Source organism: Tinamus guttatus, unplaced genomic scaffold (genome assembly GCF_059628265.1).
Source record: "Tinamus guttatus ecotype Peru unplaced genomic scaffold, ASM5962826v1 Tinamus_guttatus_pri_ptg000150l, whole genome shotgun sequence".
Classification (NCBI taxonomy): Eukaryota; Metazoa; Chordata; class Aves; order Tinamiformes; family Tinamidae; genus Tinamus; species Tinamus guttatus.
Window position 1 is genome coordinate 16,694,690 of NW_028288684.1, and position 72,089 is coordinate 16,766,778.

Here is a 72,089-nt window from a genome sequence, read left to right on the forward strand (position 1 = left end):
GTCCCATTAAGTGTCTAGCCCTGCTACCTTGTTTGGTAGCAGGCACAGAGCACGTGGGGCTGGCTCTGCCACGCTGCGGGGTCGGTGCTCTTGGACAAATACTCGCACCGTGAGGAACTGCTCTGACTGTTCATGGGGAGAGCGGGACTAACGAAGGGAATGAGGCCGTGGTTCAGCTTCACCAAGCTGCGCAGTTCAGCTCCTCTGCTCTTCTGCACAGCTCAGCTTCAAAGCACTCACAGTTATTAGTGCAAGTTAGACAAAAGATTTACCAAGTGAAACTTGTAGTAGGTATTTGGAATATATGTTGGTTTTGCTCAAAACACTTGTTTTGTTTCTCCTCTTGCAGTTTCTTGCACGGCCAGCGCTTGAAGCCAACGGGATTTTTCCACCCTGTCTTTCAAAAGATCCCGACCCGTCTTCTGCAGCTCTGCTCCCCGTGCTGGTGAACACAAGGTCCTAAGAAGAAAATGAGGCAGCTAAAAGGAAAACCTAAAAAAGAGACCTCCAAAGATAAAAAGGAGAGGAAACAGGCAATGCAAGAGGCCCGACAACAAATCACCACCGTGGTGCTTCCCACGCTGGCTGTTGTAGTAGTTCTGATCGTTGTATTTGTCTATGTAGCAACACGTCCAAACACAACCGAATGATGCAGCTTTTCAGACTCTCTAACTTTGGGGTATTCATACTTTATAAGGAGCCAAAAAACCTCTCTGCCACTCTTTTAACACTTTACAATGGAACTTGCTTTTCTCTTCAGTCTTTCCCTTGGTTTGGGGTTCTCCAATTTCTCTTTAGGAATGTAACATAAAACGTATTAGTGAATGTGCCAGTACGTTTTATGGTCGAGTTTTTGTGCCTTTCAGACTTTTTAAATGGTGTTTTTCTTAAATCTGTTTGAAGTTCTATATTGTAAAAGGAAATTCTGTTCTGCCATAAATTTGTAAAAATCAGCTCTCAGCTATTATCATTGTTATGGATAATGTTGCTCCCATGAGCTCTTGTATGTCTATTTGAGAACTTCCAAAGAAGTGTGTTTCTTCTTTGTACTCAATGTCACATGAAATGCTTTGATTCAGAAAGGATATATTTATTTTTTGAATAAAGGAGATGAGTCTTACTTGGAATCTTCATGTTGTTTTGTGAAAAATGTGACCTGGTGTGAAAGCCTACATCATGGAATAATTTTTTCATTAAACTATATAGCTCACTTAGAGAATTTCTTCTTGCTGTGAGAGGGCAACATTCAGAGCGAATACTTTAGGGTCCAACAGAAGGAATCTTGCAGAAGTCAGAAAGGGAGGTTCTACCCGCTTGTAGTAAAGTAGCTAATAACAAGTTACCTAAATACAAATAATTGTTTCTATAAATTAAATTTTTAAATCTGTACAGCAGCAATAAAAAGGTGGTTTTGAGTACAACCACTTGATTTTCCTTTTCATAAAGAAAGCAAATGTGGCATTAGTATTAGTTAGGTCTCTAATCTCTTTATTGAAGGGATCTGCTGTTCTGTAATCCCCCTCCCTGCAGTTGCAGGAAACTGTAATTGCACTTTGGGCCATTCTTTTCCAAAAAATCAAACTATAAATACAAATTTTGATAGAATCCTTCAATAAACTTATATTTTTCACTAGTTCTTTTTCATTCTCCTATTTTAGGGCCCTGAGTAACCATTAAGCTTGAGGAGACTTTAGAGCTTAAGTAGAAGCCAAATGAAAAGGAATATGATGCTACAATGCACGGAAGCAGTAGCAGGAAATATTTTTCAATGAACCTCCAGTCTTCCCTTCATGTATTTGTCTTCTGGCACATAAATAGTCCCTGTGAAGTCAGTGGGACTATTCTAATGCACTTGAGTTGTGCATTAACCTTGGGTATTGTCCCTGTGTGGAACGCTATTTTTAACCAAAATTGTTCTGCAAAAAAAAGCCACAAAAAGATAATTTAGGCAAGCGAATGCAATTTGCTGAATGAGAGTTTGCCCCAAGGCATCTGTTCCCAAAGGGAAGCAGCTGGAGAGAAGCTGCTGCAGAAGGAGACATGGACCCAAGTACACTGAAATGGCCACAGCTAAGGAACTTGCTGGACTGCTGGTGGTTAAACTGACCCCACCAACTGGGCTGTTTTTGAAATGCGCTAAAAATGTGCCAAAAACTAAAGACCTGGGAAAAAATGTTATTTTTTTTTTACTGCCAACTTGCAATGCACTTGAGCCCTATGCACAACAAGCGATCCAGACAAGTTGGTCACTGTGGTATTTTCAGAAGTTTATCCACTGGGTGGTCAAACAGCTCTGACACGGGAGCTCCATTCACCAGCGCATGTACTATTGCTGAGAATTTGATGCCTTTGTAGAGAGCTGCTTTCATGAGAAGGAGAGAGATCTAAACTGCTGCCTCTGTCCTCTGTCAACATAATTGTTCAGTCTCTCCCTGTCATTTATTCTCCCAAGCAACAAAGTTTTGTCCTTTTCTTCCCCTCCTTTTTCTCCTTGATTAAGGATGGCTTCAACTGAGTACGGTAGTTTGCCTTTTGTATTTGTTACAAGAGGTGTTCAGCTTGAACAGGATGCGTGCCTGAAGAAGTGAACAAATTGGAAGTGTCATTTAAATATGCTTGTTGCGCGGTGCGCTTGGTTTCCTGAGCATCTAGGGTAGAAGCAAAGAGTTTGCTCTAAGAAAATGACCTGACGTTGGAATTCTCCTTGTGCTGTTATAGTTCCATAATGGAGGTTTCCCTGCCCGTGCTTATTCTGTGTATTCTTTCTGTATGTTCCAGCAAAGTCCCCATGAGTTTTCCATCTCCAAGTAGTAGAATTATTTCGGTCCTTCCCATCTGTAGGGCTTCTTTTGCGTTCCGGTATTCCAGCTCTGCAAGGTTTTGCCTGAATTCCATCAGTCACTATGCAACTTTTCTCCAAGAGTATGTGACTCATTAAAGCAATTAAGAAGCTGATTACGGCTAAATAGGCAGAAGGGCAGTTGAGCCAGATGATATTTAAGACTACATCACTAATGAGACGTTTCATTTCTTCTTCTTTTGCCTTTGTTTATCTCTTGTCATCTGCGTATTCTTCCATGCTCATCTGTTTGCAGCCCAGGGTTTGTTAATAGGAACCTATAGCTGAAGTTAGTAAGAGACTTTGTGCATTTTGATACCCTGAAATGGGCAATTCTGCTGAGTACTAATTCAAAAAGAAGAGTGTTAAACAGCCTGACATTCATTATGTAGAAGTTAGAATTAATTTCACAGTTTGAATCTCTAAATAAAAGAAGAAAAAAAATAGAGCTTTATCTAGCAAACTCTGAATTTGGATTCTGATATTTTCTACCATGTTCCCTTTTGCCAGTAGCACATCTGAGAACATGGATTCGGGAAAAGAATATGAGGCTGCTATAGACAGAAACTGTCAAAAATCACTGGGAAATAATCAGGAACTAAATTAATGGCAGTTGCCTGAATGTCAACTATTCTGAACTTCTCAGTCAAAGGTGTAACTGTGTCTGTTTTTTAGCTGTATGTATTACTCCAAGTGTCAGTTAACTTCAAAAGTGTTTTAGAAATAGGGTTTCAAACTGTTTCCCAGCATACAGTAGCTTGTGGGCAAAAGTGAATGATTTATTACAAGCGATTTTACCAGAAACCTCATGCTGAGATGCTTCTTCAGCGGTGTCTTATGATCCGGTTTCCAAGCGTGCTCATTATCAGGTGAAGTCAGTAGAAACCTGCCATTGCCTTCTGATAAATCAAGTTACAGGGACCAATTTTTCAAAGCATAAATCAAATCTGAGTCAAACAGTTAAAGATCAAGGTTTGAATGCAGATTCTATAAACATCTTTGAAGTGCTAAGAAAACAAGGGAGTTGTGCCATGTGTCCTTACAGGGGGTGAATGGCCAGCTCGTTACAAAGGGCCCCATTTCCCCCAAATTTTATGAGCCAGCAACACTGACAGATGTCTGAAAGAAAAGCTATGCCTGGTAGAAGATGGTAGAAAATTCGCTGTCAGTCATCTTCAATCGAATGGTGCAAACATGTTTACTGACTGAAGTCCTGAGCTTTGGAAATCCCAATTACATAGAGGAGGTGCTTGAGTGCCCCCTTGTTTTGGAAGATCTGAGCTTTGAGCCTGTTTTGGACCAGCATCATGGGAATAAGGAGCCTATTGGGTATTTGGATGTAGTTTACATGGATACGTATTGTACCAGGAACATGAAGTCCGACCATTCATGTTTGGACTGTTCTCATTCTAACTGCTGATTCAGTTGTTCAGGTGATGCCTGAAGACCTGGTGGTCTTCTCTTCACCACCTTTATTTTACAGGATGCAAAAATGTGAACAAAAAAAATCACTAATCTTGTTATAGTACTTACTATACAGAGGATGCAGGACTTCTGTAGGATTTCTTGTTCCATCTTGGCTTGTACAAGGATTTAAGTGAAGCCAGTAAATTCAAAATCTGCCACAGTAAATTCAGTGACTGGGTAGTTTAGATCTGCTTTTTGCACAAAAAGAATTGTGCCACCTTAGCATAGGTGGCCAACATGCTTTTAAGAAATCTGTCTCGAAGCCTCTGGTGCTCCATCAAAGAGCAGATTAGAGGAACAAAGGGATGAGTTTGTTAGTTTAGAAGGTGCAAATGGAGGGCAAGGTCTTTGTTCTCCAGCTTTGCTCTTTGATCTTTGCTCAATCCAGCAGATGCAGCATTAAATTAGATTAGAGACAACAACGTATTCATAGCCTTGAGGGTGACCAAGTAATAAAATAGTAGACTTAGATACAGTGCACAACGAACTTTGAGACCTGAGTCTTATAGTAGGAAAAAACGACGACACTGTGTCCCTGTTGGGCTTGGTAATTCAAACAAGCTCTGCTGTTTGAGCAATCACACAATCACAGAATAACAGCTAAGGTTGGAAGGGACCTCTAGAGGTCATCTAGTCCAACCCCCTGCTCCAGCAGGGTTCCCTAGAGCACGTGGCACCAGGTGGGTTTGGAAGATCTCCAGAGAAGGAGACTCCACAACCTCTCTGGGCAGCCTGTTCCAGTGCTCTGTCACCCTCACAGTTAAGAAATTTTTCCTTAAGTTCCTGCGGAACTTTTGGTGTTTGAGTTTGTGGCCGTTTCCTCAAGTTCTGTAGATGGCCACCAGTGAAAAGAGGCCAGCAACATCCTCCTCACTGCGTCCCTTGAGGTACTTATAGACATTGACCAGGTCCCCTCTCAGCCCTCTCTTCTCCAGGATGACCAGACCCAGCCTTTCCTCATAAGGCAGATGTTCCAGGCCTCTATCTTCAATCAAGCATTTTTGAAGCAGAGACTGTGTGTGAGGAGCAAACAGCTCACTAGCACAAGACAGTTCATGTGAGATCTAGTCTGAATGAAACCAAAAAAAAAAAAAAAAAAGACTGTGAACGACACAGTTGGCTGTTTAGACTGCAAAGCCAGAGGGGACCTTTGCAATCCCATGATGAGTGTGACACAGACCAAGGAGCCTCCCCCAGCGCGCACTGCCTCCCCCCAGCTGTTTGATTCGTGAGAGATCCACAGGCAGAAGTAGCACGACTGGACTTCTGAGTATTGTATTTTATACAAATAAAACTTCTGTGACTGGTATGACAGACCACGGACGCAAACAAGATCACCTGAGGCTCAACTCTTTAGACTATTTATGGCTTGCCATTCTCACTGGTGTTATTTAGTCCAGTTTTAAGCAATTTAAATGGCAATGGGCTTGATTCAAGTGTTATTACAGTACCCTTAAAGCAATCATTTAACCAGCTGCACTTCTGTAAAACCAGAACAATAAGGCTGGGAATTTAGGCTGTCTCCGCAGTGTATCAGAGCAGAGCAGAGAGGAATCCTTGACTGGATAAACTAAAGCCCTTGCTTAAGCCTACCCACCAGAAAAGCAGTAAAGCCATGGCCGTGTTTTTTTCCCATTTATCCCATTTTGTGTTGATTTGGCACCGTGTTTGGTTGCATCCTGTGCCATGTGCTCTAGGTGACCCTGCGTGTGCAGGGGGTTGGACTAGATGATCTCGAAAGGTCCTTTCCAACCCTAATGATTCTCTGATGCTACAATTCTATGATCCCTCTCTGCACCTTACAGAGGAGGCCATGGGCTCCGTGTTCCCCTTCAGTCGTCGCTTCCCCACATGCCTGTACCAAAAAGATTAACAGGATGACTGAAATTGTAAGGGACCTCTAGAGATCATCTAGTCCAACTGCCCTGCTCCAGAAGAGCTGAAGGAGGCAGCGAGAAGGGTCCTGATTCCCCTTGGCACACAGGCCCGTTGAGAACATTTCTGTTCCCTTGCTGTGGTTCCACTGGCAGCTCCCTCAGGATAACTTCAGGGAAGCGAATGGAATAGCTCTTTTACCACCAACTATTTCCAAATTATATTTTGATGAAATGTGCTGCCAAGTATGTGTACATGACCGCTGCTTTGGCATCAAAAAAAGCTGGTGGCAGCCTGTGAGCCGTTGTTCTTTTTATTTAAAATAAGCCTTTCAGTTCAGGAGCCAAAAATGCTTTTGGGGAAAGCTTTGAAAAATCATAAAAGAAATCCAACAGCTTACAACATTTTTCCATTGCCCAGCGACTCACATAGCAGAATAGATTTTTTTTTTTTTTTTACTAATCCTTAGCTCCAGAACATGGCACCTTGTGCTATCAAATGATGTATGATTAATAATTCACTTTTTAACTTCTATTGTTACTTTAAGGCATTTATAGCCTTGCACCCTTCTGCGTACTCTTTCCTTGACAATAGGAGTGTATCTCCAATCCTTGCATTAGCAATCTGTAGAATTTCTCAATCTTCATTATTTCTTCTGTCCTTCATTTTCTTAAAAGTTTTCCAAGTAGCATGAAATGGGACACAAATCATTCAACCTATGGGTATGATAGCACCAGAGCAATATGTTTTCCTTCACAAACCTCTCATCTAGGTCAGCCAAGGCTGCGTTTCTACTTTTAATATGGTTCAAGGATTTCAGTAATTTAAATTATTACAATATGCACCTGAATAGGGTTTTATTCCTGAGACTGTGAATCCCAATATCGTCTTTTCACTTTCAGAAATAATATCACGTAAGTTATGCACTTGCCATTCACTCAGAACAGGCTGATCTTTACTGAAAGGCATGTGGAGGAAGTAGGCATCTTTAGTCCATCACTTGCAGATGGCACCGTGTTTTGACTGTGCCCAGGCTCCGCCAGCAAGGGCCACCTGTCTAAATGAGGCCATCGCTGCAGGAGAGGGTGTTGCCAGTCCATCTGGCAGCGGAAGGGGGCCTTTCGGGTGACCTTTCAGGGCCAGCACTTTGATTTACCAGTAGCCAGGATGGTTGCTCATGGACTGTGCACGTTTTCATAGAATCCCAGAATGGTTGAGGTTGGAAGGGACCTCTAGAGATCATCTAGTCCAACCCCCCTGCTCCAGCAGGGACACCCAGAGCACGGGGCACAGGGTGGCATCTAGGTGGGTTTGGAAGATCTCCAGAGAAGGAGACTCCACAACCTCTCTGGTTTTCTGCCCTCTGCTTTGTGCTGGTGTTTTGGTGGTTTTCATGTGGAGTTTTTTTTTTTGTATGATTTTACCCAAATAGGCTAAAACTAACTCTGTTACTTCTTTAGAGAAACCTAACGGCTTGGCCAGGTGTTAAAAAGTTTTTTTAAAGCTCTTATTCCATTTTGATTATTTTATTCACTCATGATCAGGCTACCTGATTGCGCTGGTGTGTCTCATGAGAGAGCTCCTCAGCAGGTACCTGGAGGCAGCACATGCCTTTCCATGAAGATCCAGGCCCTACTGACTTGCTACATATTTAAATCTTTTAGCAGCAAAAGAATCTGGCTAACTGGCTAATATTCCATTTCTTTTTTTGCCCTTCTGAAAGAGAACATTTTGCTGTCTTTTTGCTTCTATAGATCTTTCCCAATGTAGTGTTTAGTATAATTGCCACAGGTTCCCAAATTTCTTCATTACATCTCCTAAACTCTTAAATTGGGGGTACATGTATATTCAGTTTGTTCAGATGTCCTTTCACCATCTTTCTATTCAGTCTTCGTTTCTCCAGTTGAGTCTAGCAATTTCTCGGAATTTTCCTGTAAAAGATTCTTTGATGTTCTCCTTTTCATTACTCATTTTATAACCAACTGAGCTAAACTGGTATTTAAAATCTTGGTATTTTGTTTAAGTATGATGCAGTATATTTTGTCATCATGGAAACACAGCTTCCAAAAACAATTTACATTTTTGCTGTGGTCTTGAATGGTAATGATAGTTCTTTCACTGACAGACTGGGCTGTTTGACAGTCTGGTATTATTTTTATCCAGATTTTTTCAGGAAGTTGGCAAGAGGGTATGCTGGAAATCAGCTCTTCAGAATCTCTTTCACTGAAATTGGTGGTTAATCAGCACTGTCTGTAGTTCCTGACTGTTTCCCTTACACAGCAATTGAATTCAGTATGAATTGCAAATGAAAGGAATCTCAACAGCAGGCAGTTGTTCAGCATATAGAGTTGAACTAACTTTGCTCTGTTTTGTAACATTGCAGAAAAATATAAAATATTCTAGGCCCTTGCCTAAGATTGATCACAAGTTGCATGAAGTGCTTTTTTTTCTATTCCACGTAGATAACAAAAGAGGCAACATAATATCAAAAACATCAATACCAAAACAGGTAGTTTTGAAGACAGGATTTAAATAATTTAACCTTAATATGAAGCTTGTAAAGCAACTAAGATTGGGCTGTCCCAGGTGAAGTCTAAAGGTCTGAGTAGCTTCACAATATGTTTGTGCTTCGCCTATTCATGTTCCTCCCCTTGACTTGCATGGCCTAGAGCATAAGAAAGAAAAAGCTCAAATTTACTCATTCCAAGTGTCCCAAGGGCTATTTCTCTGGCCAAGATTAACCAGAGCTAACACAGCAGCTATTTACACTAGGAGCTCTGACATGGCTAGGAGCCCTTATTATCCTGCTCTGTGCAATCTAGAGAATTTCTCTTGGCTGATTATATTTTCCGGGAAATAATTCCACTTATTAGCCCTCTATACATCACAGAATTGAAAGCATCTTAATTTATGGCCTCTGCTGCAAAAACTTAACTATGCAAAAACAACCTGTATATTATATGTCTATAGTACAATATTTTGTAGTATATCAAGTTACAATTTACCAAGACCCACAGGAGAACAACTATATTATTAAAGTCTTGATGTTGAAAAATACACACTACTTGCTACGTGTCAAAATAAATTAAGAAGCTAGTTGCAGATTTTCATTCTAAGAAACTCCTCGGTGTTTACTTGGTTTTATTTTCTTAACTGGGTTAAAAAAAAAGTTAACTAACTGGCTTAAATGTGTCTGTTCTGCTTTAACCTGGAATATTTTCTTAGAGTATTTTCAGAATGTCTTTGCAGTTCTTCAATGTGTGAGTTTAAACGGTCTTCAAATTCTTTGGTGTGCTTCTCTTCCTCTTGAAGGAACTTTGCTGTTGTTGCAAGGAGGGACATCTCAGGAGGAGGCTGAGCAGTGCACAGAGAGACACGGTTAGTAAAGAACAGCAAGTGCAGCAATACTTGCATTATGGATTTATAAATTTTAAAAGCATCTTAACATATATCAGCTATAAACTCCTATGTTTTATATCTCAGCATGCATGAATTTACATGAGTAAACAGGAGTTTAAGCATGCATTTTTAAAGTTGTTCAAGTGCCTGAATGATCTAATGTTCACATTAGCCGCAATATTAAGGGCATGAGCATGTAGATCTGCCTTTAAGCATTTCAATGCCTTGTTAGACTTAAACTGCTTCAGAACCACCAAAATCCTTAGATAAGGTCATGTTAAGATAAGGCTAGAAGAGAGTACAAAAGCCTGGTTTGGGGAATTACAGAATATATGTAACTAATACTGGGTACTGCCAATTGCTTCCTGTAACTCATGTCTCTGCCTCTGTTCCACCTCATGAGATACTTTTTGTGGAAAGGAAGAAAACTTGTGTTCATTGCAGTCCTGTCACTTGAAGCCCTGATATTCATACAAGAACAAAGATACTGAGAAAGATCATTTTCCTTGTTTGAAAAGATTTTTATCTTGACACCTTCTCAAGATACTGCGAAGATTATTAAATTTATTTTCTTAACAAAAGCATCTTAAAAAGAATTTCATTAACTTAATTGGTAGAGCTTGCACTCTTGACTCTCTGCTTTTGTTTTCCCTACAAAGTAAAAGGTGCAGCACATAAAATTGAAAAGACCTCAAATTATTTAAATATTCAGATGGTTTGTGGAAGGGCCAATTTTACAACACCTGTGAATTTTTATTCTAGGATTCATTGTATCAGCTCCAGAATGGGATGTTCCCTATTTCAACAGCAACTAGAGGCAGATTCAATCTCTGCTTTCAGCCTGCCTTTAAACTGCCCTTTAGTAGCTTTTCAGGCCAAATAAATTAACTATAGAAATGCTTTAAAGTGTTATTCAACTCAAACTGTTTGCAACAGACCTTGAGATTGAATTTAGGGATTTCCCTTAGGAAAAATCCCTTATCTTTTTGAAAATAAAAGTGATCAATAGGCAAAAATAAATTCTGTATATAATATTGTCCTGTATATCATATACTGGATATATTACAATTTTTCTCACATATCAAGTTAAAATGAGATAAAGAGAGAAAATAGAATTTTTCATTTCTCAGCCCCTCCACATTAGTGCTTTAATAGGGGACAAAGAAAAAAAATGTCTTTTTTTTTAATGGAGGCACAAGAAGCATAAAGTATTGGATCACCTTGCTGTACTACAGTGTCCTGCCCTATCAATCCCTGCATTAGCCAGGAAACGTTTATCTGCCCATGTTTGGCAAGGCTCTGGGAGAGATCACCTGCCTCATGTTCTACCTGATGAGCAGGTGCATGATTTCCCAGCCATAAATCACTGTTGTTTTCAGAATAGCTGTTCCTGAGGTTTTGCCTGCCACAGGCACATTTGCTCTTTCATGGCTTGTGGTCACATAAATACTTTCTTGTCGCATTTGGATTCAACATTTTGAACAATGAAGAAGGCTTTTGTATTATGAAGAAGACATTGGATATGGAGGCTGGACTCCCTTAAAGAATCACCATACGTTTCACTTATTCAATACAAGCTCTGAACTCACTGAGTCAATACTGAGCAAATAAAATGCAGTGAGATCATAAGGAGCATAAGGACAAATATGCATCTAAAGTATGGATTTCACAGGTGCCACCTCCTATAGAAAAAAGCATGCCAAGCATTTCCTTACTGCCAGCAGGCTGAAATGGATGCTAAGTCCTCAGAAATGTTATATCCAGTTATGAGAGATTCGCAGAGATTCCTTACAACAATGTTTACAATTGCTGACTTGTCTTTAGGAACATACTAGAGTCACCATCAAGCCATCTGCAAGAACACTGGTATCCTTTGCTTCAGTTGTACTGACTGTGATGTGTTTTTCTTGAAATACAGTGTCAGCCCCAAATGAGACACTTCTGAATTTCCTCAGAGATGAGAGAAGGGTATCTATCACATACAGCAAGTAAACCAGGGTTCCTTTTTGTTTCTTACCTGTGTCAGACATCACTGACTACCTTTTTATATAGGTACTTAGTTCACTGTTTTTCATGTACTTTGAGAGAAAGCTGAATCTAAACCCAAAATCTAAAAGGCAAAACTTATTAGGGACTAAGCTCTGCTTTCTAAAACTCTGGCCTATTCTTTCCTGAAGTTCAATATTCAATTCTGTATTACTTCAATACCTGAGGAACAAGAACTGTCTAAACTGATCTCCTCGTGGCCCCATGAATTTGTGGTGGCACCTTCAGGAAGGCAGCTCGACAGCATGAACGCTCAGGCCATACACTTCCCCAGGTGTTTAGAAGGCCTAAGCACATCAGAAGCAGCTGGGGAATACTTAAGAGGAAGAGGCATGAGCTGCCTCATAGTATCAAGATGGTCAGAATCATTCTTGATAATGTCCAACAGTAGAATTGCCACAATTTTCTATTACAATCTACTACTTATGTGATTCTCCATCCTTTATATTAGAAAGTTTCCTAACACCTTATCTAAATCTTCCTTGTTAGTGCTTAAGTATTTTACTTTTTGTCTCACCAAGTCATTTGAAGAGGCATGACAAGGTATCCTGTGACTGTAAGTTAAAAATCTAGACTGAGAAGCACAATGTTTCAGCTCTAGATTTTTTTCTCTGAAAGAATTGTATAGAAATGGACTATTCTGGAACTGCAATATCTTAGTATATTTTGATTTCAGTTTTATATATTTTCTGCAGGAAAGATTAAACTTGATGCCAGGGCAATGGACTTAATGAATAGTGTTCCCGGAGGACTTCAAGCCACTGTTCTCTGAAATTGTTCATTTCTGGAAGAAAACACACTCTGAACTACTGTTCAGAAAACAAATATGCACCTGTATTTTGGAAAATTTGAAACTGAAGCTTGAGAGTTGGGGATTCTCCAGTGAATCTCACCTGAGGTTTCCCGTTCACTCTATTGGTGGCTTTAGTCTTCTTTATACATGTAACCTCTAAGTAGGAATGTAAAGAAATAGAGGTTCCAGTGAAACATTTACTAACGTAGTTTGAAGATCTCTGTTGGAAAAAGAGACTAAAGCCTTTGTTTAATGCCCTAGAGGCCATTTTCTTTCTTCCCCAAATACCTTACCAATAAAGTATTTTGGTAGATGTCAGCAGGTCACCTTCAATTTCAATGTTTTCAAGTGCTGCTACAAATATTCTTCAGAAAGCTCATCCTCTGTAACATCATCAGGAGTTCTGAGCAGTCAGGGGATCTGATTTCATAATTTCATGATTTCCATTCATGCAATGGCTTCCTATCAACTTGGAACGTCAGAGTGAGAGAGTGATCAATGGGCTCTGTACTAATGCTGCGGCATTCAAAGTCAGTCTGAGTAATGGCTGAACTATGGTGACCTTCTGGACTTGCACCTGGTTCAGGGCCGCTTATATGGAACTAGTCTCGGTAAGAAAAATATCAGTTTTTCTTATCATTATGTGCCTTGCCCATCCACCAATTGGAAAAGTGTTTTCTTCATAGTCTAGTCAAATGATTTGGCATGGATCATGTCTTGAGCACCAGCTGGGATGCACTTTCCCTGGAGCTTGCCAAACTATCTCAGCATGGGCAGTTTCCCTGGACTGGCTGGAAATGGAAACTTTGTAGCCTGCTGTCTCTGTCTGACACTTCTGAGAGAAGAGGGGATGAGAAGTGGCATTTAACAAGCTCTCCTGGAAAAGCCCAAACAATTACTTTTGTGGTAAACAAAGAGGAAAATTCCTAAGCCATAAGAAAACATGAGATAGTTTTGCGAAGTTATATTTTTGTGAAGAATATAAAAATTGTATGAGGTGAAAGATCTAGGACTATCTCTCTCTGCTCTCTGATTACTGAGACCCTGCTCCTTGTCCACAATCAGGAAATAGCTGCATTATAATCCCTGCTTTGCAGGGCAGGCCCTCACTATGGTGCTGCTGATGAGGACAATATTCCAGAGCCATGTCTCCCATAGGAAAAGCTGGCAAATTTCTGAAACGGGTGGTAGACCTCGGGAATGACAACTGCAAGTTGCTTGAAGAAGCTGATGACTGTTGGCATAATGATGTCTCTTCTCTCCTACTTAAAGCGACAAATGGGAAGAAAATTGCCAACTGCTTCCCCTTAGGTAAATGCTGAAGTACAGTCTTCCCTTGCCTCTCTTTGCAGACACTGGACACATACCTAGTTCAGGCTCTCCTGGTACAAAGATTTATAAACCACAGCTGGACAGAGAGATGGCTACGGTCCATTCCTCACTATCCTGTTAGCTGCTTTATTTAAAGATGGTGCAGTTGCATGGTTTGATGTTTGGGAAATACGTGCTAAAGTTTCAGGCGGAAAGGGCTGAACTGTAGGGGGGCCTAGGGAAGAATAAAGGATACTAAGGAAGGGGCTAACACTCGAATTTAAAGACAGGTGGAGTCAGAGACTTCTGCAGAAATTTTTCTAAGTGGCCATAGATGAAGAAGGATCTATTCTGCTAGACTTGGAGATTGCTAATCTCCATCCTATGAAGAGTGAAGGAAAAATGATGCACTGTTATTCTTTCATTTCAAGGAAAAAAAAAAAAAGAATTACAGCAGTTATCACTTCTGTTTGGTTTTGGATACCATAGCTAACACATAGGAAATCTTTGCTGGAATTTCTCAATTTTCATCCATTAATCTAATGCTGTAGAAACTTAATTTGTCTGGCAGTGCATTATGTTACTCAAGACAGTAAGTTTGCAGGTATTATGGAAAGACACTTAGAGCAGAGTGCCCAGACTGAAAGCAACCAGCTAAAATGTACGAGTTTCCACCACAACTACATAATGGCAGGTGATTATCACTGCTAGTATTATTATGGAGATATGGCCCAATGGGGAGTGTTTAATCTTCAGAAAAACTGCATTTACATTAGGATATTTCTGCTTTTGCTGGGCTGACATTGTAGTAATAATAAGGACATGGCTAATGTAATTACTGTAACTCCTAATGTAACTGGCTAATGTAATTCCTCCACATTTGTATTTTTCCCCACAAATGGATCTTTGAGAGTATCTGTGTTAAATGAAGAGTTACTTACTGATAAGTTGCTATCTTCTGTGCTGTAAGCATGGCCCAGTAAAATGCCTGTTCTACCTTCTTCAGGAGGCAGCCCATCAGAGCACAAAGGATATCCCGCTGGTGGTGCTGGAGATTTTCCATCTAGTTCCTGGTCATGGCCTCTATCAAGTTTATGAGAAGTGCTGCCACATTTTGACCCAATGATATCACCTTGGCCATATAAAGTAGGGCTACAGTTCCTGTGGTATCTACCAGCTGTGACCATAGCAGTCTGTTGAGATTTCATTTGCCATTCATCTTCATTTTGGAAAATCCTAAAATAGCAACAGAAATATGAAGTCAAAGTTTGAAAACCAGTTAAAACTACAAGCTATGGTAGCAAAGCCACTTCTTTTTTGTTCATTTATATAATTTTGATTAGTCAGATGTTCATTCAAACTGCTTCAAGCATCAAGTTATGGGCATAAGATTGTACTTCAGAAAATTGCAGCAATTTAGCAAGTTGCCTCCTGCCAGCTAGTTAATGTAAATGTCTGGCTGTACATTCTCTGTCTGCTTCAGTTGTGACTGAAATTATGCTCCTTTAAACCCTTTCAGTGGAGCTTAAGCTGACTAACCTTGATGTATAAATGCGGTAGGATAACAGCTGAAACCCAGATACACTTCAGGGATTTGAATAAATCAATGTTCCTCACCTATTCATTGCCAAAGGTTATCACCCCTTTAGCTCTTCAGTGGGAGAAGAGATGTAAACACCCTTCAGATATGCCTTGACAACTTAGTTTATGGTATAATAGGGTATAAGAGTGAACTTAGCCACACAAATACAAGGAGATGAAATAAGAAAATATTTTCTTATTAACTGAGACAGAAAATCATTATTAGTGGTCTAAATAATGAGTAAATTTTGATCTAACTATATCTTAAATATGTTCAAAAGGCTAGAATGTAAAATACATGTTTAAATAAAAATTAAATAAAAAACAGTAGAGGAGACTTTGACCCTGCACTTTTGCTTCCAACAGTAATTTAGTCACAGAATTAATGAGAACACAATGGAGGCTAATGTAAAAAATCAACACATACTTAAAATACATTTTTACCTGTGCAAGAACATGTTCTTGTAACAATAATTGAAACTTTCCAGACTACAAAAGTATTTGAAAGTATTTTATAACATTGTTCCACAACCTTGCATCCTGCTTACAGTGATCACAATGGAGGTCAAAGCATATTTGTGAATTCATTAGTAGTTTGTCAAGCAAAACCTGTTACGTTTAACTGCAGCTTAAGGAAGGTGAGCCATTTGTTTCCCATTCAAGATTTCTTCTTCTGACAGTAAACTCAACAATTCTGAAACCATATTGGTAAAGAGCGGAGAATTTTGAGACCGGCTTGCCCAGATGTTTGTTGAATTAGACTATTTCCTAATTGCATCTTTACTTGCATTATATATCAAAAACATACAAAACAAGAAGATTCAGTTATTTCAGATTCTATTACATTCCTGTTAGAATACTTCTGGCTATAGTAAAATTTCCCATTATACTGAAATCTAGTTGGAGATAAAAGAGAGATTTTTAATCTTGGAAGGTATTTAATACAGCATACTGAATACAACAGCTGTTTTAAGCCTACTCTATATCCTATCAATTGAAAAGATCCTAAAGCACTTTACTAACATGAAATGCAGACATAAAAGCTTTTGAAGACCAAGTTCTCTGCCACTAAAATACAGTTATTATGAATATTCAAGCATTGCTTGCTCTGTTCCAGGGAAACCAATAATAGTAATAAATAAAAGCCAAGCACAGAGAAAAAGGGCATTGCTTTCTTCAGAAAGATCACACCATCTTTTTCTAACCTTAGTTTAAATATTTACTGCTGGGAAAGGTTAGCTGTACAGTTTTAATGGATACTGCTTATACAAGAGCTCCCTGGTCCTAAAACTTGGGGCTGAATGAATACTATATAAATGAACAGTGCAGAATAGCTCAGAGATGTAATGAAGAATATATTTGATTATTTAAAAAGTACTGATTAAAATAGTCTGAATGTGACAAGAAAGGAAATTATAAGCATGACACTATCCTGATAATATAACTATTAGTGTTATTATTCATTGTAAGATAAAAGTCTCTGAGAAACCTTTCAGACTTTAAAGTCATCTGTTTACCTTTTCTTGGGCAGAATTTTCTTCTTTCCTTCTTGCTCTTCATTAAATAAATATTCTTGGCTCTTTTGGGCACAGAAGAAAATCCTTTATTTTCCGTCTATTTTAAAGTCCATTCTGTCTATTGTTTGGGTGAAGAGCAGCACTAAAAAAATGCCACGACTGAAGATAAATGGCATGAATAATAAAATCACAGACTTTTTTTCATCCTGTCTTCTGACCTTTCTGGAAGTAATTTCCTCTGTAAACCCACAGCAAAATGTTACGTGATCTGTGTGTGTGTGTTTTATTATTATTATTCCAAACTTGGTTCTCTATATATCTAATAACAGTTATTGCTGTGGTTTTATAGCTTACTTCACTAAGACCAGCATGTTCAAACGCGCTTGCCTATAGCTATCATGGCTTTTAGATGGCAAAGGTAGAACATACACTTGAACACACACACCCCCCACCACAAAAAAGGTGACCTGATTTTTTAAGGGCTCTACTTTTCCTGCTATAGCCCCTTGGACAGCTGCTGCTGCTGGCTATCTTCGAAGAACATGCCACCTACGTTAGGGTGCTTCGATACGGTGTTTTCTTAAACAGATTTCACAGTTTGGGTTTAAATTTCTGCCAGTTCAGAGCAAACTAATACCTAGAAACAGAGTTCTGGTCTGAATGCAAATGTGAATGTCTGCATTTTTCTTTTTTTCTTAATATGACCATTTGTTAGCATTGGCAATGCAGATTCTTGGCAACTGTGGCTGCATAACTTAAGATTTTCCTGTGTTTACCTTCATAGAGTATTTATCATATGCACACACTTCACAAAGATAATGTCACTGTTGACATGAAGACAACGTGGGACAAGAAGTGAAAGAGCTATAATAGCCTTGCAAAAGGAGTTTACATAGGTAGAACACATTAATCCCAACTCTCAAATGTGGAATCAGCCTGATCCTTCTGAAATCAATGACTTCAGCAGCACTAACCAAACTCCCAGCATAACTTGTGTTGCTTAACATGCCTCTTCTTGGAACTTTAATGAGCACAGCGTGCTCAGAATTAGTGTTTTGCTTTTGCCTGGTAAGTGTAACTTGATTTAAAAACAGAAAAGGGCTATAAAGTATTTTTCTGAAGAGACTTTTTGCTGCTTATAGTTCATCTGTTGCAATAACGGAGACCATGCTCAGTATGCCTGAGGTGTGTGACCTCCAGAGAGGGGAAAACCTCCTTAAAACACGTATGTCACACAGGACCCTTAGGAGATCCCTGCCTACCTTATCGGCCTGTTCCCAGGCCTTACCTCTCACTTTTGCCAGGTGATCAAAGTGCACTTTGCCTTGGCCAGTTACCTGATTTGTATATATGTTTATTATAATGAAGTAACCTTTAATTTGGAAACTCAGTTGCATGTTTGCATTTCCAAAAAAAAAATACATCTGTTCCCTCACGGAAAACCCTTTTCAATCCTGCCAAAATTCAAAACTACTCTCTGTGGCTATGCTGTAATTGAGGGATGAAAACTGCGGGGGTAGTGTATTAATATGACAATTAAAAATAAATCAATTATCCTACGTGCAAACAGTAATTAAACTGGCTACAGTTAGGATGTGGGCACAACCACTTTCAGCAAAAAGGTGCTACTCCTCCATATGCTACTCTGCAATATTTAGAAACTCTCTGTATATTGAAAGAAAGCAGAAATGCCCCTGAATCACCAATATAACCGTTGTCTGTCATCTCCTAAACTTTCTCTAGAGGTCTCCCCCCTAATTTATGACTGTGCCCATGCCTCAGACTCCAGTGCTGGTGGCGATGACGAGCCTAAGAACAGGACAGCACACAGTTAGTTGAGGACTAACCACTTCATTGCACTACTCCATTGTTCAAGCACTTCTAGGTTTCTGAATACAAATGGCTAAAACAAAAAGCATCTGGAAATTGCCATTTAAAACACAACTCTGAATCCCCCTACATGAACGCCACGACTTTTTTTACTACATAAAATAAGTGTTTTTTGCCCTTTCTCCAGTACCATAATTACCATGGAAACCGAACTGCAAATTAAAACACAAAAAACAAGGTTTATACTCACTAAAAAACCAGAACATACCCCAAAGTTAAATTCAACCAAAACAATCGCCTGCATTACCTGCATACATTTGATGCTAGGAAATTTAGTTGTCTGAGACAACCCTGCTTGGAAATGGTTAGATAACAGCACATAGAGGGCTCAGGCTCGAAAAGACTGGCAGGCTGGTGTGTATCTAAAATGCATGCAGAATTTGCACAGTTTTTAAAAGCTGTATATATGGTTATGGTAACTAAATAGCCTTTAATTTAGGAACTCAAATGCATGTCTAGATCCTGAAAAAACAGGCTCAGCACATCTGTTCCATCAGTGTATGGGCCATCATGCCCCTTAGATTCATGGATGATAATGACAAAAAGTCCTCTGCATCTTCAACAGCCCAATCATTCCTGTTTTCAACAGCCACAAATACTTTTTCCCCTCAAACCTAAGCAGGCAAATAAAGAGGCATTAATGCAGAATCTTCTTTCACTGCATATTTCTGGCTAACTTAAGTCTTCCTGATTTAAAAGGCTCTCAGTTGTGTCTATTGACCTCTAGCTTTGCATTTTTAAAATCTACTGAAATGCAGCACAAGTAAGTAGTTGAAACAATACTTCAAAAATGCTCAAACTCACTTTTCTTTGAAGTAGTTAATATTATTAACTAGAATCATGATTTAAAGTGTGTTCAGTAGCGCAGCTGAGTTTCTGCTCTGAGGAACAATGTTTGGCTCTCCAAGTTTTGGTTTAGTGGTCTTCGATGATCAAAATTCTACACATTGCCCCCATACTTGTATTCTCTGTTACACTTAAATTCTCATGAGTAATTTTGTAGGTCCTTTTGTACAGTAATTCCTTAGAAAATTGGGAAAATTTTACTTTTTCTTACTTAAGAATAGTGAAAGCATAAGCACAAACTTGCCATTCCCATACATACATACACACTTACAAACATGCACACACAAATAGTACCTAAAATTACTAAAAAGTAATTTCAGGCAAGACTGAGCCAATAGTGGATGACCTTTTATTACTCAGAAAGAGAATCATTTTACTTTTTGTCAAACTCTAAATGAGATTTACATTTTACATCTAAATGTTCAAAATCTTATCCTCTACAATTTTTGGCTCCGAATCATTTAAACTTTGCTCGACAGAGCTTTTTTACATTAGTGCTATATATTATGTAATGACAAAAATATTTCATTTTCTATTAATTTTACTCTCCTGGTCTGAGTAAAACACATTTAGTGGAGATTTTAATTTTCTTATTATTACTGCAGCACCATGATTATAATGTGTTTGAAGGTAATTCAATGATTCACTGAATACAAGGAATTAAGAAGGAAGAGCATAGCCACAATATGCTTTCTGTGATCACGAATATTGTTAAGTCTCATTATTTTTCCCTAAAAAAAGAGAAGTTTAATGTGATAATGATTTTTCAGGACAGCTGAAATTATGTTCATTTTAAAAATCAGGTCAGCCAAGAACACCAGACTTAGAGAACGCATTAAAACACATTTAAGGAAACTCCCAACAAATGCAACTAGCAGGCCACAAAGCTTTTCAGCAGGAGCTGTAGTTCAAACTGCTTATTAAGATAACCTCCTGCAGAGCAGTTTACCTCTCATGTTGGTTTGTATATCCTTCATTGTCTTGTTTTTATTTGGCAGTAGAAATATATTCTGGTTTGCAAAACTTGGAGCAAAGATTAACTTAAACAAGCAGCGTATGTCTATTTTTAAATGCTTAATATTAGAAGTATTAAAATAATAATCAAATATTTCTTGGGCTTTACTTATTGCCAAATTCAGTTAGCTAAAAATAAGTAAAAATTCTTACAAATATACTAAGTAGGTGATCTTTATTATAGAATTCAGACACAAAAAAGGAAGTGGAAACCTGTACTCTTTGTTGACTTATTTACTGAGAAATGATTATAAGATTTTGAAATCAGATAAATCTTTTCACATTGAACTAGCTGACATACATATGTTGTAATTAATCTCTCCTTAATCTAGCTACTTCTGATTCAATCCACCATGCATGGTTTCCACACAAAGGGGCCAGTTTGTAGCCATCCAAAATGAGGTGTATAAAGGTTCATGGGCATCTAAGCGGATTTTTTCTTTTTTGCACATGTTCAGCAGGTCCTTCATACACATTTTATTCATTTGGAATCTATTTAAGCTCATTTTTTTAAATGCAGATCCATCATTCCACATCTAAATATATCCAGTTGGAATACTTCAATTCTAAACAAAATATATAGATATGAACCAAGGATTTTGTACAGAGAGACTCAGTTACAACTACAAATGACTTCTCCTCACACCCGAACTCCCTTTGTTAGAAGACAGTAGAGAGATGGGAGAATTGGTGAATTTGACTGCAAGCAGATATATTTAGGTTACAGTGGAATCCAAACTATTGGATTCTTAGAATCTATCAGTTGGCCTTAATAATCTCAAATTTGAAGTCAACTCCTCTTTTAATCTATGCTGCATTTTTGCCATCATATCCCACAGTATTTGAACTGCATCCTGTCTTACGTTCTATCTGTGTTTTTTGGGAACCTGAAATATGTGGAGATATCTCCATGTTGCAGTTGTTGCTCTGGTTAGCTGTTGAACTATGATGCCTGGCCATGCTCAGGAATTTTGATTTGCTCTGTGAACTTCTTGTCCTCATAGGTGGCTTAACAGCCTCTCTCAGCATCCCCTCAGCCATTTACCTAATTTTCCAGCTCATGCCCAACATCTTTTTCTGCCTTAGACTTGCTTCATTTGTACTATTTTGTTAAAATAATGTTTCTGTTGCTTGTTGGTAGACTATGACAAGTAGAAAACACATTGGCTTTCCTTTTGGCTCTGGATGGCTGTCTAGTGTGGTAGAGGAGACTGTCTACTAAATGACACGACACTGGTCCGGCATTCTCCCAGGCTGTGAACCCTGGTTGACTTCTCACCATGATCTGATAGATGCTACTCCTTGCTTATCTGTTCAGTAAGTTTTCTGTTGTCTGTTGTGCCGTAAGTTTTGTAGTACAGCAACTGCCAGTGAAAGAGCAGTTATGCATCCCAAAGATTTGTGAGAAAAGGAGTTGTGATGACAGGAGAGGCACCACATCATGCCTAGAGGCAAAGACTAGACACAGAGGAAAGGTAAAGAGAGGTATAGAAGGCAAGGAGAAGTCTTCCTCATGACAAAGATCTATTTGACGTGACACGTGTTGACTGCCTTTCTAAAGCATAACTGGCCATCTGATCTCAGGGAGCTCCACTACACCTGGAGGAAAGCAGCTAATTTGAGTAGCAGAAAAAGTGCATTTTGGCCACCTGACTTAAGGGAGACATATGGGCCAATGGAACCTGCTCAGGAACTTGCCCAGGAACTTGCCCAGGACTCCACCCCTCATCTCAGCTCTGTAAGCCCTCCAATTTGAGAAGAAGAGTCAGCTTGCTAGCAGTTCCTCTCACTTCTAAAGGTAATGAAAAATCCTTTCAGAGCAGGAAGCTGGAAAGCTCATGTAAATGCAAAGCACAGCTTTATTTATTTTATAACTATTGAAGTCTGAAAGAACTGAGTTTATCCAGCCTTTCCATGGTAATGACATTCATATACAATGCCAGGAGCAGATCTCTGCTCACCTTATCTTATTAAAAATAACTTGTATTGTATCTAGATGACACTCTCTAAATTTCAGGGAGGAATTACAGAAAGGTGCTTCCTTTCTGTGGCAAGAGGATAAGCACAGGAAAGAACTACAGAATAATTAACAGTCAATGAGTTCTTTTCTCTTTTCCAATAGCCAGCAATTAGCCAAGATTCCTTTTAGAGATCATACTGATCTGAAATTATTCCTCATATAACACAGATGAATCCAAGCTTTCCCTGGAGACATGGCTCTATTTGCTGATTGGCATATTTGTCATAAATGCAACCACATCTCTAGAAACTGTATTGGAAGAATTGCACGCTCAGATAACAGTATTATGTAGGTCTAGGACTGCCCATTGCTGCTGGAAGGACTGTATTTACAAGTAAATACCAGAGTCCTTAAGCTCCCCTCTCTAAACAGAGTATCACCAAGGCTATTTTGAACCAAAATATTACTATATGCCTCACATACAGACATAATGGAGCCAAGGCATTTTGGCTGAATTTGAGCCAGGGGGACCAACCCAATTCTTCAGGCATGAAGATAGGCATGAAGAGAATGCTATTTTGTAGGAACCCTTTTGGTAAACCTTTAATAATAGGACTTGGATAATCTACACATCATAATTCATCTTTAGATGTAGCTGTGACATTCCATAAGCCAAATTCTTGCATTTGCCCGAGTTAAACAGCATTCTAATTCAAGATGGGGATGCTAAAGCATTTCACATGACAAATAATATCACTGAGCTCTTTGAGCATTACCTGCAAACCTGCCTATTTCAAAGCTATGCAAAATAAAATGCACTTTTCATCTGTCCCATATGTTTATAGTTATATATCTTTATATTTTTTAAGAAGTCATGCATATACATTGCTGTTGGTAAATTATTTTGTGAGGAAGGTTCTGAAATTGCCTGTATCTAAACATTCTCACAGCATGGTATTCTCATTTAATTTTAGGGAAAGAGCTGAATAATGCAGAACTATTGGAAGGAAATGTGGACCCTTTGGTTTCTTGACTTAATAAGGACACACTTCAGTTATGGTTGTTATTAATGTTATTATGCTTTCTGTACATGAGATCATGGAGCAAAAAATGGATAGTTATTTACTTCTATTCTTCTACCTATCCAAATAATACTCTATCATTTCCCCTCATAGCTCAACATGGTAATGTGAAAAGCTAGTACCAGACTATTTAATATTTTCCTAGCTAGCTTCTCACTTTGACTGCAGGATAATTTAAGATTGATAAACTACTATTTTTTTTTTATTGTGGAATATTGTTTCTCTTAGTGTTGTCACGCAGGAAGATCCAAGTGCAAATAAAACACTGTAGTTGTGTGCATTCTTCAATAAAGTTCATATAAATAGCTTGGAAAGCTAGACGTAGTCTGATAACTAGGTTAATCAGAGTTCTGAATGAAGAGAAACAGAAAAAGAGTTTGACCTTAGGTGTTTCCAAAAAAACTTAGAGAAAGTTTCATGTATGTGTAGAGTCTGCAATATTACCTCTCTTCCTTTTCTTGCATCTTTGAATGAGTTTGGTAGCTGTGCTCTGTTTCCTTGTATGTATCCATGGCATCCAGTATTGATGCTTCTGTGTTATTTCGTAGTTTAATGAGACTATTTCGTAATCTTATATTCTCATGACCCAGTTTGTAAATGGGAGCTGTGTAACTTCCATGTTTTTGATTAGATAAATCTATACTCTGTGAAAGGAGATGAAATCATCATTAAATGGGCATTATTTCACAATAAGTGGATATTAATATTTTCAACAAGAAAACCTAAAGCAATGTTCTATGTTAAAGACAGAGATGCCACATATAATCATGCAGCACTTACAGCAAAGAAATAGAATTGCCTCCAAAAGAGAAAAAAAAAAAAAGAAAAAGAAAAAAGAAAAAGAAAAAGAAAAAGAAGATAGAGAGAAGGGATAACAGCTTGTGTAGCACATTAAAACAAATTAAAATTTCTCAGCAAACAGTGCATTCAAAATATTATTTTTGCAAATTCATCACTTGCTTTGTAAAACCTATGACATAAAAGCAACCATAACATCTCAAGCTGTAGCTGTTTCAGCTGTATTGCTCCTGCCAATAATGATGCCACCAGAAATAACCAAAATAATGAGAAATTCATTACTATACTAGATATAAGGTATATCTAAAGGCACATTACAATATCTATGTGGAGATATTCAGGCTAGGTCTGAGTGACCTATCCCATTCCTTTCTTGCACTACCACCCCTTTCATGAAGTCCCCGTGGCCCATCTGAGTTATAATTCTGCCTCTCTGACAAATACTTCATTTCACGGTGTAAATACATTCCTCCTAACAGCATACTGTCAGCCATAGGAAAATATCTCAAAAGACTTGTCAAATTATGCTAAAAAAAAAAAGGCCTTTTATTTGTGTCCTTTTATGTATTTGGGGGTCTACATTATTCTTTTGAAGACCAGTAATTTATGAAGATTAAGCACCTGGCTTTGGTGTATCACCAGCACAGAGAGGTGCGGGTGGTTATGTCTCTACCAAATAGGACTCCACTGTGCAAAGGCCGGTCCCTTTCTTGCGCCAACTGGTCTGATGTTATCTCTTCATACAAACCTTGCCTTGCTTAGCTGGTTAAGGAAGGGTGGTGGGGAAGTCTTTTGCCAAAGAATAGGGGGATAAGGCTCAGCTATGTCTGCCACAGGGATAGCAGAGGCACAACAGAGCAAGGCAAGAGCTGAGTCCCCTCATCCTCTACCAGCCAGAGCAGAAGGAGCAGGGTTATCCTGGCATGAAACCCAAAGGGGTCACTCTGCGCGATGCTGCATGACTCCGCTCAGCACTGAAGGGAGGTTTTGTGCCATGCTCTGCTGTGCAAATATATCTGTAAGAATCTCTGCCATTCCTGCAGTTCTACCATCCATACACCTTATACTCTTTAACGTTTAGATCCTCAGAACACTCTAGTGAAGTAGGAAAACACTATTAAGTCCACCAATGCATCACATTGGTATCTGCAGCAACCCTGGTGTATCTAGTAACTGGATGTTTCTGTTGCAGTTAAAAGTCACGATGGCTACAAGAATTCTTGTCCTGTAACAATACTTTGTCTCAGGGAAGGATGTTGTCGTGGCAAAGAATGACACATACACATAATAATAAATCAGATGTATACATATGGATGTATAGATAAAAGGTCATTGGGGGACCTATCTGCTAGTCTGAGGAAATGGAATAACATGATCTTTTTTTTCCAAGGCATGTGTCAGTTTGCAATAACCAGGCTATGAATCCCCCCCAAGATGTTTCTACAAGCAACATTTCTGTCTTTTTCTGGTGACAGATACAATAACTATAGATGGTCTGTGTGTAGGAGGGGTTTTTAAGCTGGTTTGTGATAGGCAGTGTTGTAATATTTATACCTGCATAAGCTATTATTCTGCATGATTATATGGCATATGTTTCCATGAATTAAACTAGCCCCTCTTTGAAGAGAAATAAATCTTAAGCTATGAAAATAAGTTGCCAAATGTTATTGGCATTTCTTATAGTAATATTTAAATGTCATAGCAAAAGAGGGCAAAGAAATGAAAAAGGGACATCTTTTTGTAGATCTCGCATAAGTCTGCGAGAATTATGACAGTTAAAACAAATATTTTGTGAAATAAGTGAAACCTCTTACAAGGTATATGTCCTCACAATATCTTTAGAGTCTAGACAAAGTTATTTAAAATTCTACCTTATTGCAGTTAAGGTCAAAATCATTCCTAACTGCACAAGTCTGCAGGCTATGTGTGAATACCACTTGTTTTTGATTATGCTGCACAATTTTTGGATGGTACACAGTGTGATTATAGCAATCCGTGGGTTTGGACATACCTTTGGCCCTCACTCCTTTTTCTTTACAATCTAGGAATGTCTAAATCTGCCATGATCTCAATCTACATTTTCCAGAAATATAAAAAATTACCATGTGTCTTTTACACTCCTGGTTTTCCATCATCTCTTTTAGATGTGTATTTTCACATTTGACAGCTTTGTATCTGAAATCCAACAACTGGGAAAAGATCAAATTCTTAGTTACAACTAGGAGCAGTTTAAATTCTTAGTAGAATACAAGCATGTTACAGTTCACCTGAAAGAACAATGAGTATAGATATGTGTAATTTCAATATTGCGCTTTACTCAAAACATGCAAAACGAATTATCCAATTACAAATTTTACAGCTCTGCCGATGAAAACAACAGCAAGAGGGGTAATTTTCTTTTAACAGTTAATGCAAGTAATTATCAGTAACATGGGACAGAGTGACCTGGGCTAGTTTTGCCTGCGTGCATACCTGTTGTTTTGCTAACAATTTGTCTTTTATCTCTAACTCCATTTTTAACTGTCTTTCCAGAAGACTGGCTTTCTCCATGATAGTTGCTATAGTGATCTCCTTCTGATGAAGCTCTTCTGTCAGGTCAGAGATTTCTGTCCTCATTCTTTCCTGCTCAGAGCAATGGGACTGCTCCTCTTGATAAAGATGGTCTCTTATCTGCAGCAAATATGTTTCAAAAAGAGAAAATGTTGTGCTGTAAATATGATTGCATCACTTGTCATCAACTAGAGACTTTTTTTGCTGTCTGCTTCCAGGACACCAACCTTATAACTAAATCAGATATTTTTGAGATTTTGTAATAAAATGTCTTGATGAGTCAGAGCACATAGTTTTACTTTTTTTACTACTTCTTACAACCATCAGTAGCCTTTTCCTTTCCCTATTTAATGTTAAAAATGAACAAAATAACAGGTATTTGAATTAACTATTAGAAATAATGTAATAAAAATAATGTAACTTTAATAATTGGAATTTATGACAAACAATGCCCACAAAAATGTCCACTAAATGTACCTAAGCATCATTTACAAACTCCTAAATTAATTCAGGCTATGTTAAAAATATTTTAAACTAAATTAATTTAGAGAATCTCTAATGAGAAACTTTATTTGAAAGAAAGAAGTTTAATACAGTAATCACTTTGGGAGAATTTTGGCTACCATTATATGTAAAAATTAAGGTCAAGTTATCTGCATTATATTCTATCCAAATAATTCTCCAAAGAATCAACAGTGATGATTGTTTTCATAATCTTTCTACTAATAACAGTTTAATATGATAGATTTTCATCTTATATAAAAAGCATAACTACAAAATCCAGCCTAGCTGCTTTCAAACCTATTTTAATAATTTCTCACAGTACTGCGTGCAACAGTAACAGATGGTATTTCATTTTCATTTATGCAAACTACGCAAAAATCCTAGAATTGTAAACAAATAGATGTAGATGTAAAAATCTGAGAGCTACATCGTGACTGCTATGCCAGAACTGCAGCAGGATCCGAGCCAGCAGTGTCCAAATACAGATGTTCCTACTTACATTCACTACTCAAAGTACCACATGCCTCTAAGAAGAGCTCTTGGCACCCTCTAAACCAGACGCATTTTGGCCTGGATTTGCCATAGTGGGTTGTACGAGACGACCTGCTGGTATACCTTATGTGTGAGACCCCCTACAGCCTACTACTTACCTCCTAGAGCCTATTTATTATCCACAGCTGTCCTTGAATCACACAGAATCAGACTATTGATTGTGCAGCTGCTCATTTACTCCCAGGAATACAACATCTATGTAAACTCTTGCTCTCCTTCTATAACTACAATATATCCTCCTCCTCTCTTCTGCATAAGCACATACCCAAGGTCAGTATTTTGTTTTAAAATTCTGTATTGGAGTTAAGATCAGAAAATACTTAAGAATATGAAATACCTTGTTTTGCTCTTCTCGTTGGCTTTCTTGACTTTCTACTGATGCTAAAAACTCATCATTTTTATTTTCTGGTTGCTCAGTAAATTGTACACAAGGTGATTGATGCCTTTAAGTAAAAAATAATCCATGAAACATGCAGGAAGTTCAGCTTACAGTATCTTGTCTTCATTGCAAAACTGGGAAAGACCTGCTCTCTGACTAAAAAAGCAAAAGATTTGGCTAAGACAAGATGGATTTGGGGAGATTTCTAGAGAGTAAGGATAATCCAAGTGTGTTCAGAATGAATTCTGAAATCTTTTGTAAATTAATATTTCGTATAATCTCAAATACCTATGGCAGAATATTCACCTATTAGATAAACCATTAAAAATATCAAGATTTTACTCGAAAGAGGGTGGGGACAATCTTAAACACTCTATTTCCAAAACATTTTAATACAAAGAAAAGGAAAGACACTCTTAAGCTTTTAAATAGCAATAAATAAAATAAACTTACTTGTACATATTTAACTACCATAAAAGCATTTTAACAGATTTAGCACATACTGCCTGCAATTTTGTCATATATAATTGCTAAAGAAAATATTAATTCAAAAGTTGTTTGGAATCTGACATTGAATCTAGAGTATCTTTTTAAACAGACGCAATTTAAATCAAACAGAAAAAAAAAATTATTACCTCAAAACTTCGTAATTTAGGGTACTTGGTAATTTAAATACTACCTTTAAGATACATACTTTATTTGAATTTCCTGCATATCTTTGTGCTCTCTGATCTTCAATAATTCTGTATGCAGCTGTTGGCATTCCAGCTGGATCCCTCTCCAGAGGGCATCCCGTGACTGCAGCTCATTTTTCATCTCTGAAAAGCCTGCCTCCATGTTCTAAATAACAAATATACAAATACATAGGTAAATAAAATGAGATAGCAGTTGCTCAAAATGCCATATTTTGACACTTTTTTTTCCAACTAACATCTAATTTTTCATATTTGTATAAAGCATGTATGAAAGAAAAAGTTAAAAAGTTGCTTCTGTTCTGAGTCATATTTTCGAAGAAAGAATGGCTTTGAAAAGGTTTTCTTATGTTAGCTCCTTTTTCCAGAAATGTCATTAAAAATGTAATATTGAACATTCTTTAGCTTTTACAGTGTTCCAATGCATCAGGCTGTTGGACTTTCATAAGGAAACCTCCTCTAGAAGTTATTGACCATAATAAATGCCTGCAAAATACATAGTTTGCTTGTTTTTATAGGGTCTAGACTTCATTAGTGTGCTTCACATGCAGCATTTAATGCCATAAGTAACATGTATTTTTGTATTTTCTTAATAGCATTTCCACCTCTATAAATTGAAAACTGGGAAGGGCAGGATTAGATGTAGATCTTTGGTAAATGTTGCCTGGCACCTTGGAGTTGTTGTGTATAGACTGATGTATTTAGATAATGTACGTGCTCAGTCACCTCCAAAACTAGTCCTATGTGCATGGACATAGTAGTTTATTTAAATGGATATCACCAGATTTTCAAACAACCACAAAAAGATTTTTCTATCCACTCTATTTCACCTCTTATTTCTGAATAAGAACGTGACAGAAAACTTAAAGATACATGTTATATCTGAAATTATAAAACCTGAATTCCTATAGTAATGAAGAAAAATATCCTACATATGTACTAAAGATATAACTTACAAATATAACCCACAAGTGACAAAAGTAGCAACAATAGTCAAATCATTGCAATAATAATAACCAGAGAAAGTTGATTTATCCAACACCCACAAACTTAATCCAAAACACCACTCCAGGTAAAAGCTTTTTCAAGGCTGTTGATTTTTTGCCTTAGAAATACTACACTAAAAATGCTAGTATTTTTCAAAACATCTTCATTTTATTTCAGTAGCATTCCTAAGTTTAAAAGCAAAAATAAAGCTTTTCAACTCTCAAAAGACACCTCTCAAAAATAAAATAAAAAGGAAAAGGAATCCAGAAAGGCAAGCAAGAAACTTCAAAGGTTTATTTTCCTTAGAGGTCCTAGAGCCTCAGATTAGAATGACCTTCTTTCCAGGGGACCTGTGGTTTCCCCTTGGCTGAAAGGGCTGCTGTAGAGAGATATGAAGCACTTTAGGGTTTTGGTAGGGACTGCACATCCTGATTCATTTATCATCTCCTTTGATAAATTAGGCTGAGAGAGCGTTTTAAACCCTGAAATACATACCTGGACATATTCATATGCAATAAAGCTTAACAAATTCCTTAAGCATCTGCAAGCATTAGTCTATGATCATCATAATGTCATTTACAATCAAGAAATACCCATGATAATACTCATATACTAGAATTTAGGGGTGCTGCTCCTCTGATTTGATCATGGTTAAGGGAAATGCTGCACAGCTGTGTGGTGGAAGCTGGATCACCTGTGGCAGACCACAGGCATCCTACTTATTTGCATAAAATGAATTTCCTTCAGTAATTTATAACAATAACAGGAACAACAGCAGCCACAGCAATAATAATTAAAACATAACTTCAAGTCAATAGTTTCACAACGTATCGCTTTAGAAAAATCATTTAGAAACATGTTACTATTAATTTAGGAAATTTCCATTACACTTAGTTTGAATACCAAGATGAAAATTAATTGAACCAGAAAACTTTAAGTTTTGTTTAGAAAACTTAAAATGAAAGTTTTTTTTTCCCAGAAACTGTTTTATTTCAAGTTGAAGGATTCTTGTGTTTTCTGCTATAAAATTTTGCTTCAACTAGCCCATCAGGCTGGATACCAAGAGGAAGTCTCAAAAAATTTCCTGATTAGCTCCTGTCCTAACACAACTCGAAGTTGTTTAACTTCTTGGAGTATGATGTGGTTTAATTTCTATATAAATTAGCCTCCAGTAAATGACCTGTGCAGACCTTCAAGCATTGTGTGTGATATTATCAGGCTCCCTCTCCTGGGCCTATATGTGTGCCTGCAGTTATGTTTGTCAGACAGGTTAGAGAAACAGTTTGCAGTCTCTGTGCCTTCTAAAATTAGTATTTTCTGCGCAGTCAACCAAGTGGCTCTCTATATATTACATTTTATTATTGCTTTCTTGCCAATTAATGGTGCACAAAGAACAGTTGGAAGTAGTCATAGGCCCAGAAGCCAGCTGGGCCATGATACCGGCCTCCTGCCTACTGCTCCCTCCCTCTCCCACACCAGGCCGAACTCCCCTGTCCAGCCCGCACTTCTCCAGCCCGACCTGCTTCCTCCTCTACAAGAAGCCCCACGTATTTTCACCATTTACCTATGGACTTTACCTTCTGCAGCTCCCAGCAAATGCAGCTTTTCTAGTGAACACAGCAGGCATCCATCCCACAGCAAGGTCACAGTTGTTCTGTAACTTGCTGTCCCTTATGCACAACAGCCTCCTTTCTACTTCTTCAATGCTTCCAAGAACTCCTGTTTTCCATCATACATTTCCAAAAAAATCATCTTGCTTGAACATTTTCTTGAAGATGACTCAATGCCACCTACCTTCCACGTATCCTCCAGCCCTACAAATCCCCTACAAATGCTATGTTTTGTTCTGCTCCACATTCGAATCCCTTTTTCTAAACAAAGTGATTTAGCCACTTTTTATGGCAGCCTTTAATAGATCCCAGAGCAGAATTTTCTAGTTGCACACCCAAAAGGCAGAAATGTATACCGCAAACTTGCCTATAGGTAAATGACACAGTAACCTAATGGGCAAATAAAGTGTCACATGCACAAAACTTTGCTGTTCTGACTAGCTGAAATTAAACTCGACCCCATATATCTTAATTGCTATAAAGTATATCACAAATAAAGTGACAACTTTACAAGTAATGTACTTAGTAAAACAGATCATCTATCTTGAGAGAGATAAGTCACTATAGGCTATTGAATACATCACTGAGTGTTTAAGTGCTCAAATAAATAAGCAAATATGAGTTACAAAAAAGAGCTGTCCTCCTCTGCCTTGGACATAGCTAACAAAAAAGGGTTTAAAAATCCTATATAAACTATATAAACCCATATAAAATCCTATAAAAATTCTATATATCTTGACTGAATTCATAGATCACCAAAAGAAGATTCTCAAATGGCTATCTTCATACATCAGTTAAGTTAAAAAATGGTAAATAGGGGTAAGATAAAAGCCTGATGGATTTTCACATGGTTGGCGACTTAAAAATACATTGCACTACAAGGTCTACTTACAGTAATAAAAGTATACTGCATGCTTTGCTATATATATATATGTATATATTTGTTTAGTGACTATGGCATGGTGTACAACTATGTATAAACCAGATAAACAGAGTTCATAAGTCATGTATACACAACAAACCAAATGAATGACACTGAGTTTCTGCGAACGGTACAGGAATAAGAAAGGTATGAAAACCTAGATAAACAGACAAGAATAAAAGATACTACTGTATATCCAACTTATTTTTGTTTCCTCTTATGTGTTACCAAAAAAAGATGTACCATTTGTAGCTCATTCGGTGTTCCTGCAAAGAATGTGCCTGTGTCTCTTCCCTAAACCTCTCCGCGCAATTTTTTAAAGTGTACTCCTAGGAAATTAATGCTTCAACATTAATTCTACTGTAAACATAGTAAAGAAAAAAAAATGGCATTACCTGGCATTGTTTTTGGTACATTTTTAGATCCTCCTGGAGCTTTAGGTTTTCCTCTTCAAGCTTATTCCTGTTTATTGCTATTTCATTCACGGTTGCCTTTAGCTTTTCAATAATTAACTCATCCTTTGCATTTTTGGGCTGGGCGGTGGTGATTACATCTTCCTGGTTTTGCTTCTTACTGCTTATTTGGAACTGATAATTCTGAGTCTGTTTCTAAAAAAGAAGAAAATCTTCTCAATGAAATTAAATAATTCTATGTAAATTTTAGGACTAACCCATTTCTACTGAACTCATAAAAGTATTTCCATCCCTTTTACCACCATCTGCTCAGAAAATATGGCAGAATTGGAATAGTGTGCATGCTATTTCTCCACTGGGTATTCCCTTTTTTGTCCTCAAGTTCCTTGCCTTTACAGGGAAAAATAATTGGGAAACTTTCAAGTGTGCATAATTTTTCAGGTGTTTTTCTCCTCTGCTGTATAATTCCCTAGTCCTAATGCAACCTCAAATGTGCAAAAGGTGACCTACTCATAGCAGTTAACTATATAAAAAATGAGATAAAGGTTTCTCTGTGATATGTCGATCTCAGTAGGAGTTGTGCATGTACGCTTCAGGATAGATATTAACCTTTGACTAGAAAGCTACTATCACATAGTTCATGTATAAACAGCCCAGTTATTTACTACAGTAATTGTACTTTGATATCATTATCCATAATCTTGGGAAAGGATTATTTCCACATTCATCATCTTTGGAAGCAGTCACACACTCCCTCCAGTTCCTTGTACTGATTAAAAAATCTGAGAACCAAAACTACAGGAAATTGGTATTGGTGGTATTTGTCAAATTGCAGGCATTGTGAAGAAACACAATTACTATGGTAACTGTTTTTGCTGTTTAAAAAATAATCCATATGGATTCATCTACTGGGAGATTAACAAACAGCAATCATCTTCCAGAAGACTGAGAATTAGCTGAAAAGCAGCAACAAAATATATTCTGCAAACCATAATCATGTCTAGAGTTCAAGCTGAGCAAGAAAATTTACATTAAAAATCAACAAGGTACCATATTTTATTAATGGAGACTGCAAAAAGGAATGCTTTAAACAACTTCTAATATCACTATGTTCTCAGCAGTTCTGTGGGCTGAACTCCTAAGCAGAACTGACCACTGGCTGCACATTAAACAGAAAGCCTAGAGAAACTTGCAGATAAGTTTAGTTAATATAGATAACAAATTAAAGTTGGACATATCATAATGGAGTTGGACATATCATAATGCCAAAAGTAACCTCTGAAAAACACAGTCCATCTGGGCAAAGATGAGCTCAGTTTATATGTCTTTCAATTTAGGATGTGATGATCCATCAGATTTATATATAACTGCTATATTTAAGCTTACCTGCTTTCTTATATAAATCTGAAATCTATTAATGGAAATAACGTGAACCTCAACAAAAAAATGTGGGTGACAACCTTATGAAAACTCCATTTTGACTTGTCCAATTGTATGATCACCTCAACATGCATCAAATTTTATAGTGAAAATCCTACTTTTTTCATCAGACCTATGCATGAAAATTCAGTAATTCAGCATCTATAAACCAAATTTAACTACTAGCCTTGGAGACTCTAGATATGGAAAAAAAAACCTCTCATAGGAATGCTTAAGGAAGTGTTTCACTAGATCAAGAAAAAAATAATTCAGGCCTAGTGGAAAAGCAGATTATCAATGACAAGAGGTCAAATAATTCTAAATGGTAACTCGAAACCTGAAAAATAAGAGTGAAAATTATTAAGCAATTGAACAAACATCTACAGATTGAATTTGGAGCAGCATAGAGAAATTCGTTTTTCAGTATATATTACATTCATGTATATTTATGATCCTCAAAGTGAGGTGTACCTTAGATTTGAGGAAATCTTTCATTTGAGCCTCTTAGTAATAGCATTCACCTCTTACTTTGTAATAGAGTTTTTATAACACATAATCACAGTTAATTGTACAGAAGGCAATACAACATTCTGACAAATATCTCCACAGCACACTCTAAAAAAGCAAAAAGGAATGTGCATTCCCCTTTTTACTATCTTTTTCAGAACTATTATAATTTTCACTGTGATATTTATTCATAATACATGAGAAAAAAAGTCAAGTAACTCTGTGTATCCATAGATCTTTCAGTGTGGGTCTGCCTTGCTTAAAAGCTATGTAGCCATGTTAATTCTTTAGGTTCACTGTAAGATTCATGGTGTTTAGATTTTTTTTTTCTTGAGGTAAAATAACTTTCACTGAGTTAGCAGGTTTAAAATTATAGTTTTCTCTCAAAAGCAGGAAGATACGATTTGTACCTGAAATAAATTGTATTTCTCTGACAGTAATTTTTGTTGAGCATCTAAATAAACTAGATGATTTTGGTAGATTGTCCCCTTCTTATCCCATTCTCTTGATTTTGCTTCAAATTCCTGAAAGATAGCAAAGCAAGGTTATAAAATATATGAAAAATTGCTTTGTTCCTTAATCTAAATAACTTTGTAATTTGTATAGTTCTAAGAAAAATATTATTCAATAATTAATACATCAGCATTCTGTAATCTTGTAAAGAAGATAAAAAGAACAGATATGTAAAATAGCCATCTTTCCCTTCCACAAACACTTAAGAAAGTATAATTTAAGGGACTGTTAATCTAAACCAATTGGATATTAAATATAATCAATGAAAATATTTAATTACGCTTTCTTTGTTGAAGATCTGGGGGACCTAATTCATTACGACAGTATCTCAGTTTTACTGGAAGGTAGTTCCCATGATTGTAAAGGAGTTACACCACTGTAATCGGTACATAATCAATCCCTTAATGATCAGATAATCTGGCTGTTTTTCTTCCCTTTTTTTCTTGAACAAATGGGATAGCAGCTACAGTGGAAAAATATTTACTACTTTCTCTCTTTTCAATTCCTGATTCTGATTCTGATGTTTTTTAACCTGAGTTCATCAGGGTTACACAAAGCTGAATGAACAAGTTCCATGAGAATCATATTTATCTTATATTTTTTCTGTATTTGCATTTATATTTCTATTGATACTGTTTTTGATTTTGCTTTTAAATCATATTAGATCGTATGTGTTCACAGAAGGTATCCGACAATAAAAAGTAGGTGAACTCCATAGTTACTAGAATTGTTGCTCCTTTGGACTTGGTGAAAAAATAACAAAATAACAGTACATAGTTTTACACAGTGAAATTTTTAAGCTGCTCTGAGAACTTGTTTTCACAATGGAAATAACTTTCACAGTGGTCTCCCAGTAGATGATTCTGGAGAGCTCTTCAAAACTTTGTGCTCCTTGAATTAGAAAAAACAAGGTTTTATTTACTGAAACTAAATCAACTGCTTTCTAAAATGGATTAACACAAATCTTTCCATAAAGCTTTCTAAATACTTGCTTTGGCATTTTAAACTAACAAAAATCTTCCCTTTTTACAAAATGTGATTAAAAAGAAAAGGAGATTCAGGCTACTAAATGAGTACTGCAGGTTCAAGCGCTTACTGAAGCACTGCTGAGCTTAGATTTTCTACACAGTAATTATTTTCTGAATACTAGAATTTGCTGAACATATTCCAAGCACTCATTTTTCATACTGCATAATTAATCAAATGATAGCATTGTGTTACATTATTTTCACATTTTAATCTTGAATAAGGTCACTCTCAAACCAGCCAGATCCGACAGCTTCGCAGTTGTGATATATTTAGTCAATGACAGATGTACAACCCATTTATTATTCCTGTAGTAGCAGATGTTGACAGTCATGCTGAGGTACCAAGTTTAGTACATTTTGTGGTAAGGACTCCTGTGTCTGGAGGGACAGGGATTATGACTCAGTTCTGCCCTTTACATCTTGTATCTTCCAGTTCTCCACTCGGTAGGCTGGATCCTGTGGATTTTATTTTTAACTGACTTATCTTTCCTCACATATTACTTAAGGACCCAAGGTACTCAGGTCAAGGCTGTGGGTTGCCTCAGGTACATAGGTGCTGACAGATAACTACCAGGTTTTCAGGCCTTAATCTTTTTTCTCTCTTATCTATCCCTGCATGATAAAAGTTGTCCTGAAGCCTGCAAAACTTGAAATAATGTAGTACATACCCTGTGACACCCACAATATCCTGCATATGTAGAAATTCTCATGCCATAATAGTTGATACTGTCCAATATATATATTATGAATATATATGATGAATATATATTCATCCGGAAGGAAGTATAAAGTAATTTATACTGCATTTAATATGCATTGTATTTAATATACACATACATAAATAAGCATATATAGAAGTATAGATAAGTAAATACTAAATACTTATATGTATACTATTTATATATATGAAGTGACTTATTTATATTAACTAATAAAAATAATAAAAACACTTGGTTTAAGACTAGGAACCTGAATGTTAAATGATGTGCCCATTCTGGGTTGCAGAATAATGAGAAACTTAAAGCCTATGAATATAAAAAACAATTTAATTTTAAAAATATTAAAATTAACATCTAACAACAATATAGTCTTACCTCTAGTTTCTTGGTTACATTGCACAGTTCGAATGGCATCTCTAGGCCTTGCACACATTTTTCTCCACTTTGAACCTTTTTTTGTTTTAACTGGTGTAACTGTAGCTTTTCATAACTATGTATCAACTTCAAGAACTAAAAATGGAAGCAGACATAAATATGCAGAAGCCATCACGGATGACCACATTGCCAAGCACTCGAAACTAGACTTGGCAATTGTAGTTTAAAGCTCTGATTGCTCAAGCAACACAACAAAGCACCAATTCCAAGAGTAAATTTCTTAGAGATGAACAAGACTAAGCTCTTAACGTAAATGCTACCTACCTGCTCATTTAAACACAGGCTCATCTGAGAATTATTTCATTTTGCTATTTTTTTTTCTGATTTTTACCCAAACGGTGACTTCCCCTTCCATGTTTACAAGAACTGTTTTACACTTGTTTACTGCCATCTTGTGTTGACATTTTAAAAAAGTTCTTCAGGAGCCAGGAAGAAGGGTTATCATTATAGGATATTAAAGGAAGGTACCAATGGATGGAAGCAGAGCGGGAGAAAAATGACCAGGCTGAGGGACTTTGCTAGGAGCCACTAAGGGGGAAGGTGGACACTCACAGGTTGGATATAGCAGAAACACAAACGGGCTGGTAGGTTAAATCTTGTTTTGAACAAAAGAGAAGAGAAGCTCTTGGCAGCCGTGATGACCCTGGAAAGTCAATGGCAAGGATATTGCCAAAGAAAACCCGAGAAACAGTCCTGAGGAAAGCTAATCAAGAGACTTCGGGAAAAATGTTGACTAGAAAAGAAGCTTAGAACTATGAATAAAGACCACATCTCTTCTTGTTTGGTTTCTTTAAAGCCAGGGATATTATATTATATCCTCTGTAATAACTAGGGCTGCAACTTAAGAAATATATATATATATATATATGGCTCTAACAGGAAATTGCTTGTCTAACCAAAAGAAAAACAAACCCATAAAAGCTCTATTTTTGTTAACTGCTCAAGCTAACTATTCTTGGTAAAGAAACTTCTTCCATGTTAAAAAAAATAACAAAACCCCACAGAATCCTGTTGAAACAATATGGAACAAATAATTGTGGTTTTCCTTATTTTAGGTACAGTTTGTGCAGCTGAGAATTCAGGACATTAAACAGGAGCACAGTGGGGTGAGTGGGGGATGTCTGCTAAGTACAAACGTACATACATTCATAAGAGCCAGAAATCCAAACGTTTGGGATAAAGGCAAAAGGTAAAGGACTCTCCCAGAAAGTTCTGGTGGTCTGAGCAGTCACTAAAGTTGAAAATCCTGGCGAGAGGGATTGCCAAGTGCATGGAGGAAAGTTATGCCAGGTATATGTAAAGTTAGGGACTCTCATACTTTAAAAATAAAATCTATGAGGAGCAAAGAGATAGTATTTCCTCATGGAAAAGAGCTGCAGGGGCAAGTAAGAACTCAAAATCAAAAGCTTTATGAAAAATGACCTGGAGCTTCAATTTCAGAAACAATAGTGGAATTGTTAGCATCAACACTAAATGTGAAAATAGTGGTTTTTAAAATGAGATAAAAGGACCTAAGGTGTAAAGAAGTATCTCAGGGGATGTGATGAAAGATGACAAAAAAAAGATGTGCTGTGATATGGATGATAGTTTTTCATTATGAAGGGCACTTTGCATTTTATCCTAAAATGTAATACCTTTTTTTTTTTGATTGTCTGATGTTTAGTTTCTCAGTAATCATGCTAAGAGGTATCTTTTTTTCCCCTGTAATTTATTGTGTAAACTGTAAAACAGCTTTTATTTCTAGCTTCTTTCCCAAATTATTACAGGTGTTAATTCCAGGCCAACTAAAACATTCTCAGTTACACACAAGTTGTTTGCCAAATGGCATTCCATAATTAAATGCAAACATATTAAAAAAGCTAAAAAGAAAACAAACTTAAAGGATAAATTATACCGTTGTGGTTTGATACACTGTAAGTGACAAATGTTATCAGCTCTGAAAGAAAATCATGATTTCCCACCTGGGCAATCAATGCCAATTCTACTACAAGTGTGATTGGACTTGGAAAATTTTATAAGACAAAATCTCTCATAGCAGAAGCCAGTAAAGAAAATAGCAGAAGGATAAATAAATAAATAAATAAATAAATAAATTTTTTAAAAAAGAGATGTATAATTGTCTATGTTAATGTGTTACAATCTGGGAAACAGTACAGTCAATAATTCACTAAGAATTTAGGTTCGTGATTGGAGGGGAAAATAAAGAGCCAAAACAAATTTACGACAAAAATGTTCAAGGTTACTCCGCTTGTAAAGCTCTCTTCTCTTGCATAAAGTTACCAAGCCATTTTAATGACCCCTATAAACCAGACAAACTACAATCAGAGAAGTGTAAGGCGACCAAAGACATGAAAAAAATAGTTTGTCTCAAAATTTCCAATGTGCATCAGAGTCTTATCAGCATGAAGCTAATGATCCGATTTACTCATTTCACCAAGATTTCAAGTTATTAGTCCATAGTCAAAAAAGCAATGTCTGACTCCAGGACAGTTGTCTTCACTGTCACCATCCGTTCCAGAGTCCAGACATGTCAGTACAGAAATGTTAGCCAGGTTGGAAGCTGCCATCATCAGCATTTGCGTGGCACAATTTACCTGTCCCAAACTCATAAAGGTGAATCTACTGTACATGGAAGATCTTTATACTGCCAATAGAAAATAATGAAACCAACTTTTTTCTTACTTGAGATTTCAATGCTTGAAGCTGGATCTCATAATTCTGAACCATTTCTGATTTAGCTTTCTGTAAGTTTTCCAGCTTCTGTTGAAGTCGTCCCACCTACAGTTAGAATAAGCATTTGATTTTACCCTTGCTAAAGTGTTCAAATATGCACATTTTCCAAAGCAGTCATCTGAAACTTTGAAAGTAGATTTTTGCATAAAAGATGAATGTTAAAGAATAAACTTATTTGATTAATATTAAAATCTGGACACCACAGATTTATATTGTATTGACATCAAGTTCTGGATTTGAAAGTAAAAAAATCTTTTTGTTTGCTTATGTTATGATTTAATGCTAACACTGTTTGTCATGAAAGACCTTTAGGTGAAAGCAGTTTTGGCCAAACTTTATGAATAAATCCCTGGTCACTAATGTGAAAATTTTGCTTGAATGTCTCATGTAATCACATACATGACTTTCAGTAACTTACATACCAATTACTGGGAGATATTGTATGCTCATTTCCGTTCCCTAAATACCCAAGTGAGATGTCTTGAGTTATCTCATATTTGCACATATGAGAAATAATTTGCACATGAGAAATAAGGCAAAGAACATACAGAAAATCTATATTTTTTTCTGGAGAGGCAACAGGACATCAGGCAGAATATGCTAAAATATCTCAGATGATGCCTGTGCATAGGCAAATAACTTAAGGCTTTAAGGGCCAGCTAGCTGAATTATTTGCTTGGCTCCTCTGGCTGTAATGACTAAGGGTATTTGCATTGAAATCTAAATTGTTAGGGTGAATGACATCATTTTCCAAATTCCCCTGACTATAATAGTAGCTTAGACACCTAGTTCACACACAGACACTTACATGTAAGCACCTGACTTTAGACATATTAAGCTAGTGTTGAAAGCCATGCTAAGATTCACTGATGTCTCTTAGCATTTCTAAGTGGTAATACAATACAAATTGCATTGTAATAATAAAATTAACATATGAAGCTACATACAAGGCATTTAAAATGGCAAAAAATGGGAATGAACAGGAATTACCAAGGCAAAATTTGGTCTAATTTTTTGAATAGCGTATTTTTATTTTCAATTTCTGGTGATGCTAGAAGTGTTTGCATTTGAAAATATTGATTTATCTTTTTATAACTAAACAGAGAATATTGACTTAGACCTTAGGGAAATAAAATAGATGTGGGACTTTCAATGACATTTATACTACCTTTTTTTTTCCACAACAGAAGCACACCTTAAAACAAAACATTAAAAATGATTACTGACCTTTAAAAATGTGTTTGGTATTTTGGCCTGACAATGAACACTACCGCTTATAGAGCATGTTATTAACTCACTCCCAGAATAAACACTTTCTTCACAGAATGGAATATTTTTAAGTACCTCTTGACCTTTTTGATCCAATTTACTTTGGGCATTTGCTAGTTCCTGATCCCGGATATCCATCTTTGCCTCCAAAGCTCGCATCTTCCTTTCCCATTCCATTTTCTTGCTGTTTACCATGATATCAATTTGATGCATTAACTCCTGAAGTTCAGCTTCACATGGAGAAGCTCTAGTAATATATAAAAATATTTTTTCTTATGAAGAAGAACACGGGTGTTATTTTAGATTACTAAGATTTATTTTTCAATCATGATGGAAATACAGTTTTCAACATCAGAAAAAAAAAGAGATATGTAGGAACTAAATGATGCCTTTGAGGGTAGCTAGAATCCCACTTGTTCACTCTTAAGTTTCCCTGAAGTTAAAATCGGAACTTTTAGGATATTCTGAATGTTCTTACCTCGTGAAAATGCTATTGCTAAGTTGTAAAATGAATATAAATTAAGTTGAAAGAATGTCATAGAGGGAGCAAAGGCTTCCAGACCCACACCTCAGTGCATGAGGGTAGGAGGAGTTGAACACTTAGTTACACTTGGACACAGGACTTCCTACTATGAGTACAGAATCATGGAAGCAAGTTAGTAAAAAGCCAGCTTGAAAACCAGCAATATTCTTAACTGCTAGTTCTAATTTTTCACTTTTTCGATTTCACATTATCTTTGGTAAATGGATTTAAGTCACAAGACAATTTCTCTAACATTAGTCTACTAGAAAGCATAGAAATAAGCGCATCTTGAAACAGAACATAGTGCCCTTTGAGGGACACCATGCTGCACCTAAATACATGTTGGGCATTATATGCACATAAACAGGACATTTTTTCCAAATTTCTGAGTCAAGTTTGGAATACATCGTTGCAGTATGACTTAGTTATCAGCAACAGAACATGTTTTATTTTGGTGCTTTCCAATCACTGTACGTCATAAGTATCAAAATAATGCAGATATCACAGAATCACAGAATAGCTAAGGTTAGAAAGGATCTCTGGAGATCATCTAACCCCTTGCTCAAAGCATGGTCAACTAAAGACTGCTTAGGACAGTGTCCAAACAGGTCTTGAACCTGTTTCCAAACCGGTCTCCTAAAGTGGAGACTCCTCAACCTCTCTGGGCAACCTTCTTTTCAGTGCTTGACAATCCTCTCTTAAAAACTTCATTCTTGGGTTAAATGGAGTTTCTGATATTTCAGTTTATGCCCATTGCGTCTTGTTCTGTCATTGGGAAACACCCAGAAGAGCCTGGTTCCATCTTCTTTGCAAGTCTCATCAGGTGTTTATACGCACTGATCAGTCCCCTCCCGGACCTTCTCTTTCCTGCTTCCACCTTCTCTATGCTTCCTTCTCGTGTTTTGAGATTCTTGTTCATCCATTCAGGCCTCCTGCCACCTTTGCATATCTTCCTGCAACTTAAGATGGATTTTTGACTTTGGAAGAGGTAATCCTTGAAAATCAACCTGGACCCTTTTTATCTCCAACAGTCTCCCATGGGATTCCTCCAAGCAGATCCCTGAAGAGGCCAAAGTTTGCTTTCCTGAAGTCTGGGATTATGATCTTGCTTTTTTCTTTTTTTTTTTTTTTTCCTTTCTGGATCCTGAACTCCAACATCTCATGACAACTGTAGCCAAGGTTTACCCCAGTCTTTACATCCTCAAACTGATCTTCCTTGTTTGTAAGTATGAGATCCAACAGTCCACTTCTCCTCATCGACTCCTTTATTACCTGTGTCAGGAAGTTGCCAGGGAGTTCCATAAATCTGGATTGCTTGTGTCCTCCAGCACAAATGGGTATAGTAAACATAAGGCCCACCACAATGTTGCCCATGTTGATCTGTCCTCTAATCCTAACCCATAAACTCTTCACTTGCTCACTGTGTGTCCCTGTGCAGAGCATCATGCAGTCCTCTCACACAAAATATACCTCCCTCCCTCACCACCCCGGCTGTTCATTCCTACAGACCTTGTAGCTGCTCACTGCAGCATTCTTATTTATTCCCCATGCTGTTTGCACTACTGTGCAGCACTTCAGAGAGACTTCCAGCCATGCTGATTTTGCCTGGTGGGCACGTTTCTGTTTATGAGGACACATGTGGGGTGAGCTGGTTATTTTCTCTCTCCCTTGTCATTCCTAATTTCAAGTTCTCCTCATGAAGTTGGCCAACCTGTTGGCAAAGATCCTTTTGCCCCACTAACTCAGGTGGATCCGATTTCTTCCAAGCAAACCTCAGTCCTCAGAGAGGGTCCCATAGCCATAAAAAACAAAACTCTGTTGCCAACGATTAACCAGCTAAACCAGCAGGAATTGTAGCAGGGAGTAACAACATGAGGGTCAGACAAGGCTCAGCGGTCTTGTCACAGAGTCCTCCATCAGAGCCCTCGGCAAGCAGCAAACCTCCCTAGACAAAAGGTCGGGTCCATAGATGGGGACCTTTTTTCCAGCAGCATGTTATCTGCATATGTCTTTTTCAAGTTAACTGATAATAATTTTTTTTCCCTATATTTGTGACTGTTTTTATTTTTTGTACTTTTTTTATCTCCTGTTCGAGTTCTAACTGGTTTTATGATTTTGTTTTAATAGAGATTCTATTCTTAGCTGACCCCAGTGCATGGCTTCATTACTTGCATTAGAAGACCTCTTTTTACCTTAACTTTACCCCCATGTCAAAAAGTTTTGAAATGTGCCGTCTTGAGTCATTGCAATCTTATCTGGGCCAAGACAAAGAAAAGATTCTCGTTTGCAGTCCTCAGATTATGATTTTCCTGTTCATGCCATTGTGAAAATTTCCGCACTGCTCCTTCTGCAATGATTTTGAGATTAGTGTATCTAATTACCACTGTCTGTAAATGGAGGTACAAAATGAATTAAATGATGTTTCTTCAGTGTCAACACTTTTCTTATCTCAACAAATTATACCGTAGTAAGCAATTACTTGTACACCTACTTTCTCTTCACTTTTTAATCTGTTCCAGTGACTGTTTAATCTAAATTTAATTTAATGCATTATTTGCATGCTTTATTTTCACGCCTTTTTCCATTTTTTGATTGTTTTTAATTGAATAGAGGCCTGTATTGAAATTCCTGCTGATAAAACCAGCATTTTTATTGTTTCATAAATCTGTTAACTATACCCCCTTAAATTTAAACTAATGCAAAATGTATTGTGATCAATTACTTTTCATGATGATACATTTAGTCTTTTAATAAAATAAGTTTTTTCATAGAAAAGTGTTTAAGAATACTTTGTCATTGTTTATTGTTAGACCATATGCTATTTTTCTCTTCAGGGTATTATTTAGCCCACTGAGATTTTCTTAAAAAGTAAATGTAATGGCCAGTGATTATAGTACTTTGATTTATAAAAGCATATAAGTTATGTAATCCTTGAGAGTTGATGGTACATAACTCTGTGTGGCAAAGGCCTCTACCGATGGTAATCAGTGTGCAGTCACTCCAATGTTTCCATGAAGTGGCAGCTTGTAAAAATGTGCATAGGTAATTCCTCTGGTAATCCTCCATATTTCATAGCTCCCTTTCCTCTCCCTGTGTCTTGGCCAAGAAATCAATTAATTTATTAAATAATTGCCTGAGAGACAGTCATGCAGGAACTAAAGACAGCGCAGCACCTGGCAGCTTACAAAAGGGGTGATGACAAAAAACACAGTATGCTTGTACCCCGCCCATCCTTGGAAGTGTTTTTGTGATGTTTAAATGTTGCATATCCCATCATTCCTACAAGAACTGTAGAATACTTGTTACATATACAACATCATAATTAAAATCTCAACATAATTTTTAAAGTAAAATCATTTAAAGACTTCTTTTCTATCAACAAGTCCTGGAAAACTTCTTTCATAACAGCAGCTTCAATGAGCAGCTTTCAATGAGCAGCTTCTCAGTCTCACTATTTTCATCTTCTGATCTTTGGCTGCTTTCTTACCTAGATCTTCCATCAGTGCCTAAAGCTGCAGATTACTGCAGTTTTTCTGCTACCAGGGCCACCTTATAACTTGGCTATGACTCTCCAAATGAAGATGGACCTGCTAGTTAAACCCACCAACTACTTCCATAGAGGTATGGACTGCTGCTGTAACTACTATATCAGTCCTGCTGGTGGTCTGAAAATAGTGCTAACAGAACACGGCCATCATATGGTATCCGAATCCTGAAAATTTCCTGGATGTGGAATATGGAAAACTGTTACTTTTTCTTTTATATCTCATCAGTCATTTGGCAAAGAAACACACAAGGAACAAGATACCAAACACACACTTCAGATGGGTTCCTCCTGCATGGCAATAATGACTTGTGTTTGAGCAGATATTTTTTGATTACATTTACTCTAAAACAGTTCAAAACACCTGAAGGTGTCTCATTTTTCAAGTGATGTAGGCAAGCTCTTATCTTTTTCACCCCATTTTCATATTAGTAAAATAGAGATGATTCATATTCTGCTGTCATTTATAACTCTTTATCTGTAGGAAGAGAGAGCAATAGTGCATGCAAAGTACTCTATGTTTTCAGGTTCAAACAAACCAAAGCCCAGATAATAAGGTCTACTGACTCCAGGTTTTATCTTTATGAAAACTGATTTTTTGCTCCAGTTAGATCTTTACAGCTGAGTTCTCCCTCTTGCATTAAAGTTTACACACATCTGTATTTTTCTGAATGTTTCTTAAAAGGCAAAGAAATACTTTTTTTCTTTGTAGCCTTTAGAATAAACTGTAATTTAGAACATGATTTTTTTTAGAAATGCTTAGTTCAGACTTTCAGCATCTGTTTTATGCCTTCTCTGTTTTACTCGTAGCTTCACAGACAAATAGGAAAGCTCATATGAATATATCTATGCAGACACGTTAAACCTATGCAGAGCAATTTAAGTAAAGATTTCCATCTTCCACAGTACGTTCATTTAGGTTTTGATCTTTAACCCACATTCTAGACCCAGTACTATTTGCTTTTCCCTTCTAAAACATAGCTTTAACAACAGGAATTATATAAACTGTTTGTGATACAACACTCCATTAGAATCTTCTCCTCCAGAGTTCCATTCTAAGAAATACAACTAATTTGTGCAACAGTTTTACTCACTTTGTCAGCCATACACATCCGTGGATGGTTAATTTCTGATTTATGAGTCTTCACAGCACAGAAATAATTAGCATTATATCTATGACATATAAAGGATCTGCATTATCCTCAGGATCCTGGTGGCATTGATGGGAACTAACGTCTTCTGCCATGAGATATGTATTCTAAATTGACCTTCTAGAATGTTTTTGTACAATTAATGGAAATAAATAGACACCTAGAATACTCTTTTTGTGAAGAGAGGAATCATTCCCTAGATTCCTCTATGACGGCCTGGAATTTCATATATGTCAGTTAAAACTGAGACCAACAAGATCTCTCATAAAATAGCCTTTGGATTTATTTGAAAGTATCAAAACAAGAACTATTTTCATTTTTTTTTAATTCAAGTTTTTATATGACTATATTTACCACTCATATCGGTAAGAAAAAGAAGGCTTCTTAAAGTTGAAAAATAAGTGCCATATTCTGAATACAGCATTTTTGCAGTGTAAAATTTTTCTATAATGAAAAGTGCATACATTAATCTTTAGTACAACAGAACACATATATTCAAAACATATAAAAATCTTGTTTTATGGTGTGATCCAACATCTACGAAGAGAGACTTTTATAATTAATATGTGTCATATTAGCTAGGACTGCCTCAGGTATATAAGATATAAGAGTTTTTTAACCTGAAAATATGCAGTATGCTTATTCATAAAATTATGATAAATTATTCTACCTAGCTGATTATATAGGGAAGTGCTCTGTATGTTGCTGTGGTCCTGGAACATCAACTTCTGCAACAGACAAGTGAGAATGGGGAACAATTGAGTTCTGTAAAGCCACTCGATCTTGAGAAACTTTCAGTAGTGTCTACATATATAGAGCAAGATCCTGCCATTCCTAAGCCTCTCTGACCTGATTAATTGTTTTAACAAGGCAATCAATGCCTGATTTCAATGATACAGCCTTCATAAAGCTGTATTCAGGGAGATTCAGATCTGGCCTGTATTTACACTTCTTCTTAAAAACTGTTTTGTGCTTTGCCAATATATATATTTTTTAGGTTAATAATAGTGGGGAAGAACTGAACTTGGATTGTGTTGGAAAAGATGATTGTGTTGTAAATGAGAAGTGCATTACTTAGCAGCTGGTAAGAGCAACGTGTAAATTAAGATTATGGCTCTAACAATTAATAGGTTTGTTTTTGAGATTTTTGAGGTTTTAAAAGCCATGATATGCAAGCTTATACTCCTGTAGCCTAGCAACTTTGACAATTTTTGAAAAACATTTCAAATAGTTAGCACTTTAATAAAATCCCACTTGGCTTTCATTTTTCTTTGTTTGTTCAGATATACATATTTTTAAAAATAAAAATAAAGGCAGTCACTAGATTATTAACTAAAGGAATGAGCTGTGCTGTCCTAGTTATCAGTAACCTCTCCATAGCTCACATAAAAAGCAGCAGAAGAAATGAACAAAGAATCATGTTTGCTTCTGAAATAATACTTTGTGTTTCCCATCTTTAATAAACCAACATATTCAATTCCACTGTGTGTTCAGCTCCCAGTTAATAAATCAGTACTTACTTAGCCAGAGTTTGCCCCTGAAACACTCCCTTGTTCTGCTCCATAGCCTTTTGACCTGTCAAAGCAACAGAAATAAATAATTCAGATTAATGCAGGCTGGGCAGGTCTGAGGTTTCCTTTGTGCAATTCTACGATCGCAAACAACGGGAGCAGGGATACATAGCCCCAGGCCACAGGCTGGGACGGGCAGGATGGAGAGCTCAGCCCTGCAGCTCTTGCGCTCAGTGCGACGGAGAGATCCCAGAGGCGCTGCTGGCTTGAGGATAACCTGGTTTTCCATGAGGAGCAGTTTGGTTTGGATCATATCCAGCTATGCCAATGATTTGCCAAGACTCTCTAAGTCACTAAACCTCCTAAATTTGTCATACGCTTGTGGTTACACTGAGTTCCGAGACCAGAGCGTGACACCGGCCCCGGGGCAGCGCTGACACCCACAGGGACAGCGCTTGAGGTGGCACTGGCACAGGGCTGTACTAGGACAGGCACCTGAGGTGACACCATTACAAGGGCAGTTCCTGGTGTATTGGGAACAGCCAGCTGAGGTGACACTGGCACAGGACGGCGCTGGCATCATGGGCGACAGGCACCCGAGGGGACACTGGCACAGGGCAGTGCTGGCACTAGGGGGAACAGGCACCCGAGGGACACCGGGCGCTGCCGGCACCTTCTCCTCCCGCCCCCGGCCGTTACCTGCGCGCCCCTCTCGCTCCGGCCCGCGAGGCGGCCCCGGCCGGGCTCGTCCCCACCGTCCCCGCCGTCACTGCCGCCGCCAGGGCCGCTCTCCCATCGCGCCGCGGCTCCCGCCGCCCCCGCGGCGGCTGCTGCGGCTTCCCCTGTTGCCCGGTGACGCCAACGGCCGCGCGCGGCGGGAAGGCGGCGGGACGGGAGCGGGAGCGGGAGCGCCACAGCCCGGCCCGAGGCGCCGTGGGTTTGTGCGGAAAACCCGGGGCGAGCTTCTCAGCGCCCAAGTCTCTTCATTTCCACCGCGTGTCGTCCTTTTCCAGCCGCAATGGGTCATTCCCGAAACACAACTTCCATTTCCTATGGGGAGCAACAAAATATGGATAAATAATCCTAATGCTTCATACTTTTTTTTTTACCCGAAGTGTTTTAAGAGGACAATTCCCATAACAATTAGCCGGAGGTGTGTTTTTAGCCTCCTGAGGCACCCTCAAATATCTTGTTCTCTAAAATAAATAAATAAATAAATAAAATCCCATGTCGCATAATTTTATTTTATATTTTCTGTTTGCTTTTGCTGATTCACATTACCTCTTCACTAGAATTTGGCTTATAAGGCCCAAACATCTATTTGCTGGCTTTAAATAAGTAGCAATTAATAGAATTTGAAACAACTGGAGAGTAAGGGGGAATAAATACAGAATCATTGAAAGTTTTATGAAGGATACCTGGAGGAATCCTTTGAATTGTAATGGTCAGCAAAAGAGGAAAGTACTTTCAAAGCGGCTTATACATTTAAATAAGTGGAATGCTAAAATCACATTTCTGCAGGAAAGAGGGAAGTAGAGCAGGGCAGGGACTGAATGTCAAACAAGGCAAGATACAACATTGAGAGTTTTATAAAAACATGGAAAATTTACTTGGAAGGTGCCCAGCCAGATGCAAGAACGTGCAGGGAATGGCAGAATTTGGAAGAAGTGGTCATCAAGCTTTTATCAGTAATATTTGTGAAGCACGTACTTATTCTGACAGCCAGAGGCTACTTAAATTTTGTTAATATTCTTCTCCACTAAGACACTGCAATATGAAATTTTTAAAAAGTCCTAAGTAATATTCTTTTAGCATGCCAAATTACAAGAATTTGGTGAACTTCTAAACATATTGAATCAATGGTATATAATTAGCGTATGTCCAGAACAAAATAAAAGACACGATGATAAGGGAAGTAATACAAATGGGATGGAATGTAAGTGACAAATAATTATATGCCTTCTGGGCAATCTTCCTAGATATTTGTCGCTTTAATTCTTTAAGGTTTTTTTTTTTTTTTTTTTTTTTTTTTTTGTAGTGTGGTGTACAGTGACCCATAAGAACTCAATGTCTTTGTGTAAATGCATTAATTTTAAATGCAGTTTTTACTTACAGGGTACATTCACACCTTATCTTGCAATCTCAAGTGACAAGTTTGTGGTACAAAGACCATTTTCTTGCACTAGGCTCAGCATAGTTCTTATAACTAACATATTCATGAACTTCTTTAGCATGGAAATCAGCTGTTTTGGAGAACTAATGGATTCTAAATAGTGTGGTAATTATGTTCTACATATTAATCTGTTTGGATGTTTATAATATGAATACACCAATTTATTTTACAAGTGCTCTGTCAGAAAGAAAAAGAATAACTCAGTGTGAGCCATCCCTCAGCAAATACACAGAAGGCTCTGAGAGACAATGTAGCCTATGAAAATCCCTAAAACATCAGCAATAAGAGAAAAATGGCATTTAAAAACAATCTAAGAGGAATTTTTGATCATGAAAATTAGACTGAGGCATAAAGATCTGACTGAGGATTTTGAAGGTATCTGCCTAGTTTATCGACAGGAGGTGATAAATCCTGGCATAGTACAGGCACAGAGCCAGAATGTTGTTTTTAAACAGTGCTGTTTTACTTTACACTGAAAACTATTCTTAAGAAGTTATCAGATCACTGAAGGGAAGAAGAGAAAAGCTTGAAATAATGTGCTGTGCCAGATAAACTCCTCAGTAAGTGATAGCACAGGCTGAGACCTGGTCTAAAAGTGAAAAAAAATTAAAACTTCCTCCTGTAAGAGGTGGGAATGTGAATCTGAAAGCTAAGGGTAGGCTCTGAGAGAATGCAGAAAGAGGACAAAGATGCCATTAGCCCTGTTACTGTGGCAACTGGTATTTAATCCTTTTGTGTGTCATTCTTTAATGAACACAAAACATAATGCTACACAATACATGTGCAAAAGAAATAATTTCCTTTCTAAAGCTTCTTGCTTATGTGTTTTTCTAGAAGCTTGTGATAATGCATAGCGCTGCTGTAACATCGTTAGCATTCCCTTTATAATTGTTGCTACTGCTTCATTAAAATAATACTCTATGGCCTCGCAATTTGGGAATGGTTTCTAGCACTCTATACACAGGGATATTTCTTATTTATTTATTTTCGTTACTTACAAAAGCAAAATGAAATAATCTCCTGACAGTGATCACTGGCAATTAGAAAGGAAACAAAGAAATATGACTGTCAAACTTCACATGTTGCACTTCATGTGTTGCTTTAATTGCCATGGTTGCTTCAGTTGTTAGATTGTACCAAGCTTCATCCTCTGATGTGACCATTTATTAGAAATTATTCTTGTTAAAATAGAAAAGTTCTGGAAAAATATCACCTATAAAACATGCGTTTGAATTTATACCGTCTAAACTCATCACAAAAAAACAAACTGTTCATTTTCTTTCATCTTAGATTCCAATCATTTTATGATATCTTTACACCTTTAGTTTTTAATGGCACAGATTTTGATAGCAATTGTAGAAGCTGCTTTCGGTAGCGTTTTTGTTTGACAGCTGAAGGGTGGATAATTGGAGCAAGGTTTTTTGTAACCTTGCCTGGATTTTGGAGCAAGTCTCATATTTTGACTTAAACAATTTAAGTCTGCTGGAATGACTTGTAGAACAAAAATTAACAATACCGATATTTAAGCTGTCACTCCAGGCCGTCCCAGTTAACAGCTGAGCAGATGATATGTAGCTCACACGGCGCTTCATGCAACTCGCTTGCTTAAGAAGCCGTCCAGGCAGAATGCAGCTATACAGGTTACAGTAAGTTGGTATTTTTGGGTTATAGTTGGATGATCGCAAACTCTCCTGGGATCATTGTTATTTCTTTTTGGTTCCGTGTTGACTTTTCTCATGTTCTGAATGTTTCTATTTTCAGGATTAGCAGTGGAGTATTCTGTTAGAGCAATTAAAATGTACTCCTATGTAATTAAAATGTACTATGTAGTATGGACTTCTGTCCATGACGAGGTCTTAGCTATGATGTGACTTGTCTGCCAAAGTTAAGATCCCATTCGACTTGACTGCATTTTCTTTTCTCCTTCCTGCTTCCTATCTGAAACACAAGAAAATGGTCCAGAAGCAGCCCTCACATCAGGGTGGTGTGGGAAAACCCTCAGATTAAAGGAAGAGCTGAGATAAGGCTGAGGAAAGACTAGGTGAGGAAAAGTCAGAGCAGAGCTAATGGAAACAGGAATAGACGCAGAGGACAGATTTGAGGAAATTTGGGAGAATCGTAGCGTGCTGTGGTGGGGAGGCGGATACAGGAAAGAGATTCTTTCACTATGGCTAAAATCACCTTTGTGTTTGGGGCTGTTGGGAACGCTAGGGGATAGCTCGACGCATGCTGCAGCCAGGCAATGTCAAAAGGCAAATTATATCCGTTATACAATGTGTATACCTTTTGGCCCACTTTTATGATGCTTTTAGTCTTCTTATTCTGAAATATTTGAGCAAGCAATTATTTTGTTCATTGTTTATTACCCTTTGTCACTATGTTTCTGGTGCATCTAAAAGATCACGCAGCTCCAGCTCTGTTCACATCCTGAATTCCATGGCTGGTTGCTTATTTAGAGCAGCTGGGTTTGGATTAGCCAGAATCCATTAATTAGATTACTCCCAATTAATGATCTAGCTTTCTTCCTACACTTCTGATCACTCATTCGTACTGCGATGAGATCCCATCTAGGAGCTTTTCCTCCCACATGCAGTGTAAAATGTACCTGTGTTATGTATTTGTGTGGTCTTCAGTGCATTCTGTTCTGCTGCTGTTAGAGAGGAAGAAGGATTAGGGATCAGCTAAAACAGAGAACATTTAGGAGCAATATCCTAAATGGAGAGTCAATCCTTTCAAACTTTTTGCAACAAATATGGAGGAGAAAGTTTGAGTGTTGAATATCTACTGATTTCTAGGCCTTAATTTCCTACCTGCATTCCATTAAAACCAGATCACTTTTTAAGTACATTGGACATAGGTCTGCAGGAAACATCTTGGTTCAGTAGAACTTAATTGTTTCTTTACAGTCCTACTCACTTATTTAGTAAACAGCCTTCATGCAATTGCTCCGTAGTGAGCCTTTCATAGATTTATTGGGTGATTTCTTGGGCATTCCTCCTGTGCTTTAAGAGGCATTAAGTTCCAGTTCCAGTTCCAGTTCCAACTCTTTATAATCTTATATCAGTCCCTCAGAGAGATTTTCTTGTTTGGGAATATTCAAATCGAAAATTACTTCAACTAGATACACTGTAATCTGCATCCTCTACTATCCCAGTAAAGACTCCACTTTTGTTTCCCTTTTCGTGCCACTTGTTTTTCCAATCCAGCTATAGAATAAGTAAGCTATTGAAATTAAAGGTCATCTAATCATACTCTTTAAGTACATTTTTTTTTTGCATGGATATTAGTGTCCAAAATATCTTTGTTTAGTCTCTTGTGCTAGGAAGTCTCTTGGCTTCCTATTAGTGAATAAACCCAATCAAATCCAAATATGACTGCTGCAGTCACATCTATGACCGAGTGAATGGACTTTTCTTTATGAGTAGCTTGTAGATGTTCTAGAATCTTCAGGGACAAGGGCAGCTGCATACATACAAGGTGATATTAGTATTTTCCATCTTGACAGAAAAATCCACAGCTGGAGAGATATTAAAACAGTAGCCCTCCACATTCCCCCTCATTTCAACTTATAAACAAATATAAAATCCCTGACTTTAAATAGCTTTTCCTCCTCTATTCACAGTATTATAAGGAACCTACTGAATTGCCTGCTTCTCTCAAGGCCGTAATGATCTCTGAAGGCCATTACGTATGTCCAGGCCAGATTTTATTGAGTGAAACAGGGGCACTCTTCTGCAGATATTTCTTCAACAGAAAAATAGATCTCACTGCTGTATTGTTTTGTTCTTTGTCCACATTTTTTTACTCAGTTTCATTCTGTTGTTCCTTAGACAGTTCCCTTCCTTCGCCCAACAAATTCTTCCCACATAACGTATAAAGCAATGTACCAGAGGATGCTTGGAAGTAATCTGAAACAACGTGTAAAATGCTGCTGCTACTTGAAGTACTGGTTTGAACTCAAGAACTGCTTATATATGGTTACGGTAATGAGCAGAATGCAACTATAAAGGATAACTCTACAGTTCTGGATTCACTTCTGAACTTTGCCAAATCATTTGGGTTAACTTCAGGCTGAGGAAAATAGGTACAATACTCATTGTGTCCTAATTTATTTCTTTTATTATCTTTTATTTTTGCCTATTGCAGCAGTGGCCATTTCCTATTTACTAGACATACGGTGTTTGGTGAAGCAGTCCTACCTCAGCTAGCAAGTTCTTCCATTAAAATACAGGAAATCTCTTGGCTGCATTTCAATAACCAGTGGCCATGACATTAAATGTTCATACACATTCTTCCCTCTCAGATTGTTCTTGTTATTCACCAGCAGAAATAGCTGATGAAATTTCAGTCTGCCTGATAGACAAAGACAAATTTTGTAGGCCTAATTAATATTTCTGTTAAAATGCTGTAATAAAAAGATGTTTTGCATTCCCATCCCATTTACAGTGTGGTTACACACATTTAATTCCTTGTTTTACAAAATAACTGTTTTAGGCATGTTAGAGTTGTAGGGATCTGTAAGATTGCATTTAGATAATCACAACTTGTGTGATTTTTTTTAACACAGTCTTTAAGCATTACCATATCATCTGGAAATTAGGTTTTTAATGTATCTTCTCATTTTTGAGTTTAAATGACTTATCTATATTTAGATCTTTCTTACTGTTTTGCATCTTTGTGTTAGAAAGCAGCCAGTTTTGACTTTTGAAGATTAAGCTGCTTTATTTCTCATTTTAGAGAGGACTTTTCCCACAGAGATTTCTGCTGGAAAAACTCTGCACACCAAAGCATTGACTGAAGTGCTGATAAAGATTTTTGTGTTTTCCTTGCATTTTTCCAGCCTCAGGAAAACAGTCTGTTCTTTTCTAGTATTGACTTCTTTTCAGTTCGTAGACAGTAACTCTATGTGCTGATTCACGATGCTTGCTCTTCGGAAAGACCCACATTTGTCTCCTTTCCTGGAGCTTTAGGAAGCGAATGTCACTCTTTAAGAGAATTCCCAGGCCACATGGCTCATCATCTGTTATTGCCACATGCCACATCTATGAGCATTTCTGTTTCTGTTTCCTGTCTCTTCTACAGGGTACATTGTAGATCATACTTTTGAAACTTGCCATGTGTTTTTATGCAAATAATGGATTTGGAGATCACTGGGACTTAAGCTTCTGCATCCTACTCACAGTATGAAAAGCCATTTATTGTCCTATTTGGTACACACACAGTTCGTGTAAGGTAGTGTGAACATAGCTGGGTAAGACAGAGTGACATTCCCGACTGTGAAATCCTCGAGTTCTGCCATCCCTGTTCCTGGAATACCATTTTGCTCAGGAGACAGTACTTTGTGAGTGGGGCAGTCAGGTCTATCTGTTGAAATTTCATGTTACTGCTAAGTAAAAATGATCCATTATCCTAGGGTACAGAAGCTGAAAGTTTTCTTCTTATACTCTAATTTTGGAATACTTTTACTTGAGTTAAAAACTGAAAAATCTGTCTAAGATCTCTGCAGTTCGTTAGTCTGTGTATGTCTTTGCTGTGTCTTATTACTTCCAGCAGTAACTATGTTGTTAGAGACCAGGCCATTCTGTTGTGTTACTGGCAGATCTTATGACAAGGCTGCAGTTTTGCCAGCAAGGAATCAGTGACTTCAATAATGCTGCCCTAACAGGTTCTTTTGCAATAATTCGTATATGATGTGTGATTATTTTTCTACCTTCTGAGCAATCACTATCTCCTATAATATTACGGATTAGGTTTTACCCTTGGCAGGGAGTCAATGTGAGTATGTGATGCTTTCTCAGACGCTTATTCCTCTGTCACGTAGCTCTGCCAATGCTGCTTATGGAAATCCAGGGAGCTCTGTGTCAGTTTTTGAAGCTTGATTGCTACCCCTTTGAGCCAGTAACTGATTTCTTTAGTCATTTGGATTCTTCTGATGATGATGATTTTCCTATATATTTCATATATGTCAGTGGATATCTCATTTAACCTGTTTTGCCTACTGTAGTCCTGGAAAAATGTGTTCAGGCACCCAAACTCTGCTCTCCTTTTTTATTTATTTATTTTTTTCTGCCTGGCCTCAGCAGACAGGACCTGTTAGTTATTGCTCTTTTTGAAATTGACTATAAAAGTTGAAAATCATTTCTGTTCTCTGCTTTATGGACTCTACAGCAGCAGGGTTTGCCGGGGGATGAGCATGACATGACTCCCACGTAACCCATGTACCTCCACTTTTTTTTTTCCTTTCCCATCTGGAAGGAATGACTAGGATTTATGGTGCTCTTTTCTAGAGGCAGGAACTTGGAGAAACCTTAACATGAGGCAGGGAAGCCATTCTAAATTTACCATTTCGAGCTAGTCAAGTAACTGGGCATCTTCTGCACAGTGAGTTATAAATTGTCTTACACTGGATATATATAAAATTTATTAGAGACTTTTCCCAAGACCTTTTCTTCTAGAAAATCCGCAATTAACTTACATCCACTTTATTTCCATTATTTTTTCTCTCTTCTTATCACCCTGCCCTCTTCCTGCTGTATTTATTTACTTGTATTGCAGTGGTTCTTAAAGGACACATACAAGATCTAAGCCTTAATTGGTTAAATGTATTTGCAAGATTCCTGCTCTAAAAAATTATTTCAAGAAACAAACAGAATCAGAGTCATGGACATTATCTTCTTAGCTCAAAATTCAGACTTTTTTGAACTTCGTTGTCTAAGACAAACACCATAGGAGGAAGGATATATTAAAAATACATACTTTGTAGCAGATATTCAACCTGATCATCTTCATTTGACAGTTACTTTTTGATATTATTCACTTCAATAATACTTTCTTAAAACTTTGAATTTACTTAAAGCTTTCTAAATGCAAGGCTTTTAAAGGAGAACAAAATTGGCATTTACTTTGCAAACTCTAAATAGCCTAACGTTACCTATTCCCATCATAATGTGACTCAAGATTCCTGATGCTCATAGTTCGAGAGAGGGTTTTGGTTTCCAGAGGAACAGAATGTTTCTGTAGAAACATTGTGCTCTGTTTTCAACCCATTGTGATACGAGGGTTTCTATAGAACCAAATTGCTATTTTATTTCCTGAGAATGAGGCTTTCATTACCTTGTCTTCATTCGTGAACCAACTCATTTTGGGGAAGGAAACAGGTGATTTTTCTTTACTGTTTTGCCACATTTCTGTGCTCAATGGCTGCCACATTTTACTCCATTTAAAAAACTTTGGTAATAATTTATTGTCTCTTATTTCTGATGGAGAAATTCTATTCTTCTGAGAATTCTATTCTCAGAAGGACTGATTGATATACTAATAAAGATCTGAGGATTTTAGAAACATTTTAAAATTATCACAACTTATTTAATCTTATTTACCATTAATTGGTAATATGAATAACAGGAGTGACTGCTCCTGCGGCCACAGCAGCAAGATCACTCTTCTCAGAAAGAACATTGTATTGGCACTGTTCTCACTATACATCGAGGGGCCTATCTGGAAAAACAATTGGAAACACAAGACACAGAGCTGGGTTTGAACTGGAACATGGCTCCATTTACCAGACTTCATGTTTTTGTCTCGTGTCTGGTTCCTGCATCTTTCAGGAATCGGAAAGGCACATGCCAGGATGTGACATTGCAGGTGAGATGCTTCTGTGCCACAAGTTCCACAACTTCAGAGCGCCACAACTTCATAGTTAGAGGATTTGGACATGAAGCAGATTCCAGGCACTCCTGCAGGACAGATCTCCCCCTTCCAAACTCTGGAGAATCTCTGGCAGTGAGGGCTTCCTTCCCATTGCTTCTGTTGGAACTTGACCAGGCCTCTGTGTGCAGGAGAATTCAAGATTAATGAGATCAGGCATAAAATAAGAAAATGGAAACTGGAACTGGCAGAAGTATGGCAGAAGTTTGAAAGAAACCTTGCCTAGTTAGTAGAGTGGTTATCTGGTACCTGCTGATTTCAGCTCCCTTTTTTTCCCCTCTAAAATTCCTTTCTGGATTTCTTCCAATTAGTTGGGAAAGATGGCAAAATTATGTCCCACAAAAAAGTGTGGGGAATATTTCTTCATTTCAAGTCATTAGTCTCTATAGTCTATATTGCCATTCAGTTGTGATCAGAGAGCCTTTATATAAGGCTTTAATATTTTGCTTTTGCTTCTGTTCAAGAAACGGATTATAGAGCACTTTAAGTTTGTGGCAGGAGAGAATATAAGCAGACTGCAGCAGGAAGGATGCAAAACAGGGTGTTTGTGGCATTAGTAGTCATGGCCTCAACTTGTAAAGAAGTAAAATTCCCTCAAAGGATCCTGGGGCAGCGGGGAATCCCTGTGTGACCCTGTGCTTTGTGATATGACAACTGTCTCACACTGACAGTGATAGTTCACCTCCCCTTTCCTGTGAAATAGCTAAACTCAAATCCATAACTTTAGTTTACATTTATACCTCACTTTTCAGTTAGTTCTAAAAGTATCCAAACATTCCTGAAATTTGTTCAGTGAGGTTTATAGTGGAACAACCCTTGTATCAATATGACTGATCCTGTGGTCAGCACGGAAGTAGGACTAGAAGGGAAAACCAAATATATTTATTTGAGAAAACACACAATAATTGCTATACAAATAAAAATATTATAATAGTGGCAACCACTTTCCAGGTTTCTGGACATACAGACTTTGTGAGTTTGGAAAAACATCATTCCTCATTTTTCGATGAGTAGATAAGTAAGGAATACAAAATAAGGAAATGACCATCATGCTTCCATGTTTCACTTTAGAGTATTTTCATTCAGGCTTTAGATCTTATTAAAAATACAAAGAATAAACAAAAAATTGCTGTGGATTTTAGCACTGCCACACAGTAGAAAATCTCTTGCTACACAGATATATAGGACATAGTATCTAAATAAAGGTAGACAAACTGTCTAAGTAGTTTCTGCAAGCCAGCTGCATTGTCATGTGTTGGACGTGCTGCCTTATTTGGAGTGTGCTGGAAAAATGCTGATGTGATATCCTTGTGATATCAAACTCCATGAATACAAACACTAGTTTTTATTCACACAGCTTTTCCCAGATCTTCTGCTCTTTTCAATCAGGCTTTTTTTCCCCCTATTTCTTCTTTCACTGCTGTCTTCAAAGTCTCGACACCTCATGCTAAGTCTGTTGTATGGCAAACTGATTTTCCTTTCCAAATTAACTGAATATTGACTCTAAGATAAGGAGCTCTTGTGCTGGGATACGCCAACACCTTCAGCACAGCACAATGAATCACACTGCTGTAGAGTGTGTCCAATGCAATATAAAGAGTAATTCATCAAGGAGCAGTGAAGCTTGCAACTGAATGCAAATGGTAACCACATTCTTAGTGTTGTGTTTTTTTTTTTTTTTTGTGAACTATTTAAAATCTTACTGACTCTTTGGATTTTCATTTGGAACAATTTCTTGAAAAATCACTTAAATATTCCAGGATATATATGCCAGTAGGGTAAGTAGACTGCACTGTTTAAAGACTTCCTCAAGTTTATTTTTTAAAAGTAGATTATAAATTATAATTATAAACTATAAAGTTTATAAAGAAAGGATTGAAGCTGATCTGTCTGTGCTTACATATCTGTTGATGCAAACATTGGAGTGTTGTGCCAGGGCCGGATCCCTGGTGGGCTGAATGCTTCTCTATCAAGGACTACTCCAAAGTTCAGTGAAGGTTAGAAAAGTGAACGCATACAAAAGTAACATTTCTGTCAACTCAGAGGTATAAAATATAGGTACTATGGTAAGTACTTTATAGCGCTTTCTGGATATGTTAACATAATAAAAATCTTGATAAAGTTCTTTGACTTCCATTAGTAACGCGCAGCAAGATGCAAACCACTTTATTACTACCACTGAAAAATGAATTCATTTACTAGGACTGAAGACATCAGAAGCAGAAAGAATTTGGCGTGATTATTAAATCTGCCTACAGTGAATTTTAGGAAAAATAACAGCGTGGTCTTCCTATTGCACCAAAGTAAACAACTTTCATTAGGGGAACTAATGAGACAATCAAAGACGAAAACACACAGTGCCACTTGAGGTTTCTTTCATAATATTACATTTTAGATTATTAGTGCCCTTGAAACATTATGACCGTCCTCAAAATATAGAAAATGCATGGGAAATCACACAGTATTGAGTACGAAACGGAATGTGAATTCCTGAACATGGTGAAGTCAGTGAGGTTTGATTTCAACAGGGACATTTTAGGACTCAAGGGAGTCCCTTTAGGAGTTCCTCATGAAATCCAAATATACAGAACAGGAAGTGCATGGTAAGCATGGAAATCTAGTAATTAAAATCACGATACAGGGAAGACTAAACCTACAAAGTCTCTGTGTCTGCTTTGCTATAAGCTCTCTTGTTGCTAGAAAAGAAGGAGGATTCCCACTCTCCCTTGCTTCAGGATGCTCTGCCTTTCCCAGACTGGCCTGTTCATGTGCTAGAAAAAATAACGTCTGTAATAATTACATTTACAGAGGAGCTCACCTACCAGTCATCAGTGTTACAACTGTAACATTCCCTAACTATTTTTTTTTTCTCAGGTTTCTCTATTGCAATAAATGTGGCGTAATGTATTTTCTATGATTAGTCTGCACTTCCTCGTAGCAGATTTTGGTTATGTGTTAGTGGAGTGGCCAACGGAATGAAGCTGAGGTACGGTATTGCTACTGCAGTGTAACCTGCAAGTATCAACAGTGTTGGTGCCAGTGGGAGGACTGGTTTGTTTAAGAAATTCAGAAAGGAATGAAGAGAGCTGGTTTATAATGGAGTCAATGCTGCATTTTCTAAGGACACATAATGTCTGGCTAGAAAAAATGAGGAAAATATGTGAAAAAGAATGACAGACTGCTAAGACCCTTGGGGCAAAGAGTGTGTATAGCTCCTGCTGTGAGGAGATACAGGAAAGCAGAATGCACAGAGAAGTTAAATGGCCATTACGTGTTCGAGGTTGTCACAACAGAGCACTGTTCTGGGCTCCTCAATATCAAAAAAACAAAACAAGACAACCAGTTATGAAGTATTCTGAAATGAAATAGTAAGCATCATTACTCTCAAAGGTACAGTTTTCGGAAACAAAACTATATTGAAAAAAATCACATATTTAATTCACTGCTCTTGATTTGTTAAGTTTGCTGTTGTGAGGGAGTATATGGATATATTTCAGTTATAGTGATTTCATTTGGAAAGTTTTCACTGAAGCAATTTTAAGACCTTTGGGATATATTTACTTAACTATATCATGTGGACCTCTCAGAAGCAGTTGAGACACCCAGGTGACAACGCACTGAAAGGCACTGATCTGATAATAGCATCTGATAACAGTATATTTTAAAGATGGACAAAGTTTACTGTATGTGTTCTGCCAGGTGCGTGTGAGGTGTTTGGTTGTGACAGAGGACCCAGGATCTGTTCCTGTCCGCTGCAGATGTGTCCTCACCTGCAGCTGTCTGAGGGGCTTAATGCATAGGATGGAGTGTAATGGCTCCGAGTCAGCCAAGAAGCAGGACGAGACATGATAGGCTGAGTCTGAGGAAACTCAGGTATAGTTTATAAAACATATCTTAATCTACCAACAAATGCGTTAACATTGTTATAGCAAAATGTTTTCCAAAGAGCTGGTGTCACTGTAATTTAGAATTAGAGTTGTCAAAACATTCAAAAATATTCCCTAAGAACCTCACCTGAATGACAAAGAGTAATTAGACCGTTCGAATGGCAAACAGAACTATTAGATCTTTTATCTTGTATTTAATTTCTGTGTTCTAATAGGCAAAGGTAATGTCTAGCAATAATAATTCAGGAACCTAATAGAGTTTTAAATTTGTTCAAGAGACAAAAAGGTATTGAAGTTAGATAAATGGAAACTTAGCAAGATTGATTCACGAGAATTTACTAAAATGAAATCATGGCTGATACTGTTTCATTTCTATAAAATTATTCAAGAGAAACCCTGAAAATTGCTTTGAGAGAACTTTTTCTACTCTGTCATTCAGAACACACTGTAAGTCTAGACTGATGATACAGCATCCCAGTTAGCAATGGAGCACGTTTATAAAAACATTCAATATGGTGATTTATCTTCGCTGTAGAATCTAATGAAACAGCCAAAGAAGTCAAACCAGCAAATCACTGTCTCTGCAAAGATTGCTTAGTAATGTGTTTTCTGTTCAACTTATGCAATCCATAGCTGTTTTTCTAAATATGTCCAGCTGGACAACAATAAATAATCTAAAAATCCTTTCCATTCCTTCATTTTAACTAAGGAATCAGATTCCTCATTTAATGAAGCATTGGTGGAAGACAGTACTGGCACAGTGAGGTTTCTGTATTGTTACCCCTCCAAATGGAGATCCAGCCTATTATGCTACTGCACGAAAAATATCATTTCCACACGCAGTTTAGAAAGTGAAATATCTTGCAGCTGACCTTTTAATGTTTCCACTGAGTCTGTCTCTAGTGAGGCATTGGACTTTCAGCTTCAGTGAAGTGAATGTTTGGGAAGGTCTATCAGATCAGATACTGTTATGAAATACCAAATGTTTATGTTATAACAGAAACAAAAGACAAATGACAACAAAAGTAAAAAAGCCATATTTGATGGCCCAGATTCTCATTTTATTTCCATCAGTTATTGGAAAGCCATTGTATTACTACAGTGGAATTCTTACGCAAATAAGCAATCATGATGCTATCATGGTTAAAGCAAAAGCAGTGTCTAATGAATAAAAAAAGATCATTCTGTTTTAACGTTAACCTGTTCTAATAATTGTCATTTTTCTTCGGATGAAAATGGCTTAGTCTTTGTCCTTCTCTTTTCTTGTTATTTAAATAGGTCACTGCAACATTTTGCTTACCAGCCAAAAAAAATTGGTGAGGAAAGTTAAAGTTTCTGAGTACTTCAATATTTTCAGGAAAAAAAAAAGAAGTAAATGAATGTAAATACATAGTTTCTCTGGTTTGGCTTGAAAAGAGAAGTTGAAATTGGTAGATGTTTCTTTATAGTTTAGTTAGTTGGCATAATGAGCACTCCCTTACATCATGTCTTGTCATTCAGCTGGTTATGTGAACTTATGGTTGACTGTATATACCGTAACTGAATGTCTAAAAAGGGACTGGACTAGTGTGGAGGCTGATTTTTTTTTTTAATTGGAAGGGAACAGAGGTAAGATTCTTCTAGGAGATGGAAGTTCTGACTTACCTATTCACTATGATAAAAAGTAGACTCAATGAGTATGGAAAAATTGCTGTGAGTTACCGCTTTATTTTCCTCTTTTCTGTTTTCTTACCTTTTCCTATTTTCATGTAATAGAGAATATAGCCAATTATTCAGATTTACACTTGAATACCTTTTTTCTTTCCCATGATATAAAGAATATATTTTGTACTAATCCCCTCTCCCTCTCATTTAAGGATAGGGATGGCGAGGGTCAGGTTAAAGGGTAATTATCCACCATATCAAATTACACTGGGAAGGATGTGAGGAGCTCATCAGGTTAATTCTCCAGAGCCAATATTCTTGATCAATTTTCCCTCCAATGCTTCTGACAGCTGTTTGATTCTTAAAGATCTCCAATAATGCTTTCTCTCCAGCCTTCCTAAGGCAATCTATTACAGTGCTTCCCCATCCCTTCTGCTAGAAAAGTTTATTAATATCTGACTTAAATCTTCCTTCATGAAGTTAAATCTTGTCGCTTCTCATCCTGTATATCACAGGAAAACAGGAAAAGTTACCTCCTGTCTCTTTTTGGCATCCTTTTGGATACAAGCCTAGAAACACACATGATCTCTCAGTTTTCTTTCATTTAGGTTAAACCATCCTCGTTCTTCCATGCACTTTTTGTAGGTCAGGTTTTCTCAATCTGTTACCATTCCTGCTGCTTGCTTTTTGAGTGATTCTGCTAAACTGCCTCACTCTCCTCACTCTAGGGACTTGCCTGGCATTCCTGTGTATTTTGAGACCAAATCTTATCTACAGAGAGGGGTAAAGGACTTCCTATAGCATAAGCAAACCTATTTCACAAATCCAATTCCACTCTCGACCCAAGAACTACATTGATTAAAATAAAGGAGAATATAATTATAAAATAATGTAAAGAGTCTATAATGACAACCCATTTGTTACTAGCATGTCCTTTTTGTGACCTATACAACAATTCAGTGTTGCTAAATCCTAATAGTTCCAACAGCTATGATTTGGTATTAGTCAAAATGCTGGTTTAAGTGAACCTTCTGTTAGCTTTTAGGGTTTGCCCTTTGTCAAGCTCCTTTCTCTTTAGCTGTTCAGATTAAACACTTAATTTGACTTTAAATGAAATGAGGATTACTATGTCAGTACTGTGTTCCAGGAATCTGGGACTATAAAAAAACACTAAGTATCACAGAATTTATCATCAGATTATGAAAACTGATAACCTTAAGCATTTTCAGAAAGAATATTAATGTCAGATTTTTATTAAATAAATTTATTTGTATATAATTGTTGGCAATCTACAGAAACATAGCTTTCTCATACAGTTTCAGGCTACAACAATTTCTTTGCACTTTTTGTTTTATGCAGAATATTGACAATGTAAGATTTTTTTCTTTCTACAGAGTTTCCCATTAGCTTTCAAGCTGATGTGTTTCTAACTGAACTACTATCTATGTAAAATGCCTTTCTAGAAGTTCTGAAGAGTTAAGTAAGAATATACTTACATTTGATGGTACCATGAGTAGAGTAAAAACCAAAACCAAAAAATACACAGAATAAGTGTGAAGAATGTTTATTTCTGTGTGCATATCCATCTGTATATGTAAGTTCATTCATCAGCAAAATATATATAACTTCTGCAAAATATTCTTACTGGAGGAGCTGTAAGGTAGGAAAGGATAATTGAGGTTGATTTTTGAGATAAATTCTATTTACTATTACTATCCCTTACTAGTCTTACTATCTTTTTATCATCCTGAATGACTTGTTACCAAGTGTATTAAAATAAGTGGCAGACTGCCACAGACTTTGGATCTGTCCTTAAATAACTAAGAAAGAACACTGATGAAATATTTTCACTTGAAAGCATAAAACTGACATTTTTTTTTATCTCTCATTTGGGAGAACTAGGTGACTGGAAATTCACTTTTTCTATGTTAAGGCAGAATTTGGGCCCACATCTTAATATCTATTCCTGTGTGTTTCCAATAGACTGGTTTCCATTCACACACTGAATTCAGCACATGCAATTTTAGGGAAGAGTGAGAATTTACTATCAAATTGACAATGATTTTACATTTTAAATACCTCCAAAGCACAACCTTAAAACATCACTAATACTCGTAAAATATAGAGACCATAAAAAACTTCAGGGAAAACTCTCATTTGTTACAGAGTGCTTGTCATGGAGGTAAAAAACATTAATACAAAAACAACCATAAAAATAAAATTAACTTCATAAATATTTAGTTTAAATATACAGAAAGAAAAAGCACCTTTGAAATTAGTAGAAATTAGGCATTTTTGAAAATCCTATTATGTGCGTTAGCTGCAATTTCACACCCCTAGTAACAATCAAAAATCAAGTGGCACAACATAAACTTGGGTGAGCTGTGAGATTCCTAGTGTGATATCTAATAACATCTACTGGTGCAAGTTGTCTGCTTCATAAACCTGGCTGAAAAGCAAATTCAACATCTGTGGAAAAAGTTGTGAGAACAGGGAGCCACAATTCCTCAATATTTCCTGAGGGCAAACAGGCAAATGAATGAATAATTTAAAATGAACAAGACATGCTAATACCTAATCTTAAGGTTTATAAAAGCCTTGGGATTCATCTTATCTCCCTTTACATGATCAAATCTTGATATATACGATAACAACGTCCTCTCTACTTATTTTAGAGGTAGTTATCTTTGAAAACTAAGTTAAAAGGGGAGAGGATTTGTCCTTCATTGGCCATAGGGCCACAAAAGAAGTGCACATTCATATTAGATTGCTAAGGTCGGCTGAAATTTACCCTATCTTCAAGGAAATGCAGTTTTAAAACAAGATTAGAAAGCTTAAGAAGAAGGTGTGTTTCCTTCTTCACATTACGAATGCATTTGACTGCTGGTTGCAGAATAAGTAATAGGTCTGTCCTCACTGAGCTGCAGATACACACAGTCAAGTATTTTAAGAACATCTTTAAATTAAGTTGTAAAACAGAAATATTTAGAAAAGTTCTCTTTCTCTTTGGCCTGAAAAGATGTGTACCGGTCTTCGTTTACACAGTGATGAACTAGCAGATGTCACCTACTGCTCCAGTTATCAAAATAACATACAGATGAGGGTGAGTGACCAGTTTTGAGATGTGATTCTCAGCACTGTCCTTTCTGTAACTAGCCTCAAAGAGCTTTGATATTATCCAGAAATAATGTCTGAGGTTTATGACACTGCTAAATTTCCATCTGCTCCAAAACTGTTGGTAACGTATGTCTATTCACATGCCATTTTGTAATGACTGGAATTTCAGCACCATAAATCATGTTGCTGTTGGAGCATACATACAGTGGCAGGTGCAGGGTGACAGATGCAGGTTTCGATGTATTATGAGAATGCCATGATTTATTTGATTAAGGTGGTCTGAGGTTAGTAATCTGCTTGAAACTAGATAACCATATGGTGGATGGCTGCTAGATGAGACTCTTTCCCCATAATAATGTACTGCATTAAAATGCAAGCTCCAATATTTAGTCTTGGAAAGTGTCTCTTGGCACCCATGTCAGCTGCTTGAAATGCTTGAAGAATACCTTATGAGAGCTAAAGTGCAAAATGTCACTAATATTGTGATAAAACACTTGGTAATATGGTACAGGTGTCCAATCTAGTGGAACATGTAAATTTAACATGCAGATTTTCCTACTGACCTCTAAGTTAGGTAGGTACCTAAAGACCTAACTGAATAAGGTTGTACAAAAAGAACTTTTCTAACGAAGCATTATTATATAATGCTTAATAGCATCAGCTATTAGGCACTGCATGCTCTGTAACATAAAGTTATAAACTAAAAGCCACATAGTAAAGAACAAAAAAGGAGAGAAGATCAGAAAATGTGATTCATCCAGCGCTGATAATGGCTCCACATGAAAAATCCACTATCACTGCTGCAGTAATCGCCCAGAAGTGACGAGGTAAATTTGGGAGGATAACAGTGCTTTGGACACAAGGGTGCAAAACACAGGCTGAGCAGCCTCATGGTATGAGCATAAGGAGTTGCAAATGGAAGGCCCTTGGCATCACACGGGTTGGCACACTTGTATGGTTGGGGCTACAGGACAGTAAACCCTGTTGAGCCAACAAGCATCTGATTTGTGCAGTCACGGAGAGGCCTGAGGTGCTGCTTCATAACCTCTGGTTATGAGCACTGTGAGGGGACTTCACAGCAACCTCCCTCCTTCGATCTGTCACCCTTCCCATCTGTCTTTGCTTTTGCAAAACCCTCCCTAGGAAGCACTTACATTTTGCATCTTCCTCACTGAAAACCTTGTGTTTGTACAAGCTCAAAACATTGTAACTAAGGAATTGTTTCCTTAGAAGACCCCTTTGCCTTAGTTCTGTATCTTGTGAACAAAACCAAGGCTCATGTTTTGCAGTCACTGCTGCTTTTTATATCCTGATGGAGCTATGAGAGCTACAAATCTGTATTCAAGATTTATATGAAATCCTTAATCTGGAAGTAAAGGAGGATTTGGTAAAAATGAAAAAAAATGAGGCTAGTCATATTCCTACTTTTATCGGGTTCTGACAGCAATTCTGTGCACATATTCACAACTTCCAGTGAGGTCATGCAGAGGGGAGAAAGAATCCTCATCGTCTTTAGCCTATGATCTTTAAGATCTAATCTTGAGATTTGCAAGGGAGCAGAGAGCAAAGAAGGATGCTGTTCTTTTAGTGTGAAGGGAAAGATAAAGAGGTTCGTGGTATGAATGACAAGCAGTTGGCTTGCACAGGTGTTGTCTGGTATTCATTGATTATCAGGGTTTAAGGCCAGAAAAAACTCCTAAGTCATTTTTATTGACTCACTGCTTATCAGAGGTTAATATGTTTCTCCCAAATAAGTGAGCAATTTCTTCTTTGAGGTTAAAATGAATTCCATTGAAATACCTTTGTCCACTCTGGTGCAGATGTTGCTCTTTTTCTTTCACCAAGTTTCTCAGAGATCCTTCTGTTTATAACTCATGCAAGAATGAAATATTTTTCATGTTTTGATCCCTTCGGCTTTTCTCAGATCTCACAAATGTTTAATCTTCTTTTGTTAGGACATTTTTTTTAATAAAAATTTCTCCCATTGCATTAATTCAGGGCTCATTAAATTCTTGTTGTTGTTTCAATTAGATCACACGTATTGGTTATTGACCCTGACATCACATACTCTGGATTTCTCCATAATATTTCATTTTTAGTGGTATCTTGCTAACCATCATTATTTAGGCTTGGCTTAATTGTGGTCACCTTCAGGAACAGCATATAAAAGTTATCATGAAATATTCTTCTGTCTCTAGTCAACCTGAGTAAGGAGGGAATCCTCTGCTGTCCATTTATCTTACAGTTATGCTGATCCCAAATAGCTCCTCTATTGCAGCATAGATAGACGCAAAGTGCCCAGCTTTGGAAAGAGTCCAGTTTCCTTGAAATAATGATGGGCAAAGGAGAATTAGCATTCCCTGTCTCTTTTTCTAAGTCATCTTTTCTTCTTTTAATGTTTCGATTAATGACTGTAGTTCTCTCCTGTTCTTGAGTCATGTAACCCTGCATTTTTTTTCTGACTCAGTTCTCACAATCATCTCATCAATAAGTCTGCTTATGATTAATGTAAGGACATTTTGAGGATGGAGATTACGTTTTCTCAAAGGAGAACAAGAATTCCTACATACATCTCTGTTACATAAAGCTTTTGATATTGGCATGTTGGATAGTGCACAGGAAAAATGAATGAAGGCAGCATTATTTGAGTTAGGGCACTGTGATCTTAAATAAGTGGAAAACCAAATGGTTAAAAACCCGGTTGGATGACTGGACTCTGCCCTGGAGGCTGTTAACAAGAGGGATTCTTGTTAACAAGAAGGTGTCTATCCCAGGACCTGTCCTGCTTAGCATCTTCATCCACAGCCCCGAGGAAGTGACAGTGCACTCGTTCCAACTTTGCAGCTGCCACCACAACTGGGAGGGGACCAGTTGATAAGCTCGAGGGCAGCACTGCCATGCAAGGGGACCTGGACAGGAAGGAGACTGGGCTGATAGGAACACTTGGCAAGTCAAATGCTGTACCTGGGAAGAAAGAGGCAAGGAAGGAGGCTAGAAGCATCAGCCTGACTCCGGGAAGTGTAGTCTGAGTGGTTGACAATGCCTGGGAATGCTCAGTTGGAGGCAAAGACAGGCCACCCTCCTGGAGAACCATCTCTGCAGGGCATTTTTCTTTCTCTAGCATGGCTGGCCACCCCTTTCCTTCCTCCAGGACGTCCATTTCGGCCTGCTGGCAGAGGCAAGCATGACCACCTTGCCCAGCGACATGGGTAGGGGAGGCCTCTGCCTTCTCTTCTGCCACTTCCATGAGTGTCTCCACACCCACCTCTCTGTCACTGTTCCTCAGGCAGTAGCGTTTTTCTGTAGCATAAATTCTTACGGCTGCGCGTCACTCTCTGCTGTGGTTCTCCACCCTGATTTTTCTTCCTCGTTTTTTTTCTCTTGTCCTTCATACAGTAGCACACTGTGTTGAAGATCAGTGCCCGAGTACTTCAGTAGGGTGTTTCGTATATCACTGGGTGTATTTTCAAGTGCCGTAGAGCTATAACTGGCACCACAAATTTATGTGAGGTCAGCTGCTCTCAGGATGATACCAGGCCTTGTTTAATACTGAATTAATATCGTTCTTAACAGTATGCAGTGACTCATGCCTTTCTCTTGTAACCCTATTCTGCTTTTTGTTGTGTGACGTGATGTTTTGTGAACTCCACCGTCACCTTTACCACCATGGGCAGTCTAAACTCCCAGTTACAATATTGTTTCATTCCTGTAACAAGGGCACCAGTTGTTCACAGATGAATAATATGTGGAAAAAATGGTGGGCTTTTTTGCAGTTCTTTCCCTAATGGAGCAGGGAATCAGAAGGAATTATCTGTATTATTTTACCACTACACACCCAGAGAAAGCGGTCGATGAAGCAAGGTTTGAGAACTCCTTTCACTATCATTCTTGTTTTACCACTGTCATCTTTTCCTTTGGGAAAGTCAATCTGCTCCCAGAAATGGAAAAAAAAGTAATTATCCTTTTGAATAATAAACAATAAAGAAGCTATTGCAATTGTCACAGAAAAAAGGGGGGATGGCCCAGGTCAGCCTGACTCTTCTGGCAGTCCTCCATGCACTGCGTGGCTGATGCCACCAGCTTAGCTGTATCTTCATGGTGCTTACGTATCACGGAGCAAAGTACTTTTCAAAGGCTACAAATATAGGTGAGACCAAGAGCTGTCACTGTGATCCTCAAGAACCCAAAGAAGAACAAATCTGAATTGCTACCTAAGACGAGAAGAAATAAAATAAGCTAGTATGCCACAGTAAACAGTTTGATAGAACAATCTAACATAAGCTCTACTAAAGGGAAAATAAAATAGGCAATGTGTGGGTTGTTAATGTTTCCCAGAAAGACAGCTGCTCTTTCTGAATGGGAACTCAAAAATGTCTGCTCAAAAGAGCAAATATTAAATATGATGTTTTAAATAGGGTATGTGCCATTCAAACACAGTTGTTCACTACAAGAAGATTGGGCAGGATTGATTATTTCATTAATTCTATTGTTCTGCATTATTTGTACAAGTGCACTTCAGAACAGAAGTGGGTCACTTCAAGGTCCATCTATCCCAGGATCTTTTATCAGAGGATTTCCAGAATTACCAGCCCAGGCAAAAGAGAAAACACACAAAAACAGTTTGTTAAAGTATTCCCCTGGACTTCATCAATCTGAAGATTGGGGACTTCCTGAGCCAGAGATGATGCTTAGGTTTGTAGTCATCTTCCAAGGATTCCCCTCTGTAAATGTATCCCTTGAGCTGTTCTAAACATTTAACTTCCACAGTGAATTCCACAGTGAAATTAAATTTTTTTTCCTTCTTTCTTTTTTGAACCTGCCATCTGCTAGCTGCATTGGATATTTCACAGCTTTTATACTGGGAGAAGCAAAAAATAACTGAATCTTTTTCTCCATTTGACCATCTCACTTATCGTTTTGCAGATAATTACATCAATCACCTTTTTTTTTTTTCCAAAGCTAAAGAGCAAGATGAGACAGATGCTGTAGGTAGATGTGGGCTATCTTTTTTTTTCTGATGTTTAGTAACTTTATCAAAATAGGACATTTCAGTTAATCAAATTGTGATGTCAAATTATCATATCAAATATGGTAAGTAGTTTAGACTGGAAAAAGGAAGGATAATTTGTGAAAATGTCAAAACATTTATTTTTGAAATTTTCAGGATGGGATATTTTGTATT

At 37.4% G+C, this 72,089-nt stretch overlaps 1 protein-coding gene across 1 annotated transcript; it reads right to left on the reverse strand.

Moving 5' to 3' along the window:
* Nucleotides 1–9,254: 9,254 nt before the first annotated feature.
* Nucleotides 9,255–49,093, reverse strand: DEUP1 (deuterosome assembly protein 1). Its single transcript, XM_088522138.1, has 14 exons — nt 49,079–49,093; nt 48,389–48,443; nt 41,726–41,897; nt 40,331–40,426; nt 37,589–37,723; nt 35,364–35,477; nt 33,010–33,222; nt 29,098–29,243; nt 28,362–28,467; nt 26,891–27,088; nt 26,521–26,607; nt 24,065–24,264; nt 14,672–14,966; nt 9,255–9,535 (listed from the first exon to the last, which is right to left on the reverse strand). Exons 2-14 carry the CDS (start codon nt 48,430–48,432, stop codon nt 9,365–9,367), a joined length of 1,977 nt encoding a protein of 658 aa, XP_088378264.1. The 5' UTR covers nt 48,433–48,443; nt 49,079–49,093; the 3' UTR covers nt 9,255–9,364.
* Nucleotides 49,094–72,089: the final 22,996 nt, after the last annotated feature.

Excerpts from the sequence above, each read along its gene's own strand:
- DEUP1 (XM_088522138.1), bottom strand. The coding sequence starts at position 48,432 with ATGGAGCAGAACAAGGGAGTGTTTCAGGGGCAAACTCTGGCTAA. Across the intron at positions 41,898-48,388 it reads CAGGGGCAAACTCTGGCTAA|AGCTTCTCCATGTGAAGCTG; the intron begins GTAAGTACTGAT and ends ATATATTACTAG. Across the intron at positions 14,967-24,064 it reads ATGCAAGAAAAGGAAGAGAG|GATTTTCCAAAATGAAGATG; the intron begins GTAATATTGCAG and ends TTGCTATTTTAG.